The sequence below is a fragment of the Triticum urartu genome, chromosome 7 (genome assembly GCF_003073215.2).
Source record: "Triticum urartu cultivar G1812 chromosome 7, Tu2.1, whole genome shotgun sequence".
NCBI classification, from domain to species: domain Eukaryota; kingdom Viridiplantae; phylum Streptophyta; class Magnoliopsida; order Poales; family Poaceae; genus Triticum; species Triticum urartu.
The window spans coordinates 162306334-162378422 of record NC_053028.1 but is presented as its reverse complement, the minus strand read 5'-3'; positions in this window follow the sequence as shown (position 1 = coordinate 162378422).

Sequence of the window (72089 nt, the reverse complement as noted above, 5' to 3'; positions counted from 1 at the left end):
ACGGGGTCACCAAGGTAGAGTTCTGTAGAACTGTGTAGTGTGCTTGAGACCAAGAATATCCGTTCCTGCATATTATTGAGGCCCCTCCTAGCGTGCCTTTTCCAGTCAGTCTCCTCTCATACCGCGATTTAGGGAGACCTATCTTTTTAAGGCCAGGAATGAAGTCAACACAAAACCCAATGACATCCTCTGTTTGATGGCCCATGGAGATGCTTCCTTCTGGCCTAGCGCGGTTACAGACATATTTCTTTAGAACTCCCATGAACCTCTCAACGGGGAACATATTGTGTAGAAATACGGGCCCCAGAATGAAAATCTCGTCGACTAGATGAACTAGGACGTGCGTCATGATATTGAAGAAGGATGGTGGGAACACCAGCTCGAAACTGACAAGACATTGCGCCACATCACTCCTTAGCCTTGGTACGATTTCTGGATCGATCACCTTTTGAGAGATTGCATTGAGGAATGCACATAGCTTCACAATGGCTAATCAGACGTTTTCCGGTAGAAGCCCCCTCAATGCAACCGGAAGCAGTTGCGTCATAATCATGTGGAAGTCATGAGACTTTAGGTTCTGGAACTTTTTCTCTGGCATATTTATTATTCCCTTTATATTCGAGGAGAAGCCAGTCGTGACCTTCATACTGAGCAGGCATTCAAAGAAGATTTCTTTCTCTCCTTTCGTAAGAGCGTAGCTGGCAGGACCTTCATACTGCTTCGGAGGCATGCTGTCTTTTTCGTGCAAACGTTGCAGGTCCTCCCGTGCCTCAGGTGTATCTTTTGTCTTCCCATACACGCCCAAGAAGCCTAGCAAGTTCACGCAAAGGTTCTTCGTCACGTGCATCACGTCGATTGAAGAGCGGTCCTCTAGGTCTTTCCAGTAGGGTAGGTCCCAAAATATAGATTTCTTCTTCCACATGGGTGCGTGTCCCTTAGCGTCATTCGGAACAGCTAATCCGTCGGGGCCCTTTCCAAAGATTACGTGCAAATCATTGACCATAGTAAGTATGTGATCACCGGTACGCATGGCGGACTTCTTCCGGTGATCTGCCTCACCTTTGAAATGCTTGCCTTTCTTTCGACATTGATGGTTAGTCGGAAGAAATCGACGATGGCCCAGGTACACATTCTTCCTGCATTTTTCCAGGTATATACTTTCAGTTTCTTCTAAATAGTGCGTGCATGCGTGGTATCCCTTGTTTGTCTGTCCTGAAAGGTTACTGAGAGCGGGCCAATCGTTGATGGTTACAAACAGCAATGCGTGCAGGTTAAATTCCTCCTGTTTGTGCTCATCCCACGTACGTACACCGTTTCCATTCCACAGGTGTAAAAGTTCTTCAACTAATGGCCTTAGGAACACATCAATGTCGTTGCCGGGTTTCTTAGGGCCTTGGATGAGAATTGGCATCATAATGAACTTCCGCTTCATGCACATCCAAGGAGAAAGGTTATACATACATAGAGTCACGGGCCAGGTGCTGTGATTGCTGCTCTGCTCCCCGAAAGGATTAATGCCATCCGCGCTTAAACCAAACCATACGTTCCTTGGGTCACTTGCAAACTCAGGCTAGTACTTTCTCTCGATTTTTCTTCACTGCGACCCGTCAGCGGGTGCTCTCAACTTCCCGTCTTTCTTACAGTCCTCAATGTGCCATCGCATCAACTTGGCATGCTCTTCATTTCTGAACAGACGTTTCAACCGTGGTATTATAGGAGCATACCACATCACCTTCGCAGGAACCCTCTTCCTGGGGGGATCGCCGTCAACATCACCAGGGTCATCTCGTCTGATCTTATACCGCAATGCACCGCATACCGGGCATGCGTTCAGATCCTTTTACGCACCACGGTAGAGGATGCAGTCATTAGGGCATGCATGTATCTTCTGCACCTCCAATCCTAGAGGGCATATGACCTTCTTTGCTGCGTATGTATTGTCGGGCAATTCGTTATCCTTTGGAAGCTTCTTCTTCAATATTTTTAGTAGCTTCTCAAATCCTTTGTCAGGCACAGCATTCTCGGCCTTCCACTGCAGCAATTCCAGTACGGTACCAAGCTTTATGTTGCCATCTTCGCAATTGGGGTACAGCCCTTTTTTGTGATCCTCTAACATGCGATCGAACTTCAGCTTTTGCTTTTGACTTTCGCATTGCGTCCTTGCATCGACAATGACCCGGCGGAGATCATCATCATCGGGCACATTGTCTGGTTCCTCATGATCTTCAGCAGCTTCCCCCGTTGCAGCATCATTGGGCACATCATCTGGTTCCTCTTGATCTTCAGCAGCTTCCCCTGTTGCAGCATCACCGTATTCAGGGGGCACATAGTTGTCATCATCCTCTTCTTCTTCGCCGTCTTCCATCATAACCCCTATTTCTCCGTGCCTCGTCCAAACATTATAGTGTGGCATGAAATCATTGTAAAGCATGTGGGTGTGAAGGATTTTCTGGTCAGAGTAAGATTTCGTATTCCCACATTTAGGGCATGGACAACACATAAAACCATTCTACTTGTTTGCCTCAGCCACTTCAAGAAAATCATGCATGCCCTTAATGTACTCGGAGGTGTGTCTGTCACCGTACATCCATTGCTGGTTCATCTGCGTGCATTATATATAATTAAGTGTGTCAAAAACCATTACAGAACATCATGAATAGATAATTAAGTGACCAAACTAATAGAAGTTCATCATCACATTAAAACCAAAGTACATACATAGTTCTCATCTAACAACATATAGCTCTCCAGAGCATCTAATTAATTAAACCATACATTGAAACTATGTAAAACATTTCAATGCGAAAACAAATGCGATCATAATCGCAACCAAGGTAACAATTGATCCAACGGCATAATGATACCAAGCCTCGGTATGAATGGCATATTTTCTAATCTTTCTCATCTTCAACCGCATTGCATCCATCTTGATCTTGTGATCATCGACGACATCCGCAACATGCAACTCCAATATCATCTTCTCCTCCTCAATTTTTTTATTTTTTCCTCCAAGTAATTGTTTTCTTATTCAACTAAATTTAATCTCTCGACAATAGGGTCGGTTGGAATTTCCGGTTCAACTACCTCCTAGATAAATAAAATCTATGTCACGTTGGTCGGCATAATTGTCATAAACAATAAATGAACCAAATAGTTATAAAAAGATAATATATACCACATCCGAATCATAGCCAGAACGAGGGCCGACGGGGGCGGATACAGGGCCGGCGCTGTGTTTCGGGAGGCCCTAGGCGAACTCGATGTCATGTGCCCCTATGTCCTAAGATCATATATATGTATGAGCGTGCTGTTGGGTAACGTAGTAATTTCAAAATTTTCCTACGCACACGCAAAATCATGGTGATGCATAGCAACGAGAGGGGAGAGTGTTGTCTACGTACCCACGCAGACCGACTGCGGAAGCGTTGACGCAACGTAGAGGAAGTAGTCGTACGTCTTCCCGATCCGACCGATCCAAGCACCGTTACTCCGGCACCTCCGAGTTCTTAGCACACGTACAGCTCGATGACGATCCCCGGGCTCCGATCCAGCAAAGCGTCGGGGAGGAGTTCCGTCAGCACGACGGCGTGGTGACGATCTTGATGTTCTACCGTCGCAGGGCTTCGCCTAAGCACCGCTACAATATGATCGAGGTGGAATATGGTGGCAGGGGGCACCGCACACGGCTAAGGAACGATCTCAAGGATCAACTTGTGTGTCTAGAGGTGCTCCCTGCCTCCGTATATAAAGGAGCCAAGGGGGAGGGGGCCGCCGGCCAGGAGGAGGGCACAGGAGGAGTCCTACTTCTACCGGGAGTAGGACTCCCCCCCAATCCTAGTTGGACTAGGATTCCCCGAGGGGAAAAGAGAGAGAGGGGGGCCGACCACCTCTCCTAGTCCTAATAGGACTAGGGAGGGGCGGAGGCGTGCGGCCACCTTGGGCTGCCCCTTTCTCCTTTCCACTAAAGCCCATTAAGGCCCATATGGCTCCCGGGGGGTTCCGGTAACCTCCCGGTACTCCGGTAAAATCCCGATTTCACCGGGAACACTTCCGATGTCCAAATATAGGCTTCCATTATATCAATCTTTATGTCTCGACCATTTCGAGACTCCTCGTCATGTCCGTGATCACATCCGGGACTCCGAACTAACTTCGGTACATCAAAAATGCATAAACTCATAATAACTGTATTGTAACGTTAAGCGTGCGGACCCTACGGTTCAAGAATAATACAGACATGACTGAGACACATCTCCGGTTAATAACCAGTAGCGGGACCTGGATGCCCATATTGGCTCCTACATATTCAACGAAGATCTTTATCGGTCAGACCGCATAACAACATACGTTGTTCCCTTTGTCATCGGTATGTTACTTGCCCGAGATTCGATCGTCGGTATCCAATACCTAGTTCAATCTCGTTACCGGCAACTCTCTTTACTCGTTCCGTAATACATCATCTCGCAACTAACTCATTAGTTGCAATGCTTGCAAGGCTTATGTGATGTGCATTACCAAGAGGGCCCAAAGATACCTCTCCGACAATCGGAGTGACAAATCCTAATCTCGAAATACGCCAACCCAACATCTACCTTTGGAGACACCTGTAGAGCTCCTTTATAATCACCCAGTTACGTTGTGACGTTTGGTAGCACACAAAGTGTTCCTCCGGTAAACGGGAGTTGCATAATCTCATAGTCATAGGAACATGTATAAGTCATGAAGAAAGCAATAGCAACATACTAAACGATCGGGTGCTAAGCTAATGGAATGGGTCATATCAATCACATCATTCTCCTAATGATGTGATCCCGTTAATCAAATAACAACTCTTTTTGTTTATGGTTAGGAAACATAACCATCTTTGATTAACGAGCTAGTCAAGTAGAGGCATACTAGTGACACTCTGTTTGTCTATGTATTCACACATGTATTATGTTTCCGGTTAATACAATTCTAGCATGAATAATATATCATGATATAAGGAAATAAATAATAACTTTATTATTGCCTCTTGGGCATATTTCCTTCAGTCTCCCACTTGCACTAGAGTCAATAATCTAGTTCACATCGCCATGTGATTTAACAGCAATAGTTCACATCACCATGTGATCATCACCCATAGTTCACATCGATATGTGATCAGCACCCAAAGGGTTTACTAGAGTCAGTAATCTAGTTCACATCGCTATGCGATTAACACCCATAGAGTATTAAGGTGTGATCATGTTTTGCTTGTGAGATAATTTTAGTCAACAGGTCTGTCATATTCAGATCCGTAAGTATTTTGCGAATTTCTATGTCAACAATGCTCTGCACGGAGCTACTCTAGCTTATTGCTCCCTCTTTCAATATGTATCTAGATCGAGACTTAGAGTCATCTAGATCTGTGTCAAAACTTGCATTGACGTAACTTTTTACGATGAACCTTTTTGTCACCTCCATACTTGAGAAATATTTCCTTATTCCACTAAGGATAATTTTGACCGTTGTCCAGTGATCTACTCTTAGATCACTATTGTACTCCCTTGCTTAACACAGTGTAGGGTATACAATTGATCTGGTACACAACATGGCATACTTTATAGAACCTATGGCTGAGGCATAGGGAATGACTTTTATTCTATTTCTATCTTCTGCCGTGGTCGGGCTTTGAGTCTTACTCAATTTCACACCTTGCAACACAGGCAAGAACTCTTTCTTTGACTGTTCCATTTTGGACTACTTCAAAATCTTGTCAAGGTATGTACTCATTGAAAAAACTTATCAAGCGTCTTGATCTATCTCTATAGATCTTGATGCTCAATATGTAAGCAGCTTCACCGAGGTCTTTCTTTGAAAAACTTCTTTAAAAACACTCCTTTATGCTTTGCAGATTAATTCTACATTATTTCCGATCAACAATATGTCATACATATATACTTTATCAGAAATGCTGTAGTGCTCCCACTCACTTTCTTGTAAATACAGGCTTCATCGCAAGTCGGTATAAAACTATATTCTTTGATCAACTTATCAAAGCGTATATTCCAACTCCGAGATGCTTGCACCAGTCCATAGATGGATCGCTGGAGCTTGCATATTTTGTTAGCACCTTTAGGATTGACAAAACCTTCTGGTTGTATCATATACAACTCTTCTTTAATAAATCTATTAAGGAATGCAGTTTTGTTTATCCATTTGCCAGATTTCATAAAATACGGCAATTGCTAACATGATTCGGACAGACTTAAGCATAGATACAAGTGAGAAACTCTCATCGTAGTCAACACCTTGAACTTGTCGAAAACCTTTTGCGACAATTCTAGCTTTGTAGATAGTAACACTACTATCAGCATCCGTCTTCCTCTTGAAAATCCATTTATTTTCTATGGCATGCCGATCATTGGGCAAATCCATCAAAGTCCATACTTTGTTCTCATACATGGATCATATCTCAGATTTCATGGCCTTAAACCATTTCGCGGAATCTGGGCTCATCATCGCTTCCTCATAGTTCGCAAGTTCATCATGGTCTAGTAACATGACTTCTAGAATAGGATTACCGTACCACTCTGGTGCGGATCTCACTCTGATTTACCTACGAAATTCGGTAGTAACTTGATCTGAAGTTACATGATCATCATCATTAGCTCCCTCACTAATTGGTGTAGTAGTCACAAGAACAGATTTCTGTGATGAACTACCTTCCAATAAGGGAGAAGGTACAATTACCTTATCAAGTTTTCTACTTTCCTCCCACTAACTTCTTTCGAGAGAAACTCCTTCTCCAGAAAGTTTCCGAACTTAGCAACAAAAGTCTTGCCTTCGGATCTGTGATAGAAGGTGTATCCAATAGTTTCCTTTGGATATCCTATGAAGATTTACTTCTTCGATTTGGGTTCAAGCTTATCATGTTGAAACTTTTTCACATAAGCATCGCAGTCCCAAACTTTAAGAAACGACAGCTTAGGTTTCTTGCCAAACCATAGTTCATATAGTGTCGTCTCAATGGATTTAGATGGTGCCCTATTTAACGTGAATGCAGCTGTCTCTAATGCATAACCCCAAAACGATAGTGGTAGATCGGTAAGAGACATCATAGATTGCACTATATCCAATAAAGTACGGTTATGACGTTCGGACACACCATTATGCTGTGGTGTTCCATGTGGCATGAGTTTGTGAAACTATTCCACATTGTTTTAATTGAAGACCAAACTCGTAACTCAAATATTTGTCTCCGCGATCAGATCGTAGAAACTTTATTTTCTTGTCACGATGATTTTCCACTTCACTCTGAAATTCTTTGAACTTTTCAAATGTTTCAGACTTATGTTTCATCAAGTAGATATACCCATATCTTCTCAAATCATCTGTGAAGTTCAGAAAATAACGATACTTGCCGTGAGCCTTAACACTCATCGGACCGCATACATTAGTATGTATTATTTCCAATAAGTCAGTTGCTCGCTCCGGAGAACGGAGTCTTAGTCATCTTGCCCATGTGGCATGGTTCGCAAGCATCAAGTGATTCATAATCAAGTGATTCCAAAATCCCATCAGCATGGAGTTTCTTCATGCGCTTTACACCAATATGACCTAAACGGCAGTGCCACAAATAAGTTGCACTTATCATTATTAACTTTGCATCTTTTGGTTTCAATATTATGATTATGTGTATCACTACGATCGAGATCCAACGGACTATTTTCATTGGGTGTGTAACCATATAAGGTTTTATTCATGTAAACAGAACAACAATTTATTCTCTTACTTAAATGAATAACCGTATTACAATAAACATGATCAAATCATATTCATGCTCAACGCAAACACCAAATAACACTTATTCAGGTTCAACACTAATCCCGAAAGTATAGGGAGTGTGCGATGATGATCATATCAATCTTGGAACCACTTCCAACACACATCGTCACTTCACCCTTAACTAGTCTCTGTTTATTCTGCAACTCCCGTTTCGAGTTACTAATCTTATCAACTGAACTAGTATCAAATACTGAGGGGTTGCTATAAACACTAGTAAAGTACACATCAATAACATGTATATCAAATATACATGTGTTCACTTTGCCATCCTTCTTATCTGCCAATCACTTGAGGTAGTTCCGCCTCCAGTGACCAGTCCCTTTGCAGTAGAAACACTTAGTCTCAGGCTTAGGACCAGACTTGGGCTTCTTCACTTGAGCAGCAACTTGCTTGCTGTTTTTCTTGAAGTTCCCCTTCTTCCCTCTGCCCTTTTCTTGAAACCAGTGGTCTTGTCTACCATCAACACTTGATGTTTTTCTCGATTTCTACCTTCGTCAATTTCCGCATTACGAAGAGCTTGGGAATCGTTTCCGTTATCCCTTGCATATCATAGTTCATCACGAAGTTCTACTAACTTGGTGATGGTGACTAGAGAATTCTGTCAATCACTATCTTATCTGGAAGATTAACTCCCACTTGATTCAAGCGATTATAGTACTCAGACAATCTGGGCACATGCTCACTAGTTGAGCGATTCTCCTCCATCTTTTAGCTATAGAACTTGTTGGAGACTTCATATCTCTCAACTCGGGTATTTGCTTGAAATATTAACTTCAACTCCTGGAACATCTCATATGCTCCATGACGTTCAAAACGTCTTTGAAGTCCCGATTCTAAGCCATTAAGCATGGTGCACTAAACTATCAAGTAGTCATCATATTGAGCTAGCCAACCGTTCATAACGTCTGCATCTGCTCCTGCAATAGGTCCGTCACCTAGCGGTGCATCAAGGACATAATTCTTCTATGCAGCAATGAGGATAAACCTCAGATCACGGATCCAATCCGCATCTTTGCTACTAACATCTTTCAACACAATTTTCTCTAGGAACATATCAAAATAAACACAGGGAAGCAACAACGCGAGCTATTGATCTACAACATGATTTGCAAAATACTACCAGGACTAAGTTCATGATAAATTTAAGTTCAATTAATCATATTACTTAAGAACTCCCACTTAGATAGACATCCCTCTAATCCTCTAAGTGATCACGTGATCCAAATCAATTAAACCATGTCCGATCATCACGTGAGATGGAGTAGTTTTCAGTGGTGAATATCGTTATGTTGATCATATCTACTATATGATTCACGCTCGACCTTTCGGTCTCCGTGTTCCGAGGCCATATCTGCATATGCTAGGCTCGTCAAGTATAACCCGAGTATTCTGCCTGTGCAAATACTGGCTTGCACCCGTTGTAGATGGACGTAGAGCTTATCACACCCGATCATCACGTGGTGTCTGGGCACGACAAACTTTGGCAACGGTGCATACTCAGGGAGAACACTTCTTGATAATTTAGTGAGAGATCATATTATAATGCTACCGTCAATCAAAGCAAGATAAGATGCATAAAAGATAAACATCACATGCAATCAATATAAGTGATATGATATGGCCATCATCATCTTGTGCCTGTGATCTCCATCTCCGAAGCACCATCATGATCACCATTGTCACCGGTGCGACACCTTGATCTCCATCGTAGCATTGTTGTTGTCTCGCCAATCTTATGCTTCCACGACTATCGCTACCGCTTAGTGATAAAGTAAAGCATTACATCGCGATTGCATTGCATACAATAAAGCGACAACCATATGGCTCCTGCCAGTTGCCGATAACTCGGTTACAAAACATGATCATCTCATATAATAAAATTTAGCATCATGCCTTGACCATATCACATCACAACATGCCCTGCAAAAACAAGTTAGACGTCCTCTACTTTGTTGTTGCATGTTTTACGTGGCTGCTACGGGCTTAAGTAAGAACCAATCTCACCTACGCATCAAAACCACAATGATAGTTTGTCAATTTGACTCCGTTTTAACCTTCGCAAGGACCGGGTGTAGCCACACTCGGTTCAACTAAAGTTGGAGAGACTGTCGCCCGCAAGCCACCTATGTGCAAAGCACGTCGGGAGAACCGGTCTCGCGTAAGCGTACACGTAATGTCGGTCCGGGTCGTCTCGTCCAACAATACCGCCGAACCAAAGTATGACATGCTGGTAGGCAGTATGACTTATATCGCCCACAACTCACTTGTGTTCTACTCGTGCATATAACATCAAACCATAAAACCTAGGCTCTGATACCACTGTTGGGTAACGCAGTAATTTCAAAATTTTCCTACGCACACGCAAGATCATGGTGATGCATAGCAACGAGAGGGGATAGTGTTGTCTACGTACCCACGCAGACCGACTGCGAAAGCGTTGACGCAACGTAGAGGAAGTAGTCGTACGTCTTCCCGATCTGACCGATCCAAGCACCGTTACTCCGGCACCTCCGAGTTCTTAGCACACGTACAACTCGATGACGATCCCCGGGCTCCGATCCAGCAAAGCGTCGGGGAGGAGTTCCATCAGCACGACGGCGTGGTGACGATCTTGATGTTCTACCGTCGCAGGGCTTCGCCTAAGCACCGCTACAATATGATCGAGGTGGAATATGGTGGCAGGGGGCACCGCACACGGCTAAGGAACGATCTCAAGGATCAACTTGTGTGTCTAGAGGTGCTCCCTGCCTCCATATATAAAGGAGCCAAGGGGGAGGGGGCCGCCGGCCAGGAGGAGGGTGCAGGAGGAGTCCTACTCCTACCGGGAGTAGGACTCCCCCCCCCAATCCTAGTTGGACTAGGATTCCCCGAGGGGGAAAGAGAGAGAGGGGGGCCGGCCACCTCTCCTAGTCCTAATAGGACTAGGGAGGGGGGAGGCGCGTGGCCACCTTGGGCTGCCCCTTTCTCCTTTCCACTAAAGCCCATTAAGGCCCATATGGCTCCCGGGGGGTTCCGATAACCTCCCGGTACTCCGGTAAAATCCCGATTTCACCCGGAACACTTCCGATGTCCAAATATAGGCTTCCAATATATCAATCTTTATGTCTCGACCATTTCGAGACTCCTCGTCATATCCGTGATCACATCCGGGACTCCGAACTAACTTTGGTACATCAAAAATGCATAAACTCATAATAACTGTCATCGTAACGTTAAGCGTGCGGACCCTACGGTTCGAGAATAACGCAGACATGACTGAGACACATCTCCGGTCAATAACCAATAGCGGGACCTGGATGCCCATATTGGCTCCTACATATTCAACGAAGATCTTTATCGGTCAGACCGCATAACAACATACATTGTTCCCTTTGTCATCGGTATGTTACTTGCCCGAGATTCGATCGTCGGTATCCAATACCTAGTTCAATCTCGTTACCGGCAACTCTCTTTACTCGTTCCGTAATACATCATCTCGCAACTAACTCATTAGTTGCAATGCTTGCAAGGCTTATGTGATGTGCATTACCGAGAGGGCCCAGAGATACATCTCCGACAATCGGAGTGACAAATCCTAATCTCGAAATACGCCAACCCAACATCTACCTTTGGAGACACCTTTAGAGCTCCTTTATAATCACCCAGTTACGTTGTGACATTTGGTAGCACACAAAGTGTTCCTCCGGTAAACGGGAGTTGCATAATCTCATAGTCATAGGAACATGTATAAGTCATGAAGAAAGCAATAGCAACATACTAAACGATCGGGTGCTAAGCTAATGGAATGGGTCATATCAATCACATCATTCTCCTAATGATGTGATCCCGTTAATCAAATAACAACTCTTTTTGTTTATGGTTAGGAAACATAACCATCTTTGATTAACGAGCTAGTCAAGTAGAGGCATACTAGTGACAATCTGTTTGTCTATGTATTCACACATGTATTATGTTTCCGGTTAATACAATTCTAGCGTGAATAATAAACATTTATCATGATATAAGGAAATAAATAATAACTTTATTATTGCCTCTAGGGCATATTTCCTTCACGTGCGTGGTACATAAACTTAAACATAATAATTGTTGGACAATGCCATATTACGACAGAAATACTAAAAAGATAGAAAATTGAAAGTAACATGATATGATATATGTTTAGGGGGGTTGTACTGAAGCGGAAGTGTTACCTCAAATAAGAACCAAATTCAACTGACTCCATCGACAACAATAATACTTAAGTACCCTTCAGTTGTTGAATCTTCAGATCCCTTTCTATCTTTTTTCTCCTTGTTTGAGCAACTGACAAATGCTTCTTAGGCAACATGGCGGGCTAATGTCCTAATATTATGAAGAAAAAAATAAGGAATTAGAAATTTATACAACGGATGATTTGAATGATTGGAACCCTAGACATGTGCATAGAATGACAAAAAAAAGAATGGTTGAATACATACTATGAAAGATTGAATTCGAAAACTATACATTAAAATTTGGAACTTCGTGAACACTGAAATTAGAGGATGGATCATGGATGAATAGTTGAATACGTTCTAAAAAATAAAAGAAATTACTGAAATTGGGGTTTGCAGGGATGGATCAGGAACATGGTATAGAGAGTTATGCATGGATACTTAAACGTACTGCTGTGGGCTGCGCTCACTGCTCACATACATACGTATACGTACTGCTACGGGCTGCGGCTGCTGGATTGCCGCACGGCGGGCGACGCGCACAGAGGTGACCGAGGCGACCACAATGACGAGAGGACGAACAGACGGGCGAGGCGTCCGCGAGATCTTCGATTGATTTGTTTCACAATTGAAACGAGCGGCCTTGCCGTGCGGCGTGCGTGACGCTTCGCTAATCGCTACCTGCTATCTGATCAGCCTACCTCATCTCATTTTTCTTCTCTCATAATTTTTTTCTCACCTATTTTTGCTTGGCTATATTATATATGTGCACTACATCATGGGCCCCTCCCTGGGCTGGGCCCTGGGCCGTCGCCCCCCTGCCCATGCCCCAGGGCCGGCCCTGGGCGGATACCAAAACCATCGCACTATATAATAACAAGCAATAATAAAATTAATAAAATTAGAGAAGTATCTATCTAAAGTAATAATTTTTTCTTTCAGAAAGAAGATAAGAACAAGAGGCTCACCACGGTGGTGCCGGCGACGAGATCCGTGCGGGCGATCGACGGCGGTGAAGACGGGAATGGGATGTGATGGGCCGCTAAACCTAGAAAAATCTCGAGGAAAATGGAGCTTTGAGGTTGAGCTTCGAGAGGAGAAAGCTTAACTAGTGTGGCTCGGGCATTTCATCGAACACCTCATGTGCATAGGAGGTGAGCTAGAGCACCACATAGCCCTTCCCTCGTCGGCCAGAGAAAAATAGAGCACTAGGGTGCTCTGCTCGCGGGCGAGGGGTATATATAGGCACCTCATTGGTCCCGGTTCGTGGCATGAACCGGGACCAAAGGGAAGCCTGTGGTCCCGGTTCAAGCCACCAAACGGGACCAATGGTGGTGGGCCAGGAGCGAGGCCCATTGGTCCCGGTTCGTCCCACCAACCGGGACCAAAGGGGCCAGACGAACCGGGACCAATGCCCCCACGAGGCCCGGCAGGCCCCTGGCCTCACGAGCCGGGACCAATGCCCCCATGGGCCCCGGTTCTGGACTGAACCGGGACAAATGGGCTGACCCGGCCTGAACCAAAGCCCTCTTTTCTACTAGTGATATAGTCCATAACCAAATAAATAGTATAGTTTCAACCAAATAAAAATAGCATAGTTTTACAAGCCGAATAAAAAAGATGCATCTATTGGTTGTCAACATAAGCCCACATATGCTCAACCAAATCATTTTGCTGTTGCATGTGAGTTTCCCAATCACGCATGTCATGATGAAATTGGATGAACTGTTCAAACATTGCAGTTCCTCCATGCTCAGGCACAACATTCTCACCCTGAAACTGAAACCCTTGATCGTAGAGACGTTCCGGGCACTCATCTTCTATGATCATATTATGCATGATCACACAAGTAGTCATCACCTTCCACAGTTTTTTCGTGCTCCAAGTCTTAGCAGAATACCGAACGATGCCCCATCAAGATTGCAGAACACCAAAGGCACGCTCGACGTCCTTCCTAGCACTCTGTTGCTCTTGGGAAAATCTTTTCCTCTTCTCTCCGACAGGGTTGGGGATTGTCTTCACAATAGTGGTTCACTGAGGATAGATACCGTCACCCAGGTAGTATCCTTTACCGTAGTTGTGGCCGTTGATGGTAAACTTCACCGGTGGGCTATTATCTTCGGCAAGCCTAGCAAACACCGGTGGGCGCTGAAGCATGTTGATATCATTGTGTGATCCGGCCATGCCAAAGAAAGAGTGCCAGGTCCAGAGATCTTGAGATGCCACGGCCTCAAGTATGACAGTGCAAGCCCTGACATGGCCTTTATACTGCCCTTGCCAAGCAGAAGGGCAGTTCTTCCACTCCCAGTGCATGCAGTCTATGTTGCCAAGCATCCCTAGGAACCCCCTACTGGCATTCATCGCCAACAAATGGGCTGTATCTTTAGGAGTCGGCTCTCTCAAGTACTCAGGGCCAAACACAGCAATAACAGCCCAGGCAGAACTTGTATAGGGAGTCTAGGCATGTAGACTCGCTCATACGGACGTACTCGTCAATGAGATCACCGGGCACTATGCATGCAAGCATTCGGATGGCCGCAGTGCATTTCTGATAAGAGGAGAAGCCAATCATTCCAATGGCATCCTCTTTGCACTCGAAATAGTTATCGTAGCCGACCACCCCCTCTCTATACAGTTGAAAAGATGCCTACTCAGACGAAAACGGTGGCGGAAGTTCTGATGTTTGAACAACGGATTTGTTGTGTTAAATTAGTTCTTCCAAAGAAGGAAATGCCCGCTCTCTCGGTTGCGATTCAATGCAGGAAGGTGCCACAGCCGGAATGAAGCCACGGAACAATGGCTGCTGGCTATTGAGGTGGTGATGGACCAACACGGCAGCCAAGATCTCCTCCTCATCATCGGACGAGGAATCGTTGGAGTCGCAAAGGAAATTGTGAAAAAAGAACTCATCGGTGGAGTCCATTTTATACCTTGGCAAACTGTCGAACAACTTGCGGGAGTCGACGAAGGAGACGGCCGGCGAAGGGAGTCGCGCCATCCTCGGACCAGCTAGCTGCCCTGGCGGCGTCCGACGAGCATGCCGGCGTCCAACGAGAGTGCCGGTGTCAGGACGAAGGATCTGGCTGGGGCGGCGAGGCGGCTTCTTGGTCGCGGTCACGACTGTGTCGGGGGGCGGGGGTGGGAAGCTTTCGGTTCCCCGGCAGCAAGACGGCGGTGGTGGGCGACATGGGAGGTGGTGGCGTTGCAGGGGGATGTTGCGGCACCGGCCGCTGAAAGATGCACCGGAAAAGTGGGCGGCGATGTCGGCGACGAAGGAGACGGGCGAGGGTTTGCTGTTGGAATGGAAGAGGATGGCCAATGTGCCACCGACCAGCGGGTCAAGGGAGGAATAAACGGGCGCGCGCGCATCCGTCTCTTGTCCGCGCCGATGCAAATCCAGCTCAAAATGGATTAGAAATGGGTCGACAGGCGGACGAAAAGTGGAAGGGCGTCCATTTGGGTCGACGCGTTGGGCCGACTTTTCTGTCCGCGCCGACCTAAACAGACGCGCGCGGACGAAATGGGTCTGCGCGTTGCAGTTGCTCTTACGTGTCCATCATGAGCTTCGTAACATCTTCTTAGTGAATGAAATGCAACCTTTTCGTCACGAAAACGTTTAGCGTCACCCATCACGCGGTACGATAGTCTCACACTCTCACTCTTGTGTTGGCCATTGCACGCCCTCTTTCCTAACCCACCATCTGGACCACACCCCCCGCAAGAAGACAAAGTCACTTCCTTCTCTCCTAGCTCATGGTCTTCTTCTCCGTGAAACTAATGGTGTCAAATAACTTTAAGAAAAAAGCTACTAACAAAGAACCATGAAAAGCACTTGCAGATACTACAGCTAACATCCGATTTACTTTGCTCTGGAGGGATATCGTAATTATTGACTCACCCACTTAATTACCGCAATATGATAATCAACTGACCAAGCAGTCCGACTTGGTAGTACCAGCAAAATTGCAATCATTGATAATCAACTAGCTAGTGTCATCAGGGAAATGGTTTTCAGCGGACAGTGTAACCCAAAAGGTACCTAAAACAACTTTTTACAATTGTGAGTAACTATATATTCTAGAATTGGTACAAGGTAATGCATTTTTGGTTAGCCTCTAAATGTTGGACTTTATTTGTTTTTTTCTTTTTCTTTTTTTGAAAACTAGGCTATTTATTGGATCAACTCATTTCTTCCCTAGTTTTTTTTAATAAAAACACATTTCTTCCCCTTTCACTTCTCACTTAGTGTAAACATCATACAATCATAAATATATAATGCACATAATTATTGTAGGAGTAATTACTTGGAGACAGCCCGAACTATATGCATAGTTGCATACCTTGGAAGAAAACTACAGTAGAAAATAGAATTGTGATGCTACAACGGATCGTGTGATTGCAATTAAATAAATATGTTCTTGAAGAAAACGATGAACAACGACGGAATTTCCACCACCTCCTACAGCAAGCGGCGGCGGCGCGACACAACAGCCCAGCAAAACTACATATACAAGGAGAGGCGGCTACCGGCGCCATGACCGGCGAACGGATTCCACTGCAGACCTGCGTTCGGTCTGGGACTCGAGCAGCAGAGCCACTGCCACCGCCGCCTGCAGCAAGCAGAGGCGGCGGCGGCACAACAGCACTACAAGACTGCGTATATACACAACCGGCGGCGACGCACGAGCACAACCGACGCCAATGCTCGATCATAATACGACAATTTCGATGCAAAAGTAAAACGGATCGGAATCATCCCAAGAGCACGCGCGCGTAGCAACATGTAAATCGTCTCAGGAAGGAAATCATGTTCTGTTTCTCATGTCTCAAATCGAACAACAGATCCTAGTTTGTCATGCACGAACGAAAATCCGAAACGAATCTGCAGGAAGGAAAAAAGTGCTAGAAGAGGAGTCCAAAAGCTCGGGACTCGGGAGTCTACTCATGTTCGTCTCGTCGCTCGTCGGCGGCCTCGGGGCGGTGGAGTCGGGGTGTGGACGAATCACGGCCCTAGTTGACGTCGCCCGCCGGCACTTCCTCGCCGTAGGCGTGGGGCGGGTGGACGGCGAGCCCTTCCGCGTCGCCGATCACCCCGACGCCATGGGGCACGGGAGCGTCGTGGTCGAAGGCGTCCTCCTCCTCGGCGTCGGCGTCGGCGTCAACGTCCTCGAGGCCCTCCTTCCGTGCGCCGAGAACAGCGTAGCGGTTTCCCTCCTTGAGGTCGCCGCGGCGGAGCGGGCGGGGGAGGCGGACCGCCGTCGAACTGCCGTCGTCGTTGAGGAGGACCGCGAGACGCTGCGGGGTGGGAACCGCCTGGTATCCCTGCCTGAGGACACGTCCCGCCGCGAGGGCGGCGTGGCCAGGTGCGGGGGGAGGGGGCGGAGGCATCGCCATGAGGACAGGCGAGGGATGGGAGAGAAGGTTCTGGAACACGCGGTGGCGTCGCCGGTGACTGTGAGCGTATAGAGAGAGAGGTGAGGGAGGGGGGGGGGGCTTAAAAAGCTGCGTGCCGTGGGCACCTGGTCTATTTCTCTCTATATCCCACGCTACCCTCTCACGGACAGGTGGGACCAGAAAAAGCCGCGACCCACCAGTCAGTGATGGTGGGAATCTGATGCCGTGTATACAACTCTACTGACAGGTGCAGAGACGTCTGTTACGGTCATTTTACGTTCCTCCCCTCGGTTTCTTTTGCTTTTATTTTCTTTCCCTGTGCCACAATGGTGACGCCCATTCCAAAACCAAGAAATATTCATTTTTCAGTTAACACGCAGCATTTCTACCATTTTGTCGTTTTGAGTTTCACCTCTGGTTCAAGCTTTTTGATTTTCATGTACACACGAAATCGGCAAAGGTCATGTTAGTGAAACATTTCAAAAGCAGTACCACGCTAGCGCTGCTTTGAAATTGAACCACTGATTGACCTTCTGCTGACTTGAACGTAAAATACCGGTACTCACTTATTTTTGATATAGATCATCACCGAGCGTCTTTTTTTTATTTTTGCAAATCATCCCAAACGTATTGTTTACCATCAGATTTACGCGCGAATATTAAAGCGAAGCGGGGCACCGAAGCCACATCAATGTACGTGATCGTTCCTTGGTTTCCGTGTGAGAAGAGAAGGAGCTACATCGGCGTCGTGTGGCGGCGCTCCCCTTCGTCAACGTGCGAGAGGAGTACCATTCGGCTTCGGCGGCAATCCAAGAGACGGGAGCCACCGACCGGCTTTGACGCATTCTGTGATGCAGGTGCTCTTCTCAGAGCGCGGCGAGCTCAAATGCTGATATATTCATTTTGCATCATGCTTTCCTACTGTTATTTATTATGTTTTGGGTCATTATTTCACTTTTATGATACAATTCGTATGCCTTTTCTTTTTTATTTTGGAAGTTTCACAGGAAGAGGGAGATTGCCGGCAGCTAGAATTCAGTATCGGAAAAGGGCTACATTAGAGACATCTATTATGCACAACTCCGAATGACCTGAAAATTTATGAAGAATTATTTTGTAATATATAAAAAATATTGACGGAAGAAACACCGGAGGGGGATCCACTAGGCAGCCACAAGCCTGGGGCCGCGCCCTACCCCCCTGGGCGCACCCCCCGAGCTTGTGGGGCCCCGGCAGGCCTCCGAATCCCATCTTCGGCTATATGAAGCCATTTGACCTAGAAAAAAAATACCAGGTCGAAGTCTCGTCATCTCGAGGCGGAACGTGAGCAGGAGCACTTTTGTTCTCCGACGGAGCGATTCCGTCAGGGATACTTCCCTTCAGGACAGGGAAATCGAAACCAGCGTCATCACCAACGATACTCTCATCATGGGAGGACCAATCTTCATCAACATCTTCACTAGCACCATCTCATCTCAAACCCCAGTTCATCTCTTGTATTCAATTTTGTCTCAAAATCTCAGATTGGTACTTGTGGATTGCTAGTAGTGTTGATTACATCTTGTAGTTGATGCTGTTGGGGAACGTAGCATGTAATTTCAAAAAAAAAATTCCTACGATCACGCAAGATCTATCTAGGAGATGCATAGCAATGAGAAGGGGAGAGTGTGTCCACGTACCCTCGTAGGCTGAAAGCAGAAGCGTTAGTTTAACGCGGTTGATGTAGTCGAACGTCTTCGCGATCCAACCGACCAAGTACCGAGCGTACGACACCTCCGAGTTCAGCACACATTCAGTTCGATGACGTCCCTCGAACTCTTGATCCAGCAAAGTGTCGAGGGAGAGTTTCGTCAGCACGGCGGCGTGGTGACGGTGATGGTGATGTGATCCGTGCAGGGCTTCGCCTAAGCACTACGACAATATGACTGGAGGAGTAAACGGTGAAGGGGGCACCGCACACGGCTAAGAAACAATTGATCTCCTTTGGGATGCCCCTGCCCCTGTATATAAAGGAGGAGAGGGGAGAAGGCCAGCCCTAGGGGCGCGCTAAGTGGGGGAAACTGAAGGAAATATGCCCTAGAGGCAATAATAAAGTTATTATTTATTTCCTCATATCATGATAAATGTTTATTATTCGTGCTAGAATTGTATTAACCGGAAACATAATACATGTGTGAATACATAGACAAACAGAGTGTCACTAGTATGCCTCTACTTGACTAGCTTGTTAATCAAAGATGGTTATGTTTCCTAACCATAGACAAAGGAGTTGTTATTTGATTAACGGGATCACATCATTAGTTGAATGATCTGATTGACATGACCCATTCCATTAGCTTAGCACCCGATCGTTTAGTATGTTGCTATTGCTTTCTTCATGACTTATACATGTTCCTATGACTATGAGATTATGCAACTCCCGTTTGCCGGAGGAACACTTTGGGTGCTACCAAACGTCACAACGTAATTGGGTGATTATAAAGGAGCATTACAGGTGTCTCCAAAGGTAGATGTTGGGTTGGCGTATTTCGAGATTAGGATTTGTCACTCCGATTGTCGGAGAGGTATCTCTGGGCCCTCTCGGTAATGCACATCACATAAGCCTTGCAAGCATTGCAACTAATGAGTTAGTTGCAAGATGATGTATTACGGAACGAGTAAAGAGACTTGCCGGTAACGAGATTGAACTAGTTATTGGATACCGACGATCGAATCTCGGGCAAGTAACATACCGATGACAAAGGGAACAACGTATGTTGTTATGCGGTCTGAGCGATAAAGATCTTCGTTGAATATGTAGGAGCCAATATGGGCATCCAGGTCCCGCTATTGGTTATTGACCGGAGATGTGTCTCGGTCATGTCTACATTGTTCTTGAACCGTAGGGTCCGCACGCTTAAGGTTTCGATGACAGTTATATTATGAGTTTATGAGTTTTGATGTACCGAAGGAGTTCGGAGTCCCGGATGAGATCGGGGACATGACGAGGAGTCTCGAAATGGTCGAGACGTAAAGATCGATATATTGGACGACTATATTCGAACATTGGAAAGGTTCCGAGTGATTCGGGTATTTTTCGGAGTACCGGGTAGTTACGGGAGAAGCAATGGGCCTTGATGGGCTTTAGTGGGAAGAGGAGAAAGGGCCAAGGGGCTGCTGCGCCCCCCTCCCCTTTGGTCCGAATTGGACTAGGGAAAAGGGGGCCGACCACCTCTCCTTCTCCTCCACTTCCTTCTCCCTTCCTCCCCTCTTGATGGACTCCTACTAGGACTTGGAGTCCTAGTAGGACTCCCATCCTGGCCGCACCAATAGCCTTGGCCGGCCTCCTCCTCCTCCATCCTTTATATACTGAGGCAGGGGGCACCCCATAGACACACAAGTTGATCTTCGTGATCGTTCCTTAGCCGTGTGCGGTGCCCCCCTCCACCATATTCCACCTCGGTCATATCGTAGCGGTGCTTAGGCGAAGCCCTGCGACGGTAGAACATCAAGATCGTCACCACGCCGTCGTGCTGACGGAACTCCTCCCTGAAGCTTTGCTGGATCGGAGCCCGGGGATCGTCATCGAGCTGAACGTGTGCTAAGAACTCAGAGGTGCCGGAGTAACGGTGCTTGGATCGGTCGGATCGGGAAGACGTACGACTACTTCCTCTACGTTGTGTGATCGCTTCCGCAGTCGGTCTGCGTGGGTACGTAGACAACACTCTCCCCTCTCGTTGCTATGCATCACCATGATCTTGCGTGTGCGTAGGAAATTTTTTGAAATTACTACGTTCCCCAACAGTGGCATCCGAGCCTAGGTTTTATGGTTTGATGTTATTTGCACGAGTAGAACACAAGTGAGTTGTGGGCAATATAAGTCATACCGCCTACCAGCATGTCATACTTTGGTTCGGCGGTATTGTTGGACGAGACGACCCAGACCAACATTACGCGTACGCTTACGCGAGACCGGTTCCCCCGACGTGCTTTGCACATAGGTGGCTTGCGGGCGACTGTCTCTCCAACTTTAGTTGAACCGAGTGTGGCTATGCCCGGTCCTTGCGAAGGTTAAAACGGAGTCAAATTGACAAACTATCATTGTGGTCTTGATGCGTAGGTGAGATTGGTTCTTGCTTAAGCCCGTAGCAGCCACGTAAAACTTGCAACAACAAAGTAGAGGACGTCTAACTTGTTTTTGCAGGGCATGTTGTGATGTGATATGGTCAAGACATGATGCTAAATTTTATTGTATGAAATGATCATGTTTTGTAACCGAGTTATCGGCAACTGGCAGGAGCCATATGGTTGTCGCTTTATTGTATGCAATGCAATCGCGATGTAATGCTTTACTTTATTACTAAGTGGTAGTGATAGTCGTGGAAGCATAAGATTGGCGAGACGACAACAATGCTACGATGGAGATCAAGGTGTCGCGCCGGTGACGATGGTGATCACGACGGTGCTTCGAAGATGGAGATCACAAGCACAAGATGATGATGGCCATATCATATCACTTATATTGATTGCATGTGATGTTTATCTTTTATGCATCTTATCTTGCTTTGATTGACGGTAGCATTATAAGATGATCTCTCACTAATTATCAAGAAGTGTTCTCCCTGAGTATGCACCATTGCGAAAGTTCTTCGTGCTGAGACACCACGTGATGATCGGGTGTGATAGGCTCTACGTTCAAATACAACGGGTGGAAAACAGTTGCACACGCGGAATACTCAGGTTATACTTGATGAGCCAAGCATATACAGATATGGCCTCGGAACACGGAGACCGAAAGGTCGAGCGTGAATCATATAGTAGATATGATCAACATAGTGATGTTCACCAATGAAACTAGTCCATCTCACGTGATGATCGGACATGGTTTAGTTGATTTGGATCACGTGATCACTTAGAGGATTAGAGGGATGTCTATCTAAGTGGGAGTTCTTAAGTAATATGATTAATTGAACTTTAATTTATCATGAACTTAGTCCTGGTAGTATTAGCATATCTATGTTGTAGATCAATAGCTCGCGTTGTTGCTTTCATATGTTTATTTTGATATGTTCCTAGAGAAAATTGTGTTGAAAGATGTTAGTAGCAATAATGCGGATTGGATCCGTGATCTGAGGTTTGTCCTCATTGCTGCACAGAAGAATTATGTCCTTGATGCACCGCTAGGTGACAGACCTATTGCAGGAGCAGATGCAGACGTTATGAACGTTTGGCTAGCTCAATATGATGACTACTTGATAGTTTAAGTGCACCATGCTTAACGGCTTAGAATCGGGACTTCAAAGACGTTTTGAACGTCATGGACCATATGAGATGTTCCAGGAGTTGAAGTTAATATTTCAAGCAAATACCCGAGTTGAGAGATATGAAATCTCCAACAAGTTCTATAGCTAAAAGATGGAGGAGAATCGCTCAACTAGTGAGCATGTGCTCAGATTGTCTGAGTACTACAATCGCTTGAATCAAGTGGGAGTTTATCTTCCAAATAAGATAGTGATTGACAGAATTCTCTAGTCACCATCACCAAGTTAGTAGAACTTCGTGATGAACTATAATATGCAAGGGATAACGTAAACAACTCCTAAGCTCTTCATGATGCTGAAATCAACGAAGGTAGAAATCAAGAAAAACATCAAGTGTTGATGGTTGACAAGATCACTAGTTTCAAGAAAAGGGCAGAGGGAAGAAGGGGAACTTCAAGAAGAACAGCAAGCAAGTTGCTGCTCAAGTGAAGAAGCCCAAGTCTGGTCCTAAGCCTGAGACGAGTGCTTCTACTGCAAAGGGACTGGTCACTGGAAGCGGAACTACCCCAAGTGATTGGCGGATAAGAAGGATGGCAAAGTGAACATAAGTATATTTGATATACATGTTATTGATGTGTACTTTACTAGTGTTTATAACAAACCCTCAGTATTTGATACTAGTTCAGTTGCTAAGATTAGTAACTCGAAATGGGAGTTGCAGAATAAACAGAGATTAGTTAAGGGTGAAGTGACGATGTGTGTTGGAAGTGGTTCCAAGATTGATATGATCATCATCGCACACTCCCTATAATTTCGGGATTAGTGTTGAACCTAAATAAGTGTTATTTGGTGTTTGTGTTGAGCATGAATATGATTTGATCATGTTTATTGTAATATGGTTATTCATTTAAGGAAGAGAATAAATTGTTGTTCTGTTTACATGAATAAAACCTTATATGGTCACACACCCAATGAAAATAGTTCATTGGATCTCGATCGTAGTGATACACATAATCATAATATTGAAACCAAAATATGCAAAGTTAATAATGATAGTGCAACTTATTTGTAGCACTGCCGTTTAGGTCATATTGGTATAAAGCGCATGAAGAAACTCCATGCTGATGGGCTTTTGGAATCACTTGATTATGAATCAGTTGATGCTTGCGAACCATGCCTCATAGGCAAGATGACTAAGACTCTGTTCTTCGGAACAATGGAGCGAACAACAGATGTGTTGGAAATCATACATACTGATGTATGTGGTCCGATGAATATTGAAGCTCGCGACAGGTATCATTATTTTCTGATCTTCACAGATGATTTGAGCAGATATGAGTATATCTACTTGATGAAACATAAGTCTGAAACATTTGAAAAGTTCAAAGAATTTCAGAGTGAAGTGAAAAATCATCGTAACAAGAAAATAAAGTTTCTACGATCTGATCGTAGAGAAGAGTATTTGAGTTACGAGTTTGGCCTTCAGTTAAAAACAATGTGAAATAGTTTCACTACTCATGCCACCTGGAACACCACAATGTAATGGTGTGTCCGAACGTCATAACCGTACTTTATTAGATATGATGCGATCTATGATGTCTCTTACCGATCTACCACTATCGTTTTGGGGTTATGCATTAAAGACAGCTGCATTCACGTTAAAAGGGCACCATCAAAAATCCGTTGAGACGGCGCCTTATGAACTGTGGTTTGGCAAGAAACCAAAGTTGTCGTTTCTGAAAGTTTGGGGCTGCGATGCTTATGTGAAAAAGCTTCAACCTGATAAGCTCGAACCCAAATCGGAGAAATATGTCTTCATAGGATATCCAAAGGAAACTATTGGATACACCTTCTATCACAGATCCGAAGGCAAGACTTTTGTTGCTAAATTCGGAAACTTTCTGGAGAAGGAGTTTCTCTCGAAAGAAGTGAGTGGGAGGAAAGTAGAAAACTTGATAAGGTAATTGTACCTTCTCCCTTATTGGAAAGTAGTTCATCACAGAAATCTGTTCTTGTGACTACTACACCAATTAGTGAGGAAGCTAATGATGATGATCATGTAACTTCAGATCAAGTTACTACTGAATCTCATAGGTAAAGCAGAGTGAGATCCGCACCAGAGTGGTACGGTAATCCTGTTCTGGAAGTCATGTTACTAGACCATGACGAACTTGCGAGCTATGAGGAAGCGATGATGAGCCCAGATTCCGCAAAATGGTTTGAAGCCATGAAATCTGAGATATGATCCATGGATGAGAACAAAGTATGGACTTTGATGGATTTGCCCGATGATCGGCAAGCCATAGAAAATAAATGGATCTTCAAGAGGAAGACGGACGCTGATAGTAGTGTTACTATCTACAAAGCTAGAATTGTCGCAAAAGGTTTTCGACAAGTTCAAGGTGTTGACTACGATGAGAGTTTCTCACTCGTATCTATGCTTGAGTCTGTCCGAATCATGTTAGTAATTGCCGCATTTTAGAAATCTGGTAAATGGATAAACAAAACTACATTCCTTAATGGATTTATTAAAGAAGAGTTGTATATGATGCAACCAGAAGGTTTTGTCAATCCGAAAGGTGCTAACAAAATGTGCAAACTCCAGCGATCCATCTGTAGACTGGTGCAAGCATCTCGGAGTTGGAATATACGCTTTGATGAGTTGATCAAAGCATATAGTTTTATACAGACTTGCGGTGAAGCCTGTATTTACGAGAAAGTGAGTGGGAGCACTACAGCATTTCTGATAAGTATATGTGAATGACATATTGTCGATCAGAAATAATGTAGAATTATTTTGTAAAGCATAAAGGAGTGTTTGAAAGGAGTTTTTCAAAGAAAGACTTCGGTGAAGCTGCTTACATATTGAGCTTCAAGATCTATAGAGATAGATCAAGACGCTTGATATGTTTTTTCAATGAGTACATACCTTGACAAGATTTTGAAGTAGTTCAAAATGGAGCAGTCAAAGAAAGAGTTCTTGCCTGTATTACAAGGTGTGAAGTTGAGTAAGACTCAAAGCCCGACCATGGCAGAAGATAGAAAGAGAATGAAAGTCATTCCTTATGCCTTGGCCATAGGTTCTATAAAGTATGTCATGCTGTATACCAGATCTATTGTGTACCCTGCACTGATTTGGCAAGGGAGTACAATAGTGATCTAGGAGTAGATCACTGGACAGCGGTCAGAATTATCCTTAGTGAAATAAGGATATGTTTCTCGATTATGGACGTGAAAAAAAGGTTCGCCATAAAGGGTTACGTCGATGCAAGTTTTGACACTGATCTGGATGACTCCAAGTCTCGATCTAGATACATATTGAAAGTGGGAGCAATTAGCTAGAGTAGCTTCGTGCAGAGCATTGTAGACATAGAAAATTGCAAAATACATAACGGATCTGAATGTGAAAGACCGTTGACTAAGATTCTCTCACAAGCAAAACATGATCATACCTTAGTACTCTTTGGGTGTTAATCGCTTAGCGATGTGAACTAGATTACCGAATCTAGTAAACCCTTTGGGTGTTGGTCACATGGCGATGTGAACTATGGGTGTTAATCACATGATGATGTGAACTATCGATGTTAATCACATGGTGATGTGATCTAGATTATTAACTCTAGTGCAAGTGGGAGACTGAAGGAAATATGCCCTAGAGGCAATAATAAAGTTATTATTTATTTCCTCATATCATGATAAATGTTTATTATTCATGCTAGAATTGTATTAACCGGAAACATAATACATGTGTGAATACATAGACAAACAGAGTGTCACTAGTATGCCTCTACTTGACTAGCTTGTTAATCAAAGATGGTTATGTTTCCTAACCATAGACAAAGGAGTTGTTATTTGATTAACGGGATCACATCATTAGTTGAATGATCTGATTGACATGACCCATTCCATTAGCTTAGCACCCGATCGTTTAGTATGTTGCTATTGCTTTCTTCATGACTTATACATGTTCCTATGACTATGAGATTATGCAACTCCCGTTTGCCGGAGGAACACTTTGGGTGCTACCAAACGTCACAACGTAACTGGGTGATTATAAAGGAGCATTACAGGTGTCTCCAAAGGTAGATGTTGGGTTGGCGTATTTCGAGATTAGGATTTGTCACTCCGAATTGTCGGAGAGGGTATCTCTGGGCCCTCTCGGTAATGCACATCACATAAGCCTTGCAAGCATTGCAACTAATGAGTTAGTTGCGAGATGATGTATTACGGAACGAGTAAAGAGACTTGCCGGTAACGAGATTGAACTAGTTATTGGATACCGACGATCGAATCTCGGGCAAGTAACATACCGATGACAAAGGGAACAACGTATGTTGTTATGCGGTCTGACCGATAAAGATCTTCGTAGAATATGTAGGAGCCAATATGGGCATCCAGGTCCCGCTATTGGTTATTGACCGGAGATGTGTCTCAGTCATGTCTACATTGTTCTTGAACCGTAGGGTCCGCACGCTTAAGGTTTCGATGACAGTTATATTATGAGTTTATGAGTTTTGATGTACCGAAGGAGTTCAGAGTCCCGGATGAGATCGGGGACATGACGAGGAGTCTCGAAATGGTCGAGACGTAAAGATCGATATATTGGACGACTATATTCGGACATTGGAAAGGTTCCGAGTGATTCGGGTATTTTTCGGAGTACCGGATAGTTACGGGAGAAGCAATGGGCCTTGATGGGCTTTAGTGGGAAGAGGAGAAAGGGCCAAGGGGCTGCTGCGCCCCCCTCCCCTTTGGTCCGAATTGGACTAGGGAAAAGGGGGCCGACCACCTCTCCTTCTCCTCCACTTCCTTCTCCCTTCCTCCCCTCTTGATGGACTCCTACTAGGACTTGGAGTCCTAGTAGGACTCCCATCCTGGCCGCACCAATAGCCTTGGCCGGCCTCCTCCTCCTCCATCCTTTATATACTGAGGCAGGGGGCACCCCATAGACACACAAGCTGATCTTTTGATCGTTCCTTAGCCGTGTGCGGTGCCCCCCTCCACCATATTCCACCTCGGTCATATCGTAGCGGTGCTTAGGCGAAGCCCTGCGACGGTAGAACATCAAGATCGTCACCACGCCATCGTGCTGACGGAACTCCTCCCTGAAGCTTTGCTGGATCGGAGCCCGGGGATCGTCATCGAGCTGAACGTGTGCTAAGAACTCAGAGGTGCCGGAGTAACGGTGCTTGGATCGGTCGGATCGGGAAGACGTACGACTACTTCCTCTACGTTGTGTGATCGCTTCCGCAGTCGGTCTGCGTGGGTACGTAGACAACACTCTCCCCTCTCGTTGCTATGCATCACCATGATCTTGCGTGTGCGTAGGAAATTTTTTGAAATTACTACGTTCCCCAACAGAAACCCACTAGGACTTCTAGTCCTAGTCGACCCCTCCCTTCTTTCGGAGGGGGGAAGGGGGAAGGAGAGGGAGAAGGAGAAGGAAAGGGGGGCCGCGCCCCTCCCCTTGTCCAATTCAGAATGCCCAGGGGGGGGGCGCCACCCCTTGTGGGCTGCCCTCTCTCTCTCCCCTTATGGCCCATGTGGCCCATTACTTTGCCGGGGTTCCGGTAACCCCTCGGTACTTCGATAAATACCCGAAACACTCCGAAACAATTCCAGTGTTCGAATACTATCATCCAATATATCAATCTTTACCTCTCGACCATTTCGAGACTCCTCGTCATGTGTGTGATCTCATCCGAGACTCCGAACAATCTTCGGTCACCAAAACACATAACTCATAATACAAATCGTCATCAAACATTAAGCATGCGGACTTTACGGGTTCGAGAACTATGTAGACATGACCGAGACACATCTCCGATCAATAACCAACTACGGAACCTGGATGCTCATATTGGTTCCTACATATTCTACGAATATCTTTATCGGTCAAACCACAATGACAACATACGTCATTCCCTTTGTCATCGGTATGTTACTTGCCCGAGATTCGATCGTCGGTATCTTTATACCTAGTTCAATGTCGTTTCCGGCAAGTCTCTTTACTCATTCTTTAATGCATCATCCCGTAACTAACTCATTAGTCACATTGCTTGCAAGGCTTATCATGATGTGCATTACCAAGAGGGCCCAGAGATACCTCTCCGATACTCGGAGTGACAAATCCTAATCTCGATCTATGCCAACCCAAAAAACACCTTCGATGACACCTATAGAGCATCTTTGTGATCACCCAGTTATGTTGTGACGTTTGATAGCACACAAGGTGTTCCTCAGGTATTCGAGAGTTGCATACTCATAGTCAAAGAAATATGTATAAGTCGTGAAGAAAGCAATAGCAATAAAACTTAATGATCATTATGCTAAGCTAACGGGTGGGTCTTTTCCATCACATCATTCTCTTAATGATGTGATCCCGTTCATCAAATGACAATACCTGTTTATTGTCAAGAAACTTAATCATCTTTGATTAACCAGCTAGTCAAGTAGAGGCATTCTAGGGACACTTTGTTTTGTCTATGTATTCACACATGTATCAAGTTTCCGGTTAATACAATTCTAGCATGAATAATAAACATTTATCATGATACAAGGAAATATAAATAACAACTTTATTATTTCCTCTAGGGCATATTTCCTTCAGATGCTAGTTGGTTTATTTGGTGAAAGATTATATGTTTAGATCCTTAATGATATTCAATATCCCTCTGATCTTGAACGTGAATATGATTTGTGAGTAGTTATTTTTGTCCTTGAGGACATGGGAGAAATCGGTTATAAGTAATCATGTGAATTTGGCATCCGTTCGATATCTTGATGATATGTATGTTGTTGCTTTCTTTGGTGGTGTCATGTGAACATCATCTACATGACACTTCACCATATTTGTGCCTAAGGGAAGGTATTATGGGGTAGTAATTAGATGATGGGTTGCTAGAGTGATAGAAGTTTAAACCCTAGTTTATGTGCTATTCTGCAAGAGGGCTAATTTGGATCCATATGTTTCATGCTATGGTTAAATTTATCTTAATTCTTCTTTCGTAGTTGTGGATGCTTGCGCGAGGGGGTAACGGGAGGCTTGTTCAAGTAAGAACAACACCCAAGCACCGGTCCACCCACATATCAAATTATCAAAGTAGCAAACGTGAATCAAATAAACACGATGAAAGTGACTGGACGATAATTCCCATGTGTCCTCAAGAACACTTTGCTTACTATAAGAGAACATTCCGGCCTATTCTTTGATATAAAAAGGATTGAGCTATCTTGTTGCACCTCTGTTACTATTGCTACTTGTTACTCGTTACAAATTACCTTTCTATCAAACTATCGGTTACTGATGTCTATTACGCAACTTTATTCTTGTAGACTCGTGTTCGGCCTCCAAGTGCAGAGTTTTGTAGGACAGTAGCAATTTTCCCTCAAGTGGATGACCTAAGGTTTATCAATCCATGGGAGGTGTAGGATAAAGATGGCCTCTCTCAAGCAACCCTGCAACCAAATACAAGAAATCTCTTATGTCCCCAACACACCCAATACAATGGCAAATTGTATAGGTGCTCTAGTTTGGCAAAGAGATGGTGATAAAAGTGTAATATGGATGGTAGAAATATATTTTTATAATCTGAATAAATAAAAACAGCAAGGTAGCAAATAGTAAACGGGCACAAAATGGTATTTCAACGCTTGAAAATGAGGCATAGGCTCCGTACTTTCGCTAGTGCAATCTCTCAACAGTGCTAATATAATTGGATCATATAAACATCCCTCAAAGTGCGATGAAGAATCACTCCAAAGTTCCTATCTACCGGAGAACATACGACGGAATTGTTTGTAGGGTATGAAACCACCTCAAAGCTATTCTTTCCGATCAATCTTTCATAGAGTTCGTACTAAAATAACACCAAGCTATTCTTTCCGATCAATCTTTCATAGAGTTCGTACTAAAATAACACTAAAGCAAATTCAGATTCGTAATATTCAATCCAACACAAAGAACTTCAAAGAGTGTCCCAAGATTTCTACCGGAGAAACAAAGACAAGAACGTACATCAACCCCTATGCATAGATTACCCCAATGTCACCTGGGGAATCTGCGAGTTGAATGCCAAAACATATATCAAGTGAATCAATATGATACCCCATTGCCACCACGAGTATTCATATGCAAGACATATATCAAGTGCTCTCAAAACCATAAAAATATTCATTCTGATAAAACGGAATCTCAAAGGGAAAACTCAATTCATCACAAGATAGAGAAGGGAAAACACCATATAATCCGACTATATTAACAAAGCCCGCGATACATCAAGATCGTGACATCTCAAGAACATGAGAGAGAGAGAGAGACTAAACACATAGCTACTGGTACAAACCCTCAACCTCGAGGGTGGACTACTCCCTCCTCATCGTGATGGCCGCCGGGATGATGAAGATGGCCACAGGGGATGATTCCCCCCCCCTCCAGCAGGGTGCCGGAATGGGGTCTAGATTGGTTTTTCTGTGGCTAAAGAGGCCTGCGGCGTCGGAACTTCTGATCTAGGTTTTCCCCCGAGGGTTTTCGGAATATTTGGGAATTTATATGGTAAAGAGGGGGTGCCGGAGGCCACCAAGGTGGGCACAACCAACCTGGGCGCGCCTGGGCCCCCAGACGCACGCTGGTGGGTTGTGCCCCCCCTCAGGGCACCCCCAGGCGCTTCTCTGCCCCACTGGTGGTCTTCTGGTCCATAAAAAACAAGCAAAAAAACAACAACTGGCACTGGGCACTAGTGTTGGGGAGCGTAGTAATTTCAAAAAATTTCCTACGCACACTCAAGATCATGGTGATGCATAGCAACGAGAGGGGGGAGTGTCGTCCACGTACCCTCATAGACCGTTAAGCGGAAGCATTATGACAACGCGGTTGATGTAGTCGTACGTCTTCACGATCGACCGATCCGCAGTACCGAACGTACGGCACCTCCGTGTTCAGCACACGTTCAGCTCGGTGACGTCCCGCGAACTCACGATCCAGTAGAGCTCGGGGAAGAGTTTCGTCAGCACGATGGCGTGGTGACGATGTTGATGAAGCTACCGTAGCAGGGCTTCGCCTAAACACCGCTACAGTATGACCGAGGTGGATTATGGTGGAGGGGGGCACCGCACACGGCTGGGAGAGATCTTTGTGATCAACTTGTGTGTCTAGAGGTGCCCCCCTCCCCTGTATATAAAGGAGCAAGGGGGAGGCCGGCCGGCCCTTGTTGGCGCGCCTAGGAGGAGGAATCCTCCTCCTAGTAGGAGTAGGATTCCTCCCTTTCCTACTCCTACTAGGAGGGGGAAAGGCAGGGAGAGAAAGAGAAGGAAAGGGGGGGGGGCGCCGCCCCCTTTCTCCTAGTCCAATTCGGACAGGGGGAAGAGGGCACGCTGCCTGCCCTAGGCCGGCCCCTCTCTATTTTTCTAATGGCCCAACAAGGCCCATTAGTCCCCGGGAGGTTCCGGTAACCCCTCCGGTACTCCGATAAAATCCCGATTTCACCCGAAACTATTCCGATACCCAAATGTCGGCTTCCAATATATCAATCTTTATGTCTCAACCATTTCGAGACTCCTCGTCATGTCCGTGATCACATCCGGGACTCCGAACTACCTTCGATACATGAAAACATATAAACTCATAAAACCGATCGTCACAGAACTTTAAGCGTGCGGACCGTACGGGTTCGAGAACTATGTAGACATGACCGAGACACGTCTCCGGTCAATAACCAATAGCGGAACCTGGATGCTCATATTGGTTCCTACATATTCTACAAAGATCTTTATCGGTCAAACCGCACAACACTATACATTGTTCTCTTTGTCATCGGTATGTTACTTGCCCGAGATTCGATCGTCGGTATCCAATACCTAGTTCAATCGCATTACCGGCAAGTCTCTTTACTCGTTCCGTAATACATAATCCCGTAACTAACTCATTAGTTATCATGCTTGCAAGGCTTATAGTGATGTGTATTACCGAGAGGGCCTAGAGATACCTCTCCGACAATCGGAGTGACAAATCCTAATCTTGATCTATGCCAACTCAACAAGTACCATCGGAGACACCTGTAGAGCACCTTTATAATCACCCAGTTACGTTGTGACGTTTGGTAGCACACAAAGTGTTCCTTTGGTATTCGGGAGTTGCATAATCTCATAGTCATAAGAACATGTATAAGTCATGAAGAAAGCAATATCAGTAAACAAACGATCAAGTGCTAAGCTAACGGAATGGGTCAAGTCAATCACATCATTCTCCTAATGATGTGATCCCATTGATCAAATAACAACTCTTTGTGTGCTTGGTTCTTTTGTGAAATCTGGATTCTTTTCCCAAGGCAATTGCACCAGTATTTTCACAAAAGATTTTCATTGGACCCGACGCACTAGGTGTGACACCTAGATCGGATATGAACTCCTTCATCCAGACTCCTTCATTCGCTGCTTTCGAAGCAACAATGTACCCCGCTTCACATGTAGATCCCGCCACGACGCTCTGTTTAGAACTGCTCCAACTGACAGCTCCACCATTTAATATAAACACGTATCCGGTTTGCGGTTTAGAATCGTCCGGATCAGTGTCAAAGCTTGCATCAACGTAACCATTTACTATGAGCTCTTTGTCACCTCCATAAATGAGAAACATATCCTTGGTCCTTTTCAGGTACTTCAGGATGTTCTTGACCGCTGTCCAGTGATCCACTCCTGGATTACTTTGGTACCTCCATGCTAGGCTAATAGCAAGGCACACATTAGGTCTGGTACACATCATTGCATACATGATAGAGCCTATCGCTGAAGCATAGGGAACACTTTTCATTTTCTCTCTATCTTCTGCAGTGGTCGGGCATTGAGTCTTACTCAACTTCACACCTTGTAACATAGGCAAGAACCCTTTCTTAGCTTGATCCATTTTGAACTTCTTCAAAACATTATCAAGGTATGTGCTTTGTGAAAGTCCAATTAAGCGTCTTGATCTATCTCTATAGATCTTGATGCCCAATATATAAGCAGCTTCACCGAGGTCTTTCATTGAAAAACTTTTATTCAAGTATCCTTTTATGCTGTCCAGAAATTCTATATCATTTCCAATCAATAATATGTCATCCACATATAATATTAGAAATGCTACAGAGCTCCCACTCACTTTCTTGTAAATACAGGCTTCTCCAAAAGTCTGTATAAAACCACATGCTTTGATCACACTATCAAAACGTTTATTCCAACTCCGAGAGGCTTGCACCAGTCCATAAATGGATCGCTGGAGCTTGCACACTTTGTTAGCTCCCTTTGGATCGATAAACCCTTCAGGTTGCATCATATACAAATCTTCTTCCAGAAATCCATTCAGGAATGCAGTCTTTACATCCATTTGCCAAATTTCATAATCATAAAATGCGGCAATTGCTAACATGATTCAGACAGACTTAAGCATTGCTATGGGTGAGAAGGTCTCATCGTAGTCAACTCCTTGAACTTGTCGAAAACCTTTTGCAACAAGTCGAGCTTTGTAGACAGTAACATTACCGTCAGCGTCTATCTTCTTCTTGAAGATCCATTTGTTCTCGATGGCTTGTCGATCATCGGGCAAGTCAACCAAAGTCCACACTTTGTTCTCATACATGGATCCCATCTCAGACTTCATGGCCTCAAGCCATTTTGCGGAATCTGGGGTCATCATCGCTTCCTCATAGTTCGTAGGTTCGTCATGGTCAAGTAACATGACCTCCAGAACTGGATTACCGTACCACTCATGTGTGCATCTTGCTCTGGTTGACCTATGAGGTTCGGTAGTAACTTGATCTGAAGTTTCATGATCATCATCATTAGCTTCCTCACTAATTGGTGTAGATGTCACATGAACCAGTTTCTGCGATGAACTACTTTCCAATAAGGGAGCAGGTATAGTTACCTCATCAAGTTCTACTTTCCTCCCACTCACTTCTTTCGAGAGAAACTCCCTCTCTAGAAAGGGTCCATTCTTATCAACGAATATCTTGCCTTCGGATATGTGATAGAAGGTGTACCCAATAGTTTCCTTTGGGTATCCTATGAAGACACATTTCTCCGATTTGGGTTCGAGCTTATCAGGTTGAAGCTTTTTCACATAAGCATCGCAACCCTAAACTTTAAGAAACGACAACTTTGGTTTCTTGCCAAACCATAGTTCATAAGGCGTCGTCTCAACGGATTTTGATGGTGCCCTATTTAACGTGAATGCAGCCGTCTCTAAAGAATAACTCCAAAACGATAGCGGTAAATCAGTAAGAGACATCATAGATCTCACCATATCTAGTAAAGTACGATTACGACGTTCGGACACACCATTACGCTGTGGTGTTCCGGGTGGCGTGAGTTGCGAAACTATTCCGCATTGTTTCAAATGTAGGCCAAACTCGTAACTCAAATATTCTCCTCCACGATCAGATCGTAGAAACTTTATTTTCTTGTTACGATGATTTTCCACTTCACTCTGAAATTCTTTGAACTTTTCAAATGTTTCAGACTTATGTTTCATTAAGTAGATATACCCATATCTGCTCAAATCTTCTGTGAAGGTGAGAAAATAATGATACCCGCCGTGAGCCTCAATATTCATCAGACCACATACATCAATATGTATGATTTCTAACAAATCTGTTGCTCGCTCCATAGTTCTGGAGAACGGTGTTTTAGTCATCTTGCCCATAAGGCATGGTTCGCAAGTACCAAGTGATTCATAATCAAGTGATTCCAAAAGTCCATCAGTATGGAGTTTCTTCATGCGCTTTATACCAATATGACCCAAATGGCAGTGCCACAAATAAGTTGCACTATCATTATCAACTATGCATATTTTGGCTTCAACATTATGAATATGTGTATCACTACTATCGAGATTCAACAAGAATAGACCACTCTTTAAGGGTGCATGACCATAAAAGATATTACTCATATAAATAGAACAACCATTATTCTCAGATTTAAATGAATAACCGTCTCGCATCAAACAAGATCCAGATATAATGTTCATGCTTAACACTAGCACCAAATAACAATTATTTAGGTCTAAAACTAATCCCGAAGGTAGATGTAGAGGTAGCATGCCGACGACGATCACATCGACTTTGGAACCATTTCCCACGCGCATCGTCACCTCGTCCTTAGCCACTCTTCGCTTAATCCGTAGTCCCTGTTTTGAGTTGCAAATATTAGCAACAGAACCAGTATCAAATACCCAGGTGCTACTGCGAGCTCTGGTAAGGTACATATCAATAACATGTATATCACATATACCTCTGTTCACCTTGCCATCCTTCTTATCCGCCAAATACTTGGGGCAATTCCGCTTCCAGTGACCAGTCTGTTTGTGGTAGAAGCACTCAGTCTCAGGCTTAGGTCCAGACTTGGGTTTCTTCTCTTGAGTAGCAACTTGTTTGCCGTTCTTCTTGAAGTTCCCCTTCTTCTTCCCTTTGCCCTTTTTCTTGAAATTGGTGGTTTTATTGACCATCAACACTTGATGCTCCTTCTTGATTTCTACCTCCGCAGCCTTTAGCATTGCGAATAGCTCGGGAATAGTCTTATTCATCCCTTGCATATTATAGTTCATCATGAAGCTTTTGTAGCTTGGTGGAAGTGATTGAAGAATTCTGTCAATGACACTATCAACAGGAAGATTAACTCCCAGTTGAGTCAAGTGATTATGATACCCAGACATTTTGAGTATATGCTCACTGACAGAACTATTCTCCTCCATCTTACAGCTATAGAACTTATTGGAGACTTCATATCTCTCAATCCGGGCATTTGCTTGAAATATTAACTTCAACTCCTGGAACATCTCATATGCTCCATGACGTTCAAAACGTTGTTGAAGTCCTGGTTCTAAGCCGTAAAGCATGGCACACTAAACTATCGAGTAGTCATCAGCTTTACTCTGCCAAACGTTCTTAACGTTGTCAGCAGCATATGCAGCAGGCCTGGCACCCAGCGGTGCTTCCAGGACATAATTCTTCTGTGCAGAAATGAGGATAATCCTAAAGTTACGGTCCCAGTCCGTGTAATTTCTACCATCATCTTTCAACTTTGCTTTCTCAAGGAACGCATTAAAATTCAATGGAACAACAACACAGGCCATCTATCTACAACAACATAGATAAGCAAAATACTATCAGGTACTAAGTTCATGATAAATTTAAGTTCAATTAATCATATTACTTAAGAACTCCCACTTAGATAGACATCCCTCTAATCATCTAAGTGATCACGTGATCCATATCAACTAAACCATAACCGATCATCACGTGAAATAGAGTAGTTTTCAATGGTGAACATCACTATGTTGATCATATCTACTATATGATTCACGCTCGACCTTTCAGTCTCAGTGTTCTGAGGCCATATCTGCATATGCTAGGCTCGTCAAGTTTAACCCGAGTATTCTGCGTGTGCAACACTGGCTTGCACCCGTTGTAGATGGACGTAGAGCTTATCACACCCGATCATCACGTGGTGTCTCGGCACGACGAACTTTGGCAATGGTGCATACTCAGGGAGAACACTTTTATATTGAAATTTAGTGAGAGGTCATCTTATAATGCTACCGTCAAACAAAGCAGAATAAGATGCATAAAGGATAAGCATCACATGCAATCAATATAAGTGATATGATATGGCCATCATCATCTTGTGCTTGTGATCTCCATCTCCGAAGCACCGTCATGATCACCATCGTCACCGGCGCGACACCTTGATCTCCATCGTAGCATCGTTGCCGTCTCGCCAACTATTGCTTCTACGACTATCGCTACCGCTTAGTGATAAAGTAAAGCAATTACAGGGCGATTGCATTGCATACAATAAAGCGACAACCATATGGCTCCTGCCAGTTGCCGATAACTTCGTTACAAAACATGATCATCTCATACAATAAATATAGCATCATTTCTTGACCATATCACATCACAACATGCCCTGCAAAAACAAGTTAGACGTCCTCTACTTTGTTGTTGCAAGTTTTACGTGGCTGCTATGGGCTGAGCAAGAACCGTTCTTACCTACGCATCAAAACCACAATGATAGTTCATCAAGTTGGTGCTGTTTAAACCTTCTCAAGGACCGGGCGTAGCCACACTCGGTTCAACTAAAGTTGGAGAAACTGACACCCGCCAACCACCTGTGTGCAAAGCACGTCGGTAGAACTAGTCTCGCATAAGCGTACGCGTAATGTCGGTCTGGGCCGCTTCATCCAACAATACCGCCGAACCAAAGTATGACATGCTGATAAGCAGTATGACTTGTATTGCCCACAACTCACTTGTGTTCTACTCGTGCATATAACATCTATGCATAAAACCTGGCTCGGATGCCACTATTGGGGAACGTAGTAATTTAAAAAATTCCTACGCACACTCAGGATCATGGTGATGCATAACAACGAGAGGGGAGAGTGTCATCCACGTACCCTCGTAGACCATTAAGCGGAAGCGTTATGACAATGCGGTTGATGTAGTCGTATGTCTTCACGATCGACCGATCCTCAGTACCGAATGTACGACACCTCCGCGTTCAGCACACGTTCATCTCGGTGACGTCCCGCGAACTCACGATCCAGTAGAGCTCGGGGAAGAGTTTCGTCAGCATGACGGCGTGGTGACGATGTTGATGAAGCTACCGCAGCAGGGCTTCGCCTAAACACCGCTATAGTAAGACCGAGGTGGATTATGGTGGAGGGGGGCACCGCACACGGCTGGGAGAGATATTTGTGATCAACTTGTGTGTCTAGAGGTGCCCCCTCCCCCTGTATATAAAGGAGAAAGGGGGAGGCTGGCCGGCCCTTGTTGGGGCAACTAGGAGGAGGAATCCTCCTCCTAGTAGGAGTAGGATTCCTCCCTTTCCTACTCCTACTAGGAGGGGGAAAGGCAGGGAGAGAAAGAGAAGGAAAGGGGGGCGCCCCCTTTCTCCTAGTCCAATTCAGTCAGGGGGAAGAGGGCGCACTGCCTGCCCTAGGTTGGCCCCTCTCTCTTTCCCTTATGGCCCAACAAGGTCCATTAGTCCCCGAGAGGTTCCGGTAACCCCTCCGGTACTCCGGTAAAATCCGATTTCACCCGGAACTATTCCGATGTCCAAATGTAGGCCTCCAATATATCAATCTTTATGTCTCGACCATTTCGAGACTCCTCGTCATGTCCGTGATCACATCCGGGACTCCGAACTACCTTCGGTACATCAAAACATATAAACTCATAAAACTGATCGTCACATAACTTTAAGCGTGCGGACCCTACGGGTTTGAGAATTATGTAGACATGACCGAGACACGTCTCCGGTCAATAACCAATAGCGGAACCTGGATGCTCATATTTGTTCCTACATATTCTACGAAGATCTTTATCTGTCAAACCGCACAACACTATAGGTTGTTCTCTTTGTCATCAGTATGTTACTTGCCCGAGATTCGATCATCTGTATCCAATACCTAGTTCAATCTCGTTACCGACAAGTCTCTTTACTCGTCCCGTAATACATCATCCCGTAACTAACTCATTATTTATCATGCTTGCATGGCTTATAGTGATGTGTATTACCGAGAGGGCCCAGAGATACCTCTCCAACAATCGGAGTGACAAATCCTAATCTTGATCTATGCCAACTCAACAAGTACCATCGGAGACACCTGTAGAGCACCTTTATGACCACCCAGTTACGTTGTGACGTTTGGTAGCACACAAAGTGTTCCTCCGGTATTCAGGAGTTGCATAATCTCATAGTCATAAGAACATGTATAAGTCATGAAGAAAGCAATAGCAGTAAACAAACGATCAAGTGCTAAGCTAACGGAATGGGTCAAGTCAATCACATCATTCTCCTAATGATGTGATGCCATTGATCAAATAACAACTCATGTGTATGGTTAGGAAACTTAACCATCTTTGATCAATGAGCTAGTCAAGTAGAGGCATACTAGTGACACTATGTTTTTCTATGTATTCGCACATGTATTATGTTTCCGGTTAATACAATTCTAGCATGAATAATAAACATTTATCATGAAATAAGGAAATAAACAATAACTTTATTATTGCCTCTAGGGCATATTTCCTTCAACTAGGTCAATATGTTAGTCCCAGAAATGATATAAAGTTGATATAAAATAATTGTTGAACATACAAGAATGATAATATAACAACATGAATAATTCATAAATTATAGATACGTTGGAGACGTATCAGTTACCAATAATTTCATTTCTTGCATAGAATACCTTTCTGAAAACCGCTTATCATTTCCTTCTACTCCTCGTTGGGTTCAACACTCTTACTTATTGAAAGGACTACGATTGATCCCCTATACTTATGGGTCATCAATCGCCTCCATGACCTGGGCACCTCCGTCTGTAGCACCAGGATCCCCTGGAGCCCAACGGCACCGGACCTCCATTCCGGCAGCGGCCGCTGCCCCTACAAGCATGGGCCCTCGTGCAACACCTGGAGATGAGCCGCCTGCGCGAGGACGTCACACGCTATAGGTTCGTTCGTTGGACACTTTTAGCTCTCTATTATAAGTCGGGTGCTTGCCTTTTTGCATCATCTGACGGTGGCATGTTTTGACAAAGTGGATAGTTGAAATTTCAGTATGCAATGAAATTAGATAGTTCATTTTTCCACACGAATTTTTTTGTGTTCAATTGTCCGCAAGCTGTGGAAGATGAATCCCCTGGCATTTTCTATATACCGTGGCAATTTAAGTTCACTAAAGCATGGCAATTGTAGTTTATAAACATCAATGATGAGTTCTTTCTTCACATGTCAAATTTTGTTTGTGTTCACTTGTGTTCAAGCTGTGGAAGATGAATCCCCTCAATGTATGACGACAATTTAGGTTCATGGAAACATGGCAACTGTAGTTTATGGACAATGGCAAATTCTTTTTCCTTTTCCAATAATGGCAATCCATTTAGTTTAGCTTATAGGGACATAGCAATATAAGTTAATTAATCATGGCAAAATAATTCATGTCATGGCAATTTTTCCTTCAGTGAGACGACACATGTTTCACACATTAACATGGCAAAATTCTTGAAAGTAGTTTAGTCAAGCATGGCATTTAGATAGTGACCTTGCCATGCCCCTACCAAGTAGATCATGATAGTTTTCGCCATGATATATTTTAGGTTGTGAGCTTTGTCATGAACTACTATGTAGACCATGGCAAATTTGTTTAACATCCCATGGCATTATATTTCTTTAAATAGCATGACAGTTCATATATGCATAGTTGCCATGATCTTACAGAGAGACTATGCCATGGTATTTACTGTTTTACATTTTCTCTGAAGGAAGAAATAGATGCATGGAAATTTAGTTTATGCTCCATGGAAAATTTAGTTTACGGTCTATTGAAAATTTAGTTTATGGTCCATAGCAAATTTAGTTTATAGTCCATGGCAAAAAAATTACCCTATCAATTTCTACAATTTAGACCATGCCAGTTTAGTTGATACCTTATTTGAATATCTTAGGAAATTTTACTTCATTTTTCCATGGAAATTTTTTACTCTAATTTTTCCATGGCAATTTTACTTTTAATGACATGAAATTTTTACTTCTAATGACATGGCAAATTTTACTCTATGTTTTCCATGGCAAATTGTACTCTATGTTTTGCATGACAAATTGTACTATATTTTTCCATGGAAAATTTTACTCTATTTTTTCCATGAGAATTTAATTTTAATGACATGGCAAATCTTACTCTATTTTTTGAGATGGCAAATTTACTTTTAATGACATGAAAAAAATTCTTTATTTTTTCCATGGAAATTTTACTTTTAATTGTTGGGAAACGTTGCATGGAAAACAAAAACAAAATTCTACGCACACGCAAGATTTATCCATGGAGATGCATAGCAACGAGAGGGGGGAATTTGTTTACGTACCCTCATAGACCGTAAGCGGAAGCGTTTGTTAACGCGGTTGATGTAGTCGAACTTCTTCGCACTCCAACCGATCGAGTACCGAACGTACGGCACCTCTGCGTTCAGCACACGTTCAGCTCGGTGACGTCCTCCGCCTTCTTGATCCAGCAAGACGATGAGGTACTGGATGAGTTTCAGTAGCACAACGACGTGGTGACGGTGATGGTGAAGTTACCTCCGCAGGGCTTCGCCTGAGCCCTATAAACATATGACCGAGGGTGTAAACTGTGGAGGGGGGCACCGCACACGGCTAAGCAATTTGTCGTGGCTGTGCTAGGCGCCCCCCTCCCACATAAACACACACACACATATATATATATATAGAGAGAGAGAGAGATAGGTGGGGGCAGGAGGGAGCAGCCAGGAGGCGCCCCCAATTATGCCGAATCCTACTTGGGGTCCTTCCCAAGTGGCGCCCCCTTTTGTTATTTGAGTGCGGGAGGAAGGAAGGAGGAGGTGCCCCCCTTCCCTTTCTGTCATGGGGAGGGAAAGGCAGGAGGGGCCACTCTTGATAACCCACAAGTATAGGGGATCGCAACAGTTTTCGATAAGTAAGAGTGTCGAACCCAACGAGGAGCTAAAGGTAGAACAAATATTCCCTCAAGTTCTATCGACCACAGATACAACTCTACGCACGCTTGAAGTTCGCTTTACCTTGAACAAGTATGAAACTAGAAGTACTTTGTAGGTGTTGTTGGATAGGGTTGCAAGATAATAAAGATTACGTAAATAAAAAGTAGGGGATGTTTAGGTAAAGACACAACTAAAGTTAGTTTTAGTAAACAGTTGTTTGGTACGAGAAAGTTATTTGTCCCTAGGCAATCGATAACTAGACCGGTAATCATTATTGCAATTTTATACGAGGGAGAGGCATAAGCTAACATACTATCTCTACTTGGATCATATGCACTTATGATTGGAACTCTAGCAAGCATCCGCAACTACTAAAGATCATTAAGGTAAAACCCAACCATAGCATTAAAGTATCAAGTCCTCTTTATCCCATACGCAAACAACCTACTTACTCGGGTCTGTGCTTATGTCACTCACGCCACCCACCATAACCAAATCATGAACATATTGCAAACCCTACAACGGGAATCCCTCATGCTTGCGCGACACGGAGAGCACCATAGGACAACACCAATAATAAAACATGCAACTCAAACCAATCACGATCATCAAATAACCCGTAGGACAAAACGAATCTACTCAAACATCATAGGATAGCCATACATCATTGGGAAATAATATAGCGTTGAGCACCATGTTTAAGTAGAGATTACAATGGGTAAAAGAGGGTTTACACCGCTGCATAGAGGGGGTAAGAGTTGGTGATGATGGTGGTGAAGTTGTTGGTGAAGATTGCGGTGATGATGATGGCCCCCAGTGGCACTCCGATGCCACCGGAAGCGAAGGGGAGAGAGCCCTCCTCCTCCTTCTTCTTCTTTGACCTCCTACCTAGATGGGAGAAGGGTTTACCCTCTGGTCCTTGGCCTCCATGGCGTGGGAGGGGTGAGAGCCCCTCCGAGATTGGATCTGTCTCTCTCTGTTTCTGCGTTCTCAGATTCTGCCCTTTCACCGTTTCTTATATTACCGGAGATCCTAACTCCGATTGGGCTGAAATTTTAACACGATCTCTATCCGGATATTAGCTTTCTTGCGGCAAAAGAAGGGCATAAACCGCATTACAGGGTGGCCACGAGGGCCCAGGGCGCGCCTGCCCCCCTTCCCCATGGCCCCCTCGGGCATTGTCTCGCGTTGATTTTTCTTCCCAAAAATCACATATATTCCAAAAAAATGTCCGTCAGTTTTTATCCCGTTTGGACTCCGTTTGATATGGATTTATTGCGAAACAAAAAACATGCAACAAACAAGAACTGGCACTGGGGACTGGGTCAATATGTTAGTCCCAAAAATAGTATAAAAAGTTACCAAAAGTATATGGAAGTTGTAGAATATTGGCATGGAACAATCAAAAATTATAGATACGATGGAGACGTATCAGCATCCCCAAGCTTAATTCCTGCTCGTCCTCGAGTAGGCAAATGATAAAAAAGATAATTTTTGATGTGGAATGCTACCTAGCATAATCTTGATCATGTATCTAATCATGGCATGAATATTAAGACATGGGTGATTCAAAGCAATAGTCTATAATTTGACATAAAAACAATAAGACTTCAAGCCTACTAATAAAGCAATCATGTCTTTTCAAAATAACATGGCCAAAGAAAGTTGTCCCTACAAAATAATATAGTTTGGCTATGCTCCATCTTCACCACACAAAATATTCACATCATGCACAACCCCGATGACAAGCCAAGCAATTGTTTCATACTTTTGACGTTCTCAAACCTCTTCAACTTTCACGCAATACATGAGCGTGAGCCATGGACATAGCACTATAGGTGGAATAGAATATGATGGTGGAGAAGACAAAAAGGAGGAGATAGTCTCACATCAACTAGGCATATCAACGGGCTATGGAGATGCCCATCAATAGATATCAATGTGAGTGAGTAGGGATTGCCATGCAACGGATGCACTAGAGCTATAAGTGTATGAAAGCTCAAACTGAAAACTAAGTGGGTGTGCATCCAACTTGCTTGCTCATGAAGACCTCGGGCATTTGAGGAAGCCCATCGGAATATACAAGCCAAGTTCTATAATGAAAATTCCCACTAGTATATGAAAGTGATAGCTCAAGAGACTCTCTCTATATGGAGAACATGGTGCTACTCTGAGGCACAAGTGTGGTAAAAGGATAGTAACACTGCCCCTTCTCTCTTTTTCTCTCATTTTTTTCTTTTTTTCTTTTTTTGGGCCTTCTTTTTTTGGACTTTCTCTATTTTATATATATTTATTTATTTATTTTTCGTCTGGAGTCTCATCCCGACTTGTGGGGGAATCATAGTCTCCATCATCCTTTCCTCACTAGGGAAATGCTCTAATAATGATGATCATCACACTTTTATTTACTTACAACTCAATATTACAACTCGATATCTAGAACAAAGATATGACTCTATATGAATGCCTCCGGCGGTGTACCGGGATGTGCAACGATCTAGCATAGCAATGACATCAAAAAATGGACAAGCCATGAAAACATCATGCTAGCTATCTTACGATCATGCAGGCAATATGACAATAAATGCTCAAGTCATGTATATGATGATGATGGAAGTTGCATGGCAATATATCTCGGAATGGCTATGGAAATGCCATAATAGGTAGGTATGGTGGCTGTTTTGAGGAAGGTATATGGTGGATTTAAGGTACCGACGAAAGTTGCGCGGTACTAGAGAGGCTAGCAATGCTGGAAGGGTGAGAGTGCGTATAATCCATGGACTCAACATTAGTCATAAAGAACTCACATACTTATGGCAAAAATCTATTAGTCATCGAAACAAAGTACTACGCGCATACTCCTGATGACCCCCAAGTATAGGGGATCTATCGTAGTCCTTTCGATAAGTAAGAGTGTCGAACCCAACGAGGAGCAGAAGGAAATGATAAGCGGCTTTCAACAAGGTGTTCTCTGCAAGCACTGAAATTATAGGTAATAGATAGCTTTGTGATAAGATAATTTGTAACGAGCAACAAGTAACAAAAGTAAATAAAGTGCAGCAAGGTGGACCAATCCTTTTTGTAGCAATGGACAAGCCTGGAAAAATTCTTATATAGAGAAAAGCGCCCCCGAGGATAGATGGGAATTATCGTCAAGCTAGGTTTCATCACGATCATATGATTCATGTTCGGTACTTTGATAATCTGATATGTGGGTGGACCGGTGCTTGGGTGCTGTCCTTACTTGGACAAGCATCCCACTTATGATTAACTCCTATTGCAAGCATCCTCAACTACAAAAGAAGTATTAAGGTAAACCTAACCATAGCATGAAACATATGGATCCAAATCAGCCCCTTACGAAGCAATGCATAAACTAGGGTTTAAGCTTCTGTCACTCTAGCAACCCATCATCTACTTATTACTTCCCAATGCCTTCATCAAGGCCCAAATAATGGTGAAGTGTCATGTAGTCGACGTTCACATAACACCACTAGAGGAGAGACAACATAGATCTCATCAAAATATCGAACGAATACCAAATTCACATGACTACTAATAGCAAGACTTCTCCCATGTCCTCAGGAACAAACATAACTACTCACAAAGCATATTCATGTTCATAATTAGAGGGGTATTAATATGCATATAGGATCTGAACATATGATCTTCCACCAAATAAACCAACTAGCATCAACTACAAGGAGTAATCAACACTATTAGCAACCCACAGGTACCAATCCCAGACTTAGAGACAAGAATTGGATACAAGAGATGAACTAGGGTTTGAGAGGAGATGGTGCTGGTGAAGATGTTGATGGAGATTGACCCCCTCCCGATGAGAGGATCGTTGGTGATGACGATGGCGATGATTTCCCCCTCCCGGAGGGAAGTGTCCCTGACAGAACAGCTCCGCTGGAGCCCTAGATTGGTTCCGCCTCGTGGCGGCCGAGTCTCGTCCTGAAAGCTTGCTTATGATTTTTTTCTCATCGAAAGACTCCATATAGTAGAAGATTGGCATCGGAGGGGCACCAGGGGGCCCACGAGGCAGGGGGCGCGCCAAGAGGGGTAGGGCGCGCCCCCACCCTCGTGGCCAGGGTGTGGCCCCCTCTAGAACTTCTTGCGCTCAGTGTTTTTATATATTCTGAAAATGACTTCCGTGAAGTTTCAGGACTTTTGGAGCTGTGCAGAATAGGTCTCTAATATTTGCTCCTTTTCCATCCCAGAATCCCAGCTGCCGGCATTCTCCCCGTCGGTGTCAAAACCGGCGGATCTCGGGTAGGGGGTCCCGAACTGTGCGTCTAAGATAGATGGTAATAGGAGGCAGGGGACACAATGTTTTACCCAGGTTCGGGCCCTCTTAATGGAGGTAAAACCCTATGTCCTGCTTGATTATTCTTGATAATATGAGTAGTACAAGAGTAGATCTACCACGAGATCATAGAGGCTAAACCCTAGAAGCTAGCCTATGGTATGATTGTATGTTGTCCTACGGACTAAAACCCTCCGGTTTATATAGACACCGGAGGGGGCTAGGGTTACACAAGGTCGGTTATAAAGAAGGAGATATACATATCCGTATTGCCTAGCTTGCCTTCCACGCCAAGTAGAATCCCATCCGGACACGGGACGAAGTCTTCAATCTCGTATCTTCATAGTCCAATAGTCCGGCTGTCCGGAGACCCCCTAATCCAGGACTCCCTCAGTAGCCCCCAAACCAGGCTTCAATGACGTCAAGTCCGACACATAGTATTGTCTTCGGCATTGCAAGGCGGGTTCTTCTCCAAATTTCGAACGTTTGTCAAGTAGTGTCCGGCACCATAAATGTTGGACTTCTTGGCTTCCACGCCAAATAAGGGCTATCTTCCACGCGTCGAATGAATACGAGGAGCCAGGGCGTTTTTACATTCGCCCCCCTAGCCAGATAAATAAATTGTCTATTAAAGGGATGGGGATTCTTAGATCCAATCCATACCACCCTCCCCCAGCCCCTCTACGGGGGAGCGGGTATGCCTTGTTCCTTATTTATTAAGGGGACTCGGATTTCCAATTCATCCGTTCCTCCGCGGGCTCCTGGAGTTTTACGGCCTCCAACTGCATAATTTCACCCCTGCTTCCATTTTACACATCACCGGCTATGTTGCCCTCTGCGAGTTATTACTGGGCTGCAAGGCTCATTTCGAGCTATGGAAAAGGTTATTTTGCCTCGTCCCCCGCACACAGAAGGGGTCACTTTATCAAGTGGGTGGAGCCGAAATATGGCGCATCACCGAAACCGGATACCTGTCCGGTACTCTGAAGAAGACGTCCGAAGACTGGCCTTCGGAATGGTTTTATATGGAGGACGTCCCCCTTCCGGACCCTGTTCGGCGGGGTCTTCCTGAGTTCAACAATGCTCCTCTGAAGAAACGCCGAAGTTGGCGCCCACGGAGCTCCCAGGAGGAAGAAAACGGAGAAGTCCTTTACCTGATGAACCGGATTAAAGCGCTGGCTCAATCAGGATTGACAGTAATCGAGGTTATGTCAATATGCATAATGCGGGGAGTGCAGCCACTTCAATATCGAGGGCATCCCCTATGGTGTTTTAACGGGGAAGATGATGCCACCCGTTGTGGGCGGAAGGGTCCGGACAACGCCGCTGCTTTAGCAAAAATTCTGTCCGAGTTGTTCATGGGAGAGGAAGAGGAGTTCATCCGCATCAAGCCACAGGATGGATTCTCCATGTACAACCCTCCAAGTTGGGTGAGTTATATCTCCTTACTACCATTCTTCCCGCATTCTTTGTCGTAGGTAGTCACCTTGCCATTTTGCGGAAGGAACTGCGAAAAGCCATAAGGGAGGTCAATAGCCCATCTCCACAACCAGAGGACCCTGACCGGGCCCTCGGTCCCGGACTCGAAGAAGATCCAGACATATTCGTGGAGCTGATAGACCGACAGTTCTATCAATTAAGCTGTGATGACGCCATGGTGGCCATTACGGCCGACTATCCCGGACTGCTTCCTGCGTCGCACGTAAGAAAAACCAAAAATCCCAACTCCAAAAACTAGGATCCCCTTTTAGACACTTCACCTACCATATACATATGGTGTTTTACAGGGAAGGCATTCGGGACGCCGTGCCGAACCCGCAGCAACTCGCCAACAAGAGGCACCGAGGCCGAGCAGGCCAAAAAGAAAGGCGGTTAGGACGGAGACGCCGGTGCAGAGGTATGACAAAAACCCCACTCTTTGGTTGTCATCTTTCTCAAAATGTAATGACGTCCATGTTTCTTTAGCAGAAAAACGCTCGCTGGAATATGTCCGGTGAGGCTGCCGATCATGCTTCCACCAGTCGGGCTCCAGGACCGGACATAGAGGCGGAAGCCGACATGGGGTGGACGCCGGATACTCTCCCTACAGAGGATGCAGATAGACTATCCACTACAAATTCAGAAGTGGAGAGCGCCATGAATCATAGGCGTCGCCGGGCCATACTCCGCGACGCTTGCTTCTCACAAGAGGCATTTGATGCCTTCAATTCTGGAGACGCGTACCTCCGTGCTGCTCAAAATGGTCTAGCCAGAGCCACGAACCAGTATGTAAGGGATGTACGTGTCGGATTTCGGGTTCCGGCAGACCCTTGAGGTTCGAACACTGGGGTGCATGTTGAGATTTTGCCTTCTACCTGCCTGTACCCCTCCGCCTCGCTAAGATCTAAGCTATGGAAAGAACAGCACAAGGGACATAGGGTTTATACTGGTTCGGGCCACCGTTGTGGTGTAATACCCTACTCCAGTGTGTGGTGTGGTGGATTGCCTCTTGGGCTGATGATGATGAGCAATACAAGGAAGAACAGCCTCGCGAGGGTCTGTTCTAGGCTAAGGGGATGAACTGCTAGGAGGAGTTCAGTGACCCTTCTCTCTCTCTCTCTCTCTCTCTCTCTCTCTCTCTCTTCTCGATTCCCTGTCTGAATCCGACCCCTCTACCCTGTGGGAGGCTAGTCCTATTTATAGGCAATGTCCCTAGGCCTCTTCCCAAATATTGAGCGGGAAGGGCGCCAACAATTGGCCATTTCGAAGGGGAACATCTGGTACACTTATCCTAACTAAAGTTGGTCCTCGCCTGCCAAAGGCTCTGGTGGTGACGTTGGCTTGGGCTCCACAATGACTTCCTCCCTGCTGTTGGACTGGTCTTGGTCTCGTTGCACCGAAACGGGTGCCTTTGCTTGATGCTCTCGCCTGCGCTTGCTCCCTTTGCACCAAAGAGGAAAGGAGGACACTGCGTGGGCTGGCGCCCGCCTGGCACCCTTGGTCATCATGGCTTGCGTCACGGGCACCTCGCAAGGTACCCCGCCTTGATCTCTCCGCCTCCTCGCGAGCCAGCCTGATGAGGCCATGCTTGAGGAAGCTCCGTGTCGTCCGCCCCGCGAGGCTTGGCCCCTCGTGAGGGTCTTGGGTTTGTGTTGATGAAGATGGGCCGGGCTGGGCCCCCCCTTTGAGCCACGCCATAGGCCGCAGGCAGGCAAGTCTGGGGACCCCCGTTCCCAGAACGCCGACAGTAGCCCCCGGGCCCAAGGCGCGCCCGGAGTTGGCCGTGCAGGGAGGCGAAAGGGCAAGGGCGAAGCGCCGCGGGCCCTAACAGCCTGCGGCCTTGGGCGCCGCGTGGCAGTTCAATGGACGTGGGCGTCTCCACTTCCCATGGCGCCTCGGCAACTGCACGGATTGGACAAGTCCCTGTATGCAAAGCGGGTCATGATTACCTGCGATCGTGGACGTCGGCGGTTGGCCTTCGCCGGCCATAAGTACGGAACGGCGCGCGCCCTTCCAATCCATCCCTTCTTGCTTCTCCTTCTTCCCGGTCCTTGCTTCGTCTTGCTGTGATGGCTCCGATCCGCCGGTTCTCGGCGGCAGAGAAGAGCGAGGCTCCCCGAGAGGAACCAGACCCGCTCCCGTCGAAGAAACGGCTCGCCTTCCATGGCCGGGACGAGGAGGCCCATCAGGTGGTGTCGAGGCCCTGGTGCGAGCGGGCACCGCCGGGGTTCCCGCTTCCCTTGTACGCCCACATCGAGGGCTCTGAAGGAGTCAATGCCGATCGCCACGGGCGGTGCCGCCGTCGGCGCCGACGGGTCACAAAGGTGTGGGTCGTCCCCCCTAGGGTCCACACCGAGGGCTCCTCCCAAGAGTTCGTGCTCCACGCCGCCATGCCTCCTCAGTCTTGGATTCGCCTTCCTCCCTTCTTCGCCTCCATCATCCCGCAGGGAGAACTCCTGGAGCTTTGGCTGTAGCACGCCGGCTGCAGCACCCTTGCGACCGAGGCAGAGGTCGTGGTCGTTGCCCCGGGCGAGGTCTTCATGACTCGAGGCTGGAGCGAAATCGCCCGGGTTTGCAGGACAAGAGGCGCCTTCGCGATCCACTTGGAGTACGATGGTGCTTCGGTGATGTTCTTCAAGGTCTTCGATGAGGACGGGCGCCGGCTGGAGTGCTGCCCCGGGAGAGGTGGTCGGGACCCTGCTATGGCGAGGACTGGGCCCGCCGACCGCTCCCTTGGCGGCTCCTCAGGCGGCGGAGGCATCGGAGGTTCCAGCAACTCCGGCGAGCTCTTCGTGACTCCGGAGACGAGCGACGACAGCTATGAGCCCCCGAGCCGGCGCCGCTCCTGGAGCAGGGCGGGCTCGTCAGGCTGTCACCGACTCTGATCTGGATGGGGTTGGCGCTGGTGCTTGACGGCCCACTATTGATGATGGCGTCTTTTGCAGGGGCATGTGTAGTTAGCGTCCTTTTAGGATCTGTTCCCTGCGAGGAATCAAAGACGCGTCCCGTGGGGGGCTTGTAAGGTGCCTGTGATCCTGTTTTGTTAATACAACCCTTATCGTAGAATTGTGCGAGTTGCTCATTCTATCTTAGCTCAGTTCTCCCTTTCGAACCTCGCGAGGGCTTGGTGCTCTGCGCCGACAGGTCCCAGTCCCAAGGCGGCTTCAGCCATCGCTGGTATGCCAGGTCGCGATGCCATGGTCAAGGCCAGGAGGTGAGCGACCCGGGGTCCGGTAAGAGCCCCTGAGTCGTGATGCTCAGGAGGTCCCCTTTGGCGCTCAAGCAGCCGTCGTTCGGTGAGAAAGGAGAGCGGCATCGCTAACACGGGATTGCATTAGGTGCGGGGATGGTGCCATGGTAGCTGGTGCTTCCAGGTTGTGACTTATCTCGAGAATCAGGGACCACTCTCTGGCGCGTCGCCGGGTCCGTGCATCGGAAGGCGTGAGGTTGCTCGGCGAGGTCCTCGCGTGTCCCTCCCCTCTCGCCTTTGCTCCCCTTTCTGCTCTACGTCCTCGGGTCCCGGCCCTCGAGCGAGTCTCAGCCGTCACTGGTATGCCAGGTCGCGATGCCGTGGACAAGGCCAGAGGGTGAGGGCTGGAGAGCCAGTAGGAGCCCTGAGTCACGATGCTCAGGCAACCCTCCTTTAACGTGCAAGCGGTTCGCGCGGATGAGAGCGAAGGAGACTTCGCAAGGGCCTCGCCTGATGCAGCTCCTTTAGGAGATCCTGTAGACCCATCATAAAAAGAACGAGGGGTTGCCATGACAATTGACAGTCAGCCGTTGGTTGCTTCCGAGGGGCGATGAGGCACTGAAGGCTTGACGAGGTGGCGCCATGCGGGGCTGCCGCGGCCAGAGCTCAGCCATTCAGGTTTGTCGGTGTTACAGGGACGGACCCATGCGCAAGCGTCGTGCCGTTTGGGAGAAGCTCCGTCAGTTGGCGTCAGTTGAGCGGGCAACTAGGTCAAACACATTAGCCGCGAAGGAGTAGATTCATTCAAATAGATGCTGGGAAGGCGGACATCACTGGGTCAGGCCCGAGCGACTTGGGGATGGTGTAGCCCAAGGGGCGCCCCCAACAAGGTAAGCTAACAACATGAAATAAAAGGGATACATGCCGCAGGGACGGACCCACGCAGCCTGGGAATAATGCAGCCCTGGGGGGCGCTCCCAACTGGAAATGGAACTTGCAAGATGTCACCTCATGATGTTGAGGACGAGGGAGTGTTGGTGTAGCAGACTCGGTGGGCTGCGGAAGCCGATCCTCACGAGCCCCCAGGCCCAGGGGCCTCGGGGGGCTCCGGAGGCGCTGGTGGCTCCTCGCGGACCATCTCCATCTTCGCCAGGGCCGCGGAACTCCTGGCCTCTTGAGCCTCCATGATGCCCCTCATGAGGCGCTGGTACGTGGCAGCCGCGTTCGGCAAGCCGTAAGGAATGCGAATGTAGCTGTGGGGTGGACCTTCGCAGCGCCCCACTCGCGAGGGCCAGAGGCACTCCAGAGAGGTGACTCGATTGAGCCCTGGTATGTCGATGCAGACGCGCAGCCCACCATCCTCGCCTAGATGGGGAGCCACAGCTAGTAGGCGGCGGCCGCCTTTCATGACTCTTGACTCCTGTAGCTCCTGAATGGCCTTGCTGACGAACTCCTGAGGGTCTGGCTCTCCTTGCCTTACTCCTTCTTGAGTGAAACGTGCTTCGAAACACGCCTCCATGTGGTGCCCAAGCGTCTCCCTCGTGACCTTAGCTAGGTCGGTGGCCCTCCAGGGGAGAGCCCCCGAGCCCTGCCTGAGGAGGGCGCCGGGCGCGCTTTCCTATGCGATAGAAGGAGGTTCCCCCTGGTCAGGCGCGGGCCCTGAGGGGCCTGCCTCCTGAGGGGCCGGGCCGGATGATGTCTTCTTCTTCTTGGGGGCGGTCTCGGGAAGCCTCCTGCTTCCGCGATCCGGGTCTTCCAGTGATGCGGCCTGAAAGGCTCGTTCCAGGGAACACACCGCGTCCTTTTCTTCACAGGGCACCGTGATGACTCCGCCACTTCCTGGCATCTTGAGGATGTTGTAGCCATGGTGAGTTACAGCCATGAACTTGGCCAGCGCAGGGTACCCAAGGATGCCGTTGTACGGCAGGCGAATGTGAGCGACGTCGAAGTCGATGAGCTCGGTGCGGTAGTTGTCGCATGCCCCGAAGGTGACAGGGAGGCGGACCTGCCCAATCAGGACCGTGGAGCCGTCGGTGACTCCGGAGAAAGGCTTGGTTGGCTGAAGCTGGCTGTAGGGCACTTGGAGATTGTTGAATGTTTCCACGGATAGGACGTTGAGCCCTACCCCGCCGTCGATGAGGGTCCTAGTGACCACCACGTTGCTGATGATTGGGGAACAAAGCATCGGGAGGACTCAGGCTGTAGCCGCACACTTGAGCTGATCTGCTGAGCTGAACGTGATGGCGCACGCCGACCACCTGAGAGGGCGCGTGGCTTCGAGCTTGGGGAGGACTGCATTCACTTCGTGAGCGAACTGCTTGAAGATGCGTTGAGAGGCTGGGGCTTGAGCCCCGCCCAGGATGCAGGCGATCGCGCACGGCTCCTGGAAGCCCCCAGCCCCCTCGTCCTGATGGCGGTCCTCGTTTCTTCTTGGCTGCGGCGGCAGCGGGGGGAGGCCTGCGTTGCTTTGCGGGCGATCCTCGCGAGGCTGATCCCTCCAGTCTCCCTCGCGAGGCGGGTCTTGCCAGCGATCCTCGCGAGGCTGACCGCGCCACCCTTGGCGCGGGCCGCGGTCTTCCCAGCGTCCTGCGTTCCTTCCTCCTCCTCGACCGTAGCCCCGGTCACCGTGGTCGGGGCGACGACCGATCCTTCCTTCTCGCACGGCTCAGAGCTCTTGACATTCGTTGGTGTTGTGGGTGTGGAGGTCGTGGTACACACAGTACCGACTGCCCTTGGAAGGTTCAGGCTAATCTCGGCCCCGCTTGGTGTCTGGTTCTGCCACGAGCACGGCAGCCCCCTTGCGCTTCACATCCTTGGCCTTGGGCTTCTTCTCTTCTGGGTCTGCGACAGGCAGCTCGAGGAGGGAGAGACGCCCTTCCTCAGCCCTGGCGCACTTGGTTGCCAAGTTGAACAACTCCAAGGAAGTGCACAGGTCTTCATGCATCGCCAGCTCCTCCTTCATCTTGACATCGCGCACGCCGTCGGAGAAGGCTGAGATGATGGCCTCCTCGGTCACCTTGGGAATCTTGAGGCGTGCGTTGTTGAAGCGCTGGATGTACTTCTGTAGGGTCTCTCCGGGTTGTTGCTTGATGCGGCGCATGTCGCTCACGGCGGGTGGCCGGTCGCGAGTACCTTGGAAGTTGGCGATGAAGCGGGTGCGCATCTCGTCCCAGGAGGAGATCATGCCTGGGGCCAGGTTCAGGAGCCAGGTGCGTGCCCCGTCCTTGAGCGCCATGGGAAACCAGTACGCCATGACCTTCTCGTCTCCGTTGGCAGCTTTGATGCCCAGCTCATAGAGCTGGAGGAACTCCGCAGGGTCGGCTGTGTCGTCGTAACGAGGAGGCATGTCTGGCTTGAACTTGCCGGGCCACACGACGCTGCATAGCACGGCGGTGAAGGCACGGGAGCCTGCTGTGGCCACGGAAGGCCTTGGGGGGCGGAGAGCTTGGTCTTGCATGTCCCCACGCGTTGCAGCTAGGAGCAGTGCGGGGTCTTGACGTGCGGGAGTAGGAGCATGGTCGCGACGTGCCGGAGCAGGGAGCGCCCGGGCAGCTTCTTGCGGGCGAGGGCTTCTTGGCAGCTCTGCTCTTGCCGCACTGGCACCCGACGGAGCGGGTTACGCCCAGGGGCCACGCGCCTTGGAGCCATGGCGCCTTCTTGAGGAGGAGGTGGCTGGGGCGCCCCCTGAGCTTCGTCGCCCGCGCGGGGCGGGGTGCGGCGCAGCCGATCGGACGGCGCAGGAGAGCCCCCTGCGGCGCGGACGAGCTCGGCGACGCGGTCAAGCCATTCTTCATAGACGTCGTCGACGGGACGGTAGTGCAGGAGGTTGTTTGCCGCGATGAGCGCAGCTCGAGCCTCCATGGGTGCGCAGAGCGCGCGGGACGAAGAACCAGCCGGGGTGAGCGAGGGAGTAGCGGTGCGGCCGTCTTGCCGCACGGACGGATGCTGAGACGATGCTTGCTGCTCGTCCCCCGCCGAGCTAGTGGCGGCGTTGACGGCAGGTGATGGGGAACGGCGAGGGCGCCCGCCGACAGGAGCCGTCTGGGCGACGCGGGAAGCGAGAGCGGCCCGGCGCTCGGCGCGGGCCCGACGAGCGTCAGACATGGACGCGATGCTCGGAGGAGAATGGGGTGGTGGAAGACGAATTCCGGCGCACCCCTACCTGGCGCGCCAAATGTCGGATTTCGGGTTCCGGCAGACTCTTGAGGTTCGAACACTGGGGTGCGCGCGGAGATTTTGCCTTCTACCTGCCTGTACCCCTCCGCCTCGCTAAGATCTAAGCTATGGAAAGAACAGCACAAGGGACACAGGGTTTATACTGGTTCGGGCCACCGTTGTGGTGTAATACCCTACTCCAGTGTGTGGTGTGGTGGATTGCCTCTTGGGCTGATGATGATGAGCAATACAAGGAAGAACAGCCTCGCGAGGGTCTGTTCTAGGCTAAGGGGATGAACTGCTAGGAGGAGTTTAGTGACCCTTCTCTCTCTCTCTCTTCTCGATTCCCTCTCTGAATCCGACCCCTCTACCATGTGGGAGGCTAGTCCTATTTATAGACAATGGCCCTGGGCCTCTTCCCAAATATTGAGCGGGAAGGGCGCCAACAATTAGCCATTTCAAAGGGGAACATCTGGTACACTTATCCTGACTAAAGTTGGTCCTCGCCTGCCAAAGGCTCTGGTGGTGACGTTGGCTTGGGCTCCACAATGACTTCCTCCCTGCTGTTGGACTGGTCTTTGTCTCATTGCACCGAAACGGGTGCCTTTGCTTGATGCTCTCGCCTGCGCTTGCTCCCTTTGCACCAAAGAGGAAAGGAGGACATTGCGCGGGCTGGCGCCCGCCTGGCACCCTTGGTCGTCATGGCTTGCGTCACGGGCACCTCGTGAGGTACCCCGCCTTGATCTCTCCGCCTCCTCGCGAGCCAGCCTGATGAGGCCGTGCCTGAGGAAGCTCCGTGTCGTCCGCCCCGCGAGGCTTGGCCCTCGCGAGGGTCTTGGGTTTGTGTTGATGAAGATGGGCCGTGCTGGGCCCCCCCTTTGAGCCACGCCGCAGGCCGCAGGCAGGCAAGTCTGGGGACCTCCGTTCCCAGAACGCCGACAGTACGGGTAAGCAAATCTGACGATTATATGTATCAGTAGCCCCTGAGACTTGAAACAGTTAGCACAACTGATTTAAGGATCATCTATTGTGCAGGTTCTTACAGAGAAGAATACCCGACTGTCACAGGAGCTAGAGGAATGCAAGACCCAACTTCGGGCCGCCGTTGACGCATTGAAGGAACCTAAAAAGTCCCCAGCTGGTAACATTTGTTTCAAGGAATGATGGGTACCATATAGCGTGCGGCGTGGCTGCAGATCTAACAATAGATATTGCAGATGAATCCGGAGAGAATCCGGAGGACCAGCATGCCGTACGACAGCTAAAGGCTGGCGAACGCGTGCTGACTGAGGTCAAGCGGGAGAAAAACAATCTCCAAGACGCCAATACCAAGCCGAGCGTGGAACTGAAAGATGTTCGAGCCCAGCTTGCGGACTCCGAGAAGGAGAATAAGCGGCTTCGACGCGGCATTTTCAGTAAGTGCTTGAACGAACCCTTAAAAAGGGGATGGCGGAGAAGCCGGCTAACAGAGTTATGTATGTAGGTATGCTGACGGGTCGTCCCGCAGAGGAGATGCCCGGGTCTGCGGGTGATCTTCTATCTGAGCTCTCACAACTGCACGAACAAGTTCGGCAGGTGATGAAAGGTATTGCCCAGGCCTTGTGGCCATCAGTCTCCCTGCCAGAAGGCATTAGAGAGCTTGCGGAGAAGCTCAAGGGAGCACGGTGGTGCTTCTGATTATGGAAGATATCGGCCTGCCGTCAAGGTGCCAGGGAAGCCTGGGCCATGGTGAAGACGCGGTATACCAAGGCTGACCCAAACCACATGGCCGATGTCGGACCTGTGGGGCCCGATGGGAAAGAGATGCCCGTTAGATTTGTCTATGGGCAAGTAGAATTAGCCGCAAAGTATTCCCAACAGGATTGTAGGCTAGACCGCCTGTTGGAGGGTATATAAGAGGAATTTAGTCAGTCTACATGACTATGTAATTAAAGTGACATGTATAATGCCTTCTAGCCAGATTGTAAATCATTTGTCATGGCGGACCTTTTCGCTTCAACCTCGGGACCCGATAGTCCGGAGTGTGTCCGAATACCCGCTCAATTATATAAGAACCGGGGTATGCGTGGAAACCAGGCGTAGGGGTCATTAGTGCTTGAACAGACAAGTACCCAACTAGTTATGTTATATTACATGGGTAGTAAGAAACATCTTCCAGGGAGAATAGTGCCGTTAGGGGTTCCTTTCCCTGGGTATGCATGCCCTAAAGTGCATGTCCGGACTGCGAGCGGAGACACATGCAAAAACATCTGGGGGCATATATGGAAAATAAATAAAAAACATCTTTTGTTCGCCGACCGAATATTCCCTTAAGAACGCTAGCTTTCGGCTTCACCCAGTCTGAGGTACACATCCGGCTGACCCGGCAGTAACAATCACAGAGGTGCTCCCCTTATGCCCTAGCCGAATTAACGGGAACATAGGGCATAAATACAAGAGCCAGAAAACCTAGCTTGGCCAAAACGTAAGTCATATCGATGCATATAATGGTGAAGAAAAGGTACATGCGGAAGAATAACACATGTGCGGGGCATGAAGCCTGGATAGATAATTAAGCTTCTGTGTAAGAAGCCCCCAGGTATAATGAGCGCGGTTAGCGCGTCTATAGTGTGCAAGCGAGGCACAAGGTGGCCCTTGAAGGCCTTGAGAAAGAATAAAAGAAAGAAAAATAAAAAAGAAAGATAATGTATATGCAAAAAATGGACAGAGGAAGGAGGCGAACATAGAGTCCGGCGCTAGGCATAGAATCTTCGGAGCCTGGCTGCATTCCATGGGTTCGGCTCAAGTTGATTATTCGATGCATCCCGCAGACGGTACGCTCCACCGGTCAGAACTTGGTCAATAATGAAGGGACCTTCCCATTTGGGCTCGAGCTTGGTCTTTTTCTTCTCCGGCAGGCGGAGAACTAACTCGCCAACGTTATAAGTTTTGGCCCATACTTCTCTGCTTTTGTATATGCGAGCCTGTTGCTGATAGAATGCGGAACGGGCTTTTGCCACGTCGCGCTCCTCCTCCAGGGTGTCCAGACTGTCCTGCCGATCGAGCTCGGCTTCTCTTTCTTCGTACATGCGCACTCGAGGTGAGTCACGAATTATGTCGCAGGGCAGAACTGCCTCTGCGCCATACACCATAAAGAAGGGTGTATATCCGGTAGTATGATTCAGCATGGTCCGCAGTCCCCAGAGTACGGAGTCGAGCTCCTCTACCCAGTGCGTGTTAGACTCCTTTAAGGTCTGCACTAATCTGGGTTTAATGCCGCTGATGAGAATGCCATTTGCTTGCTCAACCTGGCCATTGGTTTGTGGGTGATAGACGGAAGCATAATTGAGCTTGATGCCCATATTGCTGCACCAGAGTTTTACCTCGTCCGTCGTGAAGTTCATGCCGTTGTCAGTGATGATGCTGTGGGGGACGCCGTAACGGTGTACAACTCCGGATATGAAGTCTATCACCGGTCCGGATTCGGCTGTTTTAACAGGTTAGGCTCCTTTCCACTTGGTGAATTTACCATCATGACCAGTAAGTATTTTTTCTTATGGGTTCCCCCTTTAAGGGGTCCAACCATGTCAAGCCCCCAGACCGCGAAGGGCCAGGTAATGGGGATTGTTTGGAGGGCGTTGGGTGGCATGTGGCTTTGGTTTGCAAAAAGCTGGCAACCGGCGCAGCGTTGGACCAAGTCCTGTGCATTTGCCCGGGCCGTCGGCCAATAAAATCCTGTACGGAAGGCCTTGCTTACAAGGGCCCGGGCTGCCGCGTGGTGGCCGCCGAGTCCGGCGTGAATTTCTGCCAAAAGCTTCCGCCCTTCCTCTTCGGAGATGCACCTTTGAAGGACTCCGGTAGTGCTTTTTTTATACAGCTCTCCCTCGTGGACCCTGTAGGCTTTAGATCACCACACTATGCAGCGTGCCTCATTTTGGTCCTCAGGAAGTTCCTGCCTAGTTAGGTAGGCCAAGAATTTCTGTCCACGGGGCAATGATGGCCATTATGACGTGGGCTGAAGGTGTTATTTCGGTGGCAGAGCCTCCGATTATGTCAGAGTGTTCGGTATCGGGCATTTTGGCTGGGTCCGGACTATTGTTACCGGTGTCCCCTTCCCATACCACGGATGGCTTAAACAACCTCTCCAAAAAGATGTTGGGGGGGGGACTGCATCGCGTTTTGCACCGATGCGGGCAAGGATATCCGCCACCTGATTGTTTTCCCGAGCCACATGGTGAAATTCGAGCCCCTCGAACCGAGATGACATCTTTAGGACAGCGTTTTGATAGGCCACCATCTTCGGATCCTTGGCATCGAAGTCTCCATTTATTTGGGATATTGCGAGGTTCGAATCCCCATGCACCTCCAGGCGTTGAATGCCCATGGAAACTGCCATCCGAAGACCATGTAACAGGACTTCATATTCGGCTGTGTTGTTGGAGTCTGTATACAGTATCTGCAGTACATATTGCACTGTATCTCCGGTTGGGGACGTCAGGACGACGCCAGCCCCCAGACCACCAGCATTTTGGAGCCGTCGAAGTGCATGATCCAATTGGAGTATGCGATGTACTCTTTAGGGAGTTTGGCTTCCGTCCATTCGGCGACAAAGTCGGCCAATGCTTGCGATTTAATGGCTCGCCGAGGTTTGTATGTTATGTCGAACGGGAGGAGCTCGATGGCCCATTTGACAATCCGGCCCGTGGCGTCGCGGTTGTTTATAATATCATTAAGTGGCACTTCCGAGGCTACTGTAATCGAACACTCTTGAAAGTAGTGTCGCAGCTTCCGGGATGCCATGAATACCGCATAGGCTATCTTTTGATAATGTGGGTACCGTGATTTGCATGGAGTGAGGACAGTGGATACATAATATACCGGCTTTTGAAGAGGGAATTTATGTCCGTCCGCTTCTCGTTCGACGACGAGCACTGCGCTTACAACCTGATTAGTTGCCGCAATGTACAACAGCATTGGTTCGCCGATGTTTGGCGCGGCCAGGATTGGGTTGGTTGCCAGTATGGCTTTTATTTCTTCCAATCCGGTTGTGGCAGCGTCCATCCACCCGAAGTGTTCGGTGCACCTAAGGAGGCGATAAAGGGGTAATGCCTTTTCTCCTAAGCGGGAGATAAAGCGGCTTAGATCTGCCACACATCCAGTTAATTTCTGGATTTGTTTGAGGTCCGTTGGGATAGCCAACTGTGACAGAGCTTGGATTTTGGCCGGATTAGCTTCAATTCCTCTACTGGAGACAATGAAGCCCAGGAGCTTTCCGGCTGGTACGCCGAAAACGCATTTTTCCGGATTGAGCTTGATGTCATATGTTCGGAGGTTGTTGAATGTGAGCCTCAAGTCGTCTATTAGAGAGTCGACGCGTTTGGTTTTAACGACCACATCATGTACGTATGCCTCTACTGTTTTGCCGATCTGTTTCTCCAGACATGTCTGAATCATGCGCTGATATGTTGCGCCGGCGTTTTTGAGCCCAAAAGGCATTGTGTTGAAACAGAAGGGGCCGTATGGGGTGATAAATGCCGTTGCGGCTTGGTCGGACTCCGCCATCTTGATTTGGTGGTAGCCGGAGTATGCGTCGAGGAAACACAATGACTCGTGTCCTGCGGTAGCATCAATAATTTGATCAATGCGGGGAGGGGGAAGGGGTCCTTTGGGCAAGCCTTGTTGAGGTCCTTGAAGTCGACACATAGGCGCCAGGATTTGTCCTTCTTTGGTACCATCACCAGGTTTGCTAGCCAGTCCGGGTGTTTTATTTCTCTAATGAATCCGGCCTCCAATAACTTGGCTAGTTACTCTCCCATAGCTTGTCTCTTAGGTTCAGAGAAACGCCGAAGAGCCTGCTTGACCGGCTTGAATCCCTTTAGGATATTGAGGCTGTGCTCGGCCAGCCTGCATGGGATTCCTGGCATGTCTGAGGGGTGCCAGGCGAATATGTCCCAATTCTCGCGTAGGAACTCTCGTAGTGTGGCGTCCATGGCGGGGTTTTACTATGCCCTGATGGAGGTCGTTTTTGTAGGGTCCGTTGGGTGGACTTGGAATTTGACTATTTCATCCGCTGGTTTAAAAGAGGTGGACTTGGATCTCTTGTCAAGTATCACATCGTCCCTGTCCACTGTGGAGTGTAGCGCAGTTAATTCCTCGGCCGAAAGGGCTTCAGATAATGCCTCGAGGGCCAATGCTGCTATTTTGTTTTCAGCGCGGAGTGCTGTGTCCAGATCATTAGCGAGAGTGATGATTCCGTTGGGCCTGGGAATTTTGAGCTTCATGTACCCATAATGGGGTATGGCTTGGAAAATCGTGAACGCCTCCCGTCCTAAAAGGGTGTGGTTCTATAGTTCGGCTACCACCAAAGAAATTACATTCCAAGTGTTCGCTTGCGCCTATTATTTGATGAGAAGGTCTCAAAGACTGTTAATACCGTATTGTTATCCCTGGGATGGTGCTCTGTGGCATCTGGGATGAGAAGATCCTCGCTGCTTTTGGCCACATGCCAGAGTATCCAACATGCTCTAAGGCTGTGTGTTGGTATGGTATCCGATGTACTATGAATTTCGCAGGGTCCGTTGAGCCATCCATCCAATACGGTTCCACGCTCTGTAGAGGGTTTTTGCTTCTTTGTAATTAACTCGGGTGTCTTATGATAGTGCACCCTTTTACTTCGGACTGGGTGTATATTTGCAGCCGGATTATCCCAAAATTTCATTTCGGTTTTCCAGGCACTTTCCATCGCACAGTACTTTCGTACTATGGACGCCAAGTCGGTGAAGCGTGATATGTCACGGCGACTTATGGCGTTAAGGATTCCCTTGTCCGTGCAGTTATTGCAGAAAAGTGAGACCGCGTCTTCCTCGCGGCAGTCCTTAACCTTGTTCATCACAAGGAGGAATCTGGCCCAATAATGATGTACTGTTTCATGGGGTTCTTGCCTGATGTGGGAAAGATCGTTTATGTCTGGGTGGGTGGGTGGATTTGAGTCCGAACCCCTACCCGATCTGAGACCCAGGGGTCGAGGAGTTTCCAATCTTGGAAGTTCGAATTCCGGAGTGTTGCCCGATAAGTCTGGCCCGCTGCCTGACTCTAGGTTCAGGGCTTGGGTGATGTCCTCCCGCAAACGGGTATCCGGCTCGGAGAGCTCAGGAATCCGGACATAGTTAGTCCTCAAGATAGAGGAAGAATCGCCGCATTTTTCCTCCACTACCGCAATATGATGGGTGACCAGTGGAGAGTTAATCTCCCTTTGATCGGTTTTAAGCCCAATCCGATCATAGTCCGTAGCGACTCCCAAGGCGGCAATGCGATCCAAGAGCTCGTTTAGGGAAGAGAGCTCCATTGGATCCATCTGCTCGGCGAATTCCAAGCCGACGTGGAGGCTGTTTTCGATGACCCGAGAAGTCATCGTCGGTGCGGCGGCCGAACGGGCGGTCATAATGAAACTGCCAAGCTGGAGAGTTTGGACGACAGCCAGGGCTCCCCCGGCGGTAATGTTATTTTTAACAACGAGACGAGGCATCCTTCCTTACGGCGACGACACAGTGGAACTCTCAATGAAAGCACCAATGTCGGTGTCAAAACCGGCGGATCTCGGGTAGGGGGTCCCGAACTGTGCGTCTAAGGCGGATGGTAACAAGAGGCAGGGGACACAAAGTTTTACCCAGGTTCGGGACTTCTTGATGAAGGTAAAACCCTACGTCCTGCTTGATTATTCTTGATAATATGAGTAGTACAAGAGTAGATCTACCACGGGATCAGAGAGGCTAAACCCTAGAAGCTAGCCTATGGTATGATTGTATGTTGTCCTATGGACTAAAACCCTCCGGTTTATATAGACACTGGAGGGGGCTAGGGTTACACAAGGCTGGTTACAAAGGAGGAGATATACATATCTGTATTGCCCAGCTTGCCTTCCACGCCAAGTAGAGTCCCATCCGGACACGGGACGAAGTCTTCAATCTCGTATCTTCATAGTCCAACAGTCCGGCTGTCCGAAGACCCCCTAATCCAGGACTCCCTCACTCCCTCTTTATGTAAAGCTTGTAAAATAAGAGAGAATAGGCATAAGTATTGTGACATAATGTGTAATAACAACCCATAATGCAATAAATATCGATATAAAAGCATGATGCAAAATGGACGTATCTACTCCCCCAAGCTTAGACCTCGCTTGTCCTCAAGCGAAATCCAAAATCGACAAATATGTCAACATGTTTAGAGATAGAGGTGTCGATAAAAATAAAATACGGACATGAGGGCATCATGATCATTCTTAGAACAACAACTTATATAATTCTTGTCATATGATCTCTTATGCTAGAGTAACAATTCAATCACAATTTCAAGTATGAATCATAAACTGCATTCAAAACTAACAAACTATAATCTCAGTCATTGGAGCAATTGCAATTTATCATAACATAGGAAAGAGTCAATATAAGAGCTTTTCAGCAAGTCCACATACTCAACTATCATATAGTCTTTCACAACTGCTAACACTCACGCAATACTTATGGGTATGGTGTTTTAATCGGACACAGAGAAAGATAGGGCTTATAGTTTTGCCTCCCAATGTTTTACCTCAAGGGTAATGTCAACAATAATAGTTCATGAAAACTCACATCTAATTAGCCATAAATACCAGGATCTTTCCAACATGTTGTGCTTGCCAAAAGATAAAATGTAAAAAGGAAGGGTGAAGATCACCATGACTCTTATGTAAGGTAGGAGATAAAAGTAAAAGATAGGCCCTTCGCAGAGGGAAGCAGAGGTTGTCATGCGCTTTTATGGTTGGATGCACAAAATCTTAATGCGAAAGAACGTCACTTTATATTGCCACTTGTGATATGGACCTTTATTATGTAGTTCGTCACTTTTATTTCTTCTGTATCACACGATCGTATAAAGCTTATTTTCTCCCACACTAATAAGTCATACATATTTAGAGGGCAATTTTTATTGCTTGCACCGATGACAACTTACTTGAGGGATCTTACTCAATCCATAGGTAGGTATGGTGGACTCTCATGGCAAAACTGGTTTAAGGGTGTTTGGAAGCACAAGTAGTATCTCTACTTGGTGCAAAGAATTTGGCTAGCATGTGGGGGAAAGGCAAGCTCAATCATGTTGGATGATCCATGACAATATAATTTATCTCAGATGTAAGAAAACATAACCCATTACATTGTCTTCCTTGTCCAACGTCAACTCTTTAGCATGTCATATTTTAATGAGTGCTCACAATCATAAAAGATGTCCAAGATAGTGTATTTATATGTGAAGAACTCTCTTTCTTTATTACTTCCTATTAATTGCAACGATGACCTAAACTATGCTTGTCAACTCTCAACAACTTTTATTCATCATACTCTTTCGATGTGAGCTCATAACTCTTCATAAGACCCATATGATCTCTTTTATTTTCTTTTTATTATTTATCTTTTCTTTTATTCACTCAAGATTATCGCAAAAATAATCAAGCCCTTGACTCAACACTAATCTTTATTATATATAGCTCACGGACTCGATTACATAGAAGGATCATAAAGAAAAACTCAGAACTAGATTATACTAAAACTTTATGCTACTAGATCAAGATATTACCAAAAGGATCGAACTAAGAAAAACAGTAAAGATAGAAGTGATGGTGATACGATACCGGGGCACTCCCCCAAGCTTGGCAGTTGCCAAGGGGAGTGCCCATACCCTTATGATTATGTTCGTTGATGGCCCAAAGTGGCCAGCATCACTATTTGATCTTGGTCCCGGCATCGGTTGAGACACCCGGCTCTCCCTGACCGACTCTTGAGAGAACATCTTGCTCTAAATCTGCAGCAGAAACAGCTCGAAACAAAAATAGAGGATATTTGCGTGGTGCTGTGGTCAAAACCTTCGGGAGATGATAAAATGAATTTTTACCGACCAAAATACGTATAGTGCAAGAAAACGGAATCCGGAGAGCGCACGAGGTGCCCATGAGGCAGGGGGCGTGCCCAGGGGGTAGGGCACGCCCTCCACCCTCGTGGAGCCCTTGTGTCCTTCCCGGACTTCTTATTTTTCTATTTTTCTAAATATTCCAAAACGGAGAAAAATTGCCATTAGAACTGTTTTGGAGTCGGTTTACTTACCGTACCACATAACTATTCCTTTTCGGAGTCTGAAACGTTCCGGAAAGTGTCCCTTATGTATTCCTCCGGGGTTACAGTTTCAATAACATTGGTTTCAACATTTATAGGATTACCTGAGATATAATGTTTGATTCTTTGACCATTCACCACCTTCGGATTTGTGCCTTCGAAGTTGTTGATTTTTATGGCACCGGAACGATAGACCTCCTCGATAACGTAAGGACCTTCCCATTTAGAGAGAAGCTTTCTTGCAAAAAATCTTAAACGAGAGTTGTATAGCAATACATAATCACCTACATTAAACTCACACTTTTGTATCCTTTTATCATGCCATCTTTTAACCTTTTCTTTAAACAATTTGGCATTCTCATAGGCTTGGGTTCTCCATTCATCAAGTGAGCTAATGTCAAATAACCTTTTCTCACTGGCAAGTTTGAAATCATAATTTAGCTCTTTAATAGCCTAATAAGCCTTATGTTCTAGTTCGAGAGGTAAGTGACATGCTTTTCCATAAACCATTTTATACGGAGACATACCCATAGGATTTTTATATGCAGTTCTATAGGCCCATAATGCATCATCAAGTTTCTTGGACCAATTCTTTCTAGATCTATTAACAGTCTTTTGCAAAATTAATTTGAGTTCTCTATTACTCAATTCTACTTGACCACTAGACTGTGGGTGATAAGGAGATGCAATTCTATGATTAACATCATACTTAGCAAGCATTTTACGGAAAGCACCATGAATAAAATTTGAATCACCATCATTCATTAGATATCTAGGGACTCCAAACCTCGGAAAAATAACTTCTTTAAGCATCTTAATAGAGGTGTTATGATCAGCACTACTAGTTGGAATAGCTTCTACCCACTTAGTAACGTAATCAACATCAACTAAAATATATGTATATCCATTAGAGACATAATTTCTCTGAGCATTGTAACGTAATCAACAACAACTGCTAAAAATTCTTTTTCAGTAGTGGCATAATTTCTCTGAGCATTGTCTAGAGTTTTACTAGCATATTGAATAACATTTAATTTCTTATCAACTCTTTGCCCTAGAACAACACCTACAACATAATCACTAGCATCACACATAATTTCAAAAAGTAAATTCCAATCAGCTGGCTGAACAATAGGTGCAGCGATTAATGCTTTCTTAAGTATTTCAAAGGCTTCTACAAATCATCATCAAAGACGAATGGTCTATCTTTTTTGTAATAAATTAGTCAAAGGCCGAGAAATTTTTGAGAAGTCCTTAATGAACCTCCTATAAAAACTGGCATGACCAAGGAAACTTCTTATACCTTTGACGTCCTTGGGACACGGCATCTTTTCAATAGCATCAACTTTAGCTTTATCAACTTCAATGCCTCTTTCAGAAATTTTGTGCCCCAAGACAATACCTTCATTAACCATAAAGTGGCATTTCTCCCAATTCAAGACAAGGTTAGTTTCTTCACATCTCTGCAAAACTCGATCAAGGTTGCTTAAGCAATCATCAAAAGAGGATCCATAAACGGAGAAATCATCCATGAATACCTCACATATCTTTTCACAAAAATCAGAAAATATAGCCATCATGCATCTTTGAAAGGTAGCAGGTGCATTACATAAACCAAAAGGCATACGTCTATAAGAAAAAGTACCGAAAGGGCAAGTAAAAGTGGTCTTAGATTGATCATCAGCTGACACAGGTATTTGGGAGAAACTAGAATAACCATCTAGAGAGCAAAAATGTGTATGTTTGGATAATCTTTCTAGCATTTGATCAATAAAAGGTAAGGGGTAATGATCTTTTTAGTAGCCTTATTTAATTTGCGGAAATCAATTACCATCCTATAACCTGTAATAATTCTTTGTGGAATCAATTCATCTTTATCATTAGGAACGACAGTAATACCTCCCTTCTTTGGAACACAATGGACAGGACTTACCCACTGACTATCAGCAATGGGATAAATTATACCTGCCTCAAGGAGCTTTAGTATTTCTTTTCTTACCACTTCTTTCATCTTAGGATTCAGTCGTCGTTGGTAATCAATAACTGGTTTGGCATCTTTTTCCAAATTTATTTTGTGTTGACATAGAGTGTGACTAATGTTGGGGAACGTAGTAATTTCAAAAAATTTCCTACACACACGCAAGATCATGGTGATGCATAGCAACGAGAGGGCAGAGTGTTGTCTACATACCCTCGTACACCGTTCGCGGAAGTGTTATATCAACGCGGTTGATGTAGTCGTACGTCTTCATGTCCGACCGATCCAAGTACCGAAAGCACAGCACCTCCGAGTTCTGCATACGTTCGGCTTGGTGATGGCTCGCCTTCTCGATCCAGCAAGAGGGGCGAAGTAGTAGATGAGTTCCGGCAGCACGACGGCGTGGTGACGGTGTTGGTGAAGAACAATCTCCGCAGGGCTTCACCTAAGCACTACGAAAACTATGACGGAGGATAAACTAGAGGGGACGGGGTTGCCGGCACACGGCTTGGTGTTTCTTGATGTGTCTTTGGTGCTAGCCCTACCCCTCTATTTATATGTTGATCCCTGGGGTCGAAACTTGGAGTAAAAGCCTCCGCAAAGTCGGTTTCACCCGAAAGGCAAGAGTCCTTCTCGGACTCCAGGGCTAGACGCCAGGGTTCCCGGCGTCTACCCACTTGATGCCAGGGTTCCTGGCGTCTAGCCTCTGGTCTCTGCAAAACTTCCTTTTGCACTTTCCAAAAGCCTCGTGGGCTTTCCCCTTTGGCCCAGATAAAGTGTTCTCGTGCCCAAACATTTCGGGAAACATCCGGAACCCCTTCTGGAGATCAAACACTACTATCCCATATATCAAACTTTATATCCGGACCATTCCGGAGTTCCTCGTCATGTCCGTGATCTCATCCTGGACTCCGAACAACATTCGGTCATCAACATACATAACTCATATAGTACTATATCGTCAACGAACGTTAAGCGTGCGGACCCTACGGGTTCGAGAACTATGTAGACATGACCGAGACATCTCTCTGGTCAATAACCAATAGCGGGTCCTCGTTTCCCATATTGCCTCCTTCATATTCTATGAAGATCTTTATCGGTTAGACCGCATAACAACATACGTTGTTCCCTTTGTCATCGGTATGTTACTTGCCCGAGATTCGATCGTCGGTATCTCAATACCTAGTTCAATCTCGTTACCGGCAAGTCTCTTTACTCGTTCCGTAATACATCATCCCGCAACTAACTCATTAGTTGCAATGCTTGCAAGGCTTATAGTGATGTGCATTACCGAGTGGGCCCAGAGATACCTCTCCGACAATCAGAGAAATCATCCATGAATACCTCACATATCTTTTCACAAAAATCAGAAAATATAGCCATCATGCATCTTTGAAAGGTAGCAGGTGCATTACATAAACCAAAAGGCATACGTCTATAAGCAAAAGTACCAAAAGGGCAAGTAAAAGTGGTCTTAGATTGATCATCAGCTGACACAGGTATTTGGGAGAAACTAGAATAACCATCTAGAGAGCAAAAATGTGTATGTTTGGATAATCTTTCTAGCATTTGATCATGGTGATGCATAGCAACGAGAGGGGAGAGTGTTGTCTACGTACCCTCGTAGACTGTTCGCGGAAGAGTTATATCAACGCGGTTGATGTAGTCGTACGTCTTCACGTCCGACCGATCCAAGTACCAAAAGCACGACACCTCCGAGTTCTGCACACATTCGGCTCGGTGACGTCATCACCTTCTCGATCCAGCAAGAGGGGCGAAGTAGTAGATGAGTTCCGGCAGCACGATGGCGTGGTGACGGTGTTGGTGAAGAACAATCTCCGCAGGGCTTCGCCTAAGCACTACAAAAACTATGACGGAGGATAAACTAGAGGGGACGGGGTTGCCGGCACATGGCTTGGTGTTTCTTGATGTGTCTTTGGTTCTAGCCCTACCCCTCTATTTATATGTTGAGCCCTAGGGTCGAAACTTGGAGTAAAAGCCTCCTCAAAGTCGGTTTCACCCGAAAGGCAAGAGTCCTTCTCGGACTCCAGGGCTAGACGCCAGGGTTCCCGGCGTCTACCCCCTAGACGCCAGGGTTCCTGGCGTCTAGCCTCTGGTCTCCGCAAAACTTCCTTTTGCACTTTCCAAAAGCCTCATGGGCTTTCCCCTTTGGCCCAGATAAAGTGTTCTCGTACCCAAACATTTCGGGAAACATCCGGAACCCCTTCCGGTGAATTCTGGAACCCTTCCGGAGATCAAACACTACTATCCCATATATCAAACTTTATCTCCGTACCATTCCGGAGTTCCTCGTCATGTCTGTGATCTCATCCCGGACTCCGAACAACATTCGGTCATCAACATACATAACTCATATAGTACTATATCATCAACGAACGTTAAGCGTGCGGACCCTACGGGTTCAAGAACTATGTAGACATGACCGAGACACCTCTCTGGTCAATAACCAATAGCGGGACCTAGATGCCCATATTGGCTCCTACATATTCTATGAAGATCTTTATCGGTCGGACCGCATAACAACATACGTTGTTCCCTTTGTCATCGGTATGTTACTTGCCAGATATTCGATCGTCGGTATCTCAATACCTAGTTCAATCTCGTTACCGGCAACTCTCTTTACTCGTTCCGTAATACATCATCCCGCAACTAACTCATTAGTTGCAATGCTTGCAAGGCTTATAGTGATGTGCATTACCGAGTGGGCCCAGAGATACATCTCCGACAATCGGAGTGACAAATCCTAATCTCGAAATACGCCAACCCAACAAGTACCTTTGGAGACACCTATAGAGCACCTTTATAATCACCCGGTTACGTTGTGACGTTTGGTGGCACACAAAGTGTTCCTCCGGTAAACGGGAGTTGCATAATCTCATAGTCGTAGGAACATGTATAAGTCATGAAGAAAGCAATAGCAACAAACGAAATGATCAAGTGCTAAGCTAACGGAATGGGTCAAGTCAATCACATCATTCTCCTAATGATGTGATCCCGTTAATCAAATGACAACTCATGTCTATGGTTAGGAAACATAACCATCTTTGATCAACGAGCTAGTCAAGTAGAGGCATACTAGTGACACTCTTTTTGTCTATGTATTCACACATGTATTATGTTTCCGGTTAATACAATAATAGCATGAATAATAAACATTTATCATGAAATAAGGAAATAAAATAATAACTTTATTATTGCCTCTAGGGCATATTTCCTTCAGTCTCCCACTTGCACTAGAGTCAATAATCTAGATCACATCGCCATGTGATTTAACATCAATAGTTCGCATCACCATGTGATTAACACCCATAGTTCACATCGTCATGTGACCAACACCCAAAGGGTTTACTAGAGTCAATAATCTAGTTCACATCGCTATGTGATTAACACCCAAAGAGTACTAAGGTGTGATCATGTTTTGCTTGTGAGAGAAGTTTAGTCAACGGGTCTGCAACATTCAGATCCGTATGTATTTTGCAAATTTCTATGTCAACAATGCTCTGCACGGAGCTACTCTAGCTAATTGCTCCCACTTTCAATATGTATCCAGATTGAGACTTAGAGTCATCTGGATCAGTATCAAAACTTGCATCATCGTAACCCTTTACGACGAACCTTTTGTCACCTCCATAATCGAGAAACATATCCTTACTCCAGTAAGGATAATTTTGACCAATGTCCAGTGATCTCCTCCTAGATCACTATTGCACTCCCTTGCCAAACTCAGGGCAGGGTATACAATAGGTCTGGTACACAGCATGGCATATTTTATAGAACCTATGGCTGAGGCATAGGGAATGACTTTCATTCTCTTTCTATCTTCTACCGTGGTCGGGCTTTGAGTCTTACTCAATTTCACACCTTGTAACACAGGCAAGAACTCTTTCTTTGACTGTTCCATTTTGAACTATTTCAAAATCTTGTCAAGGTATGTACTCATTGAAAAACTTATCAAGCGTCTAGATCTATCTCTATTGATCTTGATGCTCAATATGTAAGCAGCTTCACCGAGGTCTTTCTTTGAAAAACTCCTTTCAAACATTCATTTATGCTTTGCAGAATAATTCTACATTATCTCCGATCAACAATATGTCATTCACATATAGTTATCAGAAATGTTGTAGTGCTCCCACTCACTTTCTTGTAAATACAGGCTTCACCGCAAGTATGTATAAAACTATATGCTTTGATCAACTTATCAAAGCGTATATTCCAACTCCGAGATGCTTGCACCAGTCCATAGATGGATCACTGGAGCTTGCATATTTTGTTAGCACCTTTAGGATTGACAAAACTTTCTTGTTGCATCATATACAACTCTTCTTTAATAAATCCATTAAGGAATGTAGTTTTGTTTATCCATTTGCCAGATTTCATAAAATGCGGCAATTGCTAACATGATTCGGACAGACTTAAGCATAGATACGAGTGAGAAACTCTCATCGTAGTCAACACCTTGAACTTGTCGAAAACCCTTTTTGCGACAATTCTAGCTTTGTAGATAGTAACACTACTATCAGCGTCCGTCTTCCTCTTGAAAATCCATTTAATCTCAATGGCTCGCCGATCAATGGGCATGTCAATCAAAGTCCATACTTTGTTCTCATACATGGATCTCATCTCAGATTTCATGGCCTCAAGCCATTTCGCAGAATCTGGGCTCATCATCGCTTCCTCATAG